Genomic DNA, 72089 nt, shown 5'->3' with positions numbered 1-72089 from the left:
TGTGGAGCTCGGGGTTGCACATGTTGCCGAGATTCCTGAGAATGTCGGTGCGCATGCAGAAGACAATGTCCCGCAAGGATCCCTCACGGCGGCGGTGTCGCAGTTCCTGCAGCTTGTTCCGGACGAGCTCCTCGTCGTAGAGGTCGCTTTCCCTCATCTTGGGCGTCATGTCACTTTCGAGCATTTTGGCGGCGTGCGACCACTCCTCGTAGGTGAGAGCGCTGTGTAGCATGTTGCGCCAGAACCTGCGCCGGTAGCCGAACTCGGCGCGCACATTGCCGAAGCGGCGGAGAGCGAAGGCGACGATGGTGACGAGTCCGAGGGTGCCCTGGGCGTTTCGGGGATGGAGCCAGGCGAGAAGGTGCCGCGCGCCGCTGCGGAGGCGTCCGAGGACAATGAGGATGAGGAAGGAGAGACGGCGGCGGAGGAGGCGGAGGGAACCGCAGAGGAGGACGCGGAGGGCGATGGTGCGGCCGAGGACGATGGAGGGGGCGATCGAGAAGGCGTCTACCGCCGCCTTGTTGTCCATCGATCGGATCCCTCTTCTGCTCTTCCCTCCAGAATTTCTTTACCTCCTGGAAATTGGGAATCGGAAGAAATTAATAGTGGGAATCAACGGCGAGGTCAGGCGGCGTTCCAGTTATAGAAATAGATAAAATTATATTTTGTGCCTTTTAAAAATAATCTTTTGCCTCTAAACTTCCATTAATAAAAAAAATACATAAAATAAATAAATTTAAACTTATTAATACTTATAAACAAAGTTTTAGGGAAATTTATGAATATATTAATTATGAACTTATAAAAAAATAATTATAAATAAAATTTTAATGAATAAATTAAACAAGTTAAATTAGTAAATAAATCAGCTTTAATATTACTAAGCTATAATTAGCTCGTTTCCTATTTTAACATGTTACTCCATAACCCATGCAATAATAAAACCCTCAAAATATATATATATATATATATATATATATAAATTTAAAAACAAGATCACGAAAGAAATATATTACAATTTAGAAAAGATATCTTCTAGAATCTCTTCGGAAATATCAATCAACCAAACGGATTTAAAAAAAAAAATCACTACATCATCAATCAAATATCTCATTACTTAAATATTTTAAATTTTATAATCAATTATCTTATAAATTAAATATTTATCAATCCATCTATTAAATATCTCACTATTAAATATTCTAAAATCTATTAAATATCTCATTATTAAATATTTTAAATTCTATCCTTAAATATATTTTTTTAATTTAAAAAAATAAAGAGAGAAATCATCAAATATAACTTTATACATGATTATTTCAAATCTCTTCTACCCTTCCAATTGAGGATATTTGTAGGGCTGTAAATGAACCAAGCGTTCGTGAACAAGCTTGGTGTTCGGCTTGGTAAGAGCTTGTTTATGTTCGTTCAATATACATTAGATTAATTAAACAAACAAGGTTGAACAACTCATTAAGCTAAACAAACAAGCTTGAACACATATGTGTTCAGCTCGTTAACGTTCATGAACAACGTTCGTGAACAATGTTCGTGAACAATGTTCACGAACAATATTATTAATAAAATTCTTTTCAATATGCTAAATAAACAATAAAATAAAATAAATAAATTTAAATTATCAATCTTAATAACCAATCAAACAATTAAAAGTTTCAAACAATCAACAAGCTTGAATTGAGAGCTTGATAACATATAAACGAACCAAGCTCAAACCAAACTCAAGCCAATCTCGAACCAAGCTCAAACCAAGCTCAAGCCAAGCTCGAACCAAGCTCAAGCCAAGTTCGAATTGAGAGCTTGATAACATCTAAACGAACCAAGCTCAAGCCAAGCTTAAAACAAGCTCAAGCTCATAAAAAATAAACCAAGCCAAGCTTGAACACTCATTTCAAAAGCTTGGTTCATTTTAAGCTCGGCTCGGCTCGGCTCGGCTCGGTTATCTTATCAAACAAGCTTGAACACCCCAAAGCTCGGCTCGGCTCGGCTCGGCTTGTTTACCGCCCTAGATATTTGAACTCAAAAATATTTGAGAAAATATCTATTCCAAATATTTCTTATTATGATACCCTTAGGGATGAGTAAACGAAAGGATTAAACTAATTAATCAAATTTAATAGTTCGGTTCAATTAATTTAAAAAATTATTTTTTTTTAAAAAAATATCTATTAATTCAGATAATTGTTCGAATCTTGTTTAACCTTTAAATAGTGTACCCACTGCCCCTGCTCAAATAAACTTCTGTTGCTAACAACGGCTAAAATAATAAAAGCTTTCCGGTCCAAAGTGTAAATTAACGTAATCAACTGCATCAACTTTCTTCACAATTTTCATTAGAAATTTCCATAGGACGGAGGTTGGTCAAAGTTTTATGTGTGTTCCTGTGTCTGCTCATGCTCGTGAGTTGGGTTTTACTAATCGTCATCGTAGAGAAGTAGGAAGTGTATATTGAACTGAGAAACAAAAGATATTGATGGATTTGGGGATAAATGCTCTTCGCGTCCATGCCAAACTCACTTTAGTCTTTAGTGTTCCAATTTGAGCCCTCAGGGTATAGCACAGACGGTGGACGTATGATATCTCTGACGTAACGGTCAGGGGTCGATTTTCAGGAATTGATGACCTGAGATTTACCCCGCCATGCACCTATGGCCTGTGTACTTTTATGAACCTCCCTCCAATTTCGAGGGCTTCAATTTAATTGGGCTTCGATTTCGGGGTTTCGGTTGTGCAGTTTGTGCAGAAGGAAACTCTAAACCTTAAGACTATTATTTTTTGTTCTAGTAATTTCACCAGTGAGTCTCACCTAGTAGAGAGTCTCTAGAATGGTTTAATAATTTTGTAGTGTCTTACCCTGATTTTCTTCAAGTCTTATAATAACTTTTTGTTGATTGCCTGACTTAGCCAGGACAGGTTTTACAGAGCTACAAACTACAATTACATCTTCTCTCTTAACTAGTTATTTTCCTACAAAGATATACTCCAAAAAGGACGGAAGACTTTTGATTAAGAGAGGCAGAAAACAATATCCTAAGGTTTAGAGTTAAGTTCTTATTCAACCATAACACACTTACTTACAACAATATAGGATAAACAAAGCACAATAGTACAATACAATACAAGCTTAATTACTGTCTAAGTATAGGGTATTACAAACTTGAGCAAGGAGAGAGAGAGAGAGAAAGAGAGGAGTCGTGCTTCTCTGAACATGCTTACTGTTGCTCAATTCCTTGATGCTCTGGAATGAGCAGAGGGAGTCGTCTTATATAGAGAAGAGAAGAAGGCTCTAGAAGGGGAGATGTGAAGGATAAACAAATTGGGCTTCACTTTAGTTGGGCTTCAATTTCGAGGTTTCGGTTGTGCAATTTGTGTAGAAGGAAATTCTAAACCTTAAGAATGTTGTTTTCTGTTATGGTAATCTCACTAGTGAGTCTCACCTTGTAGAGAGCCTCTATAATGGTTTAGTAGTTTTGTAGCGTCTTACCCTGGCTTTCTTCAAGTCTTATAATAGCTTTCTACTGAGTGTCTGACTTAGCCAGCACAAGTTTTACATAGTTACAAACTATATTCTGTCTTCTCTCTTACCTAGTTATGTTTCTACAAAGGTATACTCCAAATAAGATTGAGAACTTTTGATTAAGAGAGGCAGAAACATATACTGACAATGCTTAAAACCAAATGCACTTACATCTAAATTCAAAAGAAACTTAAAAATCAACACTATGTGTTGGTACCCCAAGGTAGTTTTGATATGATCAAACAAGTTAAGTTAGGTCCTGTTGTATTTAAACCTGTATCTAAATGTGCAGGAACTTAGGAGCACAGGAAGTCGAGCGAAAGACACAGCTAACGAGAAGGACAGCACGGAAGAGAGCCGACGGGCTCGGTGCATCTGAGAGATGAGGAGATATGGAAGAGTACACCGGCAGACGAGAAAGGAGTGTGAGGTATTTCTGAGGGACGAGAAGTCGGAAAGGAAGAAGGCCGAAAGTTGGGTTTGGGTGAGCCATATTACAGATGGTAGAAATCACCTAAGCAAGCGGAGCTAGAGCAAAAGACTCAGACTAATGCAAGCGGAACCAGAGCAGGAGACCGGGACCAAAAATCAGCTAAAGCTAATTTTTGGCCCCGGGGTGCCCGGACCTAGTTAGGGCGCCCGGACCAGTACGGGGCGCCCGGACCAGTCTGGGGCGCCCGGATCAGTCCTGGGCGCCCGGATCAGTCCTAGGCGTTCGAACTCTTGGCGCCCAAAACCCAATTCTTAGCTAATTCGACGTGGCATTTGAATGTTGCGTCAGAGATAAAGTTTTATCCCATTCCAGACACCTAGAACCCTTCCAAGCACCCTGAGCAGGGCTATATAAACAACCCTACTCCCAGAAGCTAAAAACAACAAGAAAAATAGAGTAACAACTGCTTGAGTTTGTCTAAGTTTAACTTTCTGATTCTATGCGTTCATTGTTGTAAGAGGCTTCTTTGCCCAGAAGAGATTTTTAATGCGCTTTTTCATCTGTCTTTGATTAACAACCTCCCCGGTTGTAACCAAGTAAATCCGCTGAGCCTCGACTTTCTGATTCATTATGTCTTTCTATGTTTATGCAAGTGTTTTAATTAAGTTATAAGTTCGAGAAAGGTCTTTTTGTCTTGATTTGTGCAAGGGCTATTCACCCCCCCTCTCTCTAGTTGGCTACCAAAAGTCCTAACAAGTAGTATCAGAGTCAGAACGCTTCAGGAGGACTAATCGTCGAACGAAGCACACAAGATGGTCGGACCGAGCATCTACCCACCAGTATTTAATGGGAGTTCACTTTTGAAAATGTCGGATGGAGGTATATTTTAAAACTGATTTTGATATTTCACTGACAATTAAGTATGGTTTTGATATGCCCAAAAGCAAAGAAAGAAAATAACTTGAGAAGCATCGATGAATTGAAAAGCAGCGCAACGACTTCATGGATAACGGTAAGGCTGAATTCTACCTTCTAAGCGTACTACCTGCTCAGGATGTCGACAGAATCGGCAATTACAAGAATACAAAAGAACTTTGAGAAAGTTCTTAAAGCTTTATGAAGAACCAAAAGTAGCCGAATTTAACTCTTCGATGAACTCCGAGTAATTATCAGAAGTAGAAAACGAGGAAATTGTCGAAACTGCTCTTGTCACGCCCCAGAGGAGTCCCTGCCAGATAAAAATCCGACAGCATCTCCCCTGTACCGGTGACAATATGAAGCATACATACATACATCACAATATATAAACATAAACAACATATTCATCAGCCCACACGGCTGGAACATACATAAAATAGAAACAACATAACCACGAAATGTATCAATTATATATATCTATCCATAGACTACAATTACTATACAGATAAACGACATCTGTAACAAAAGTGCAAAATGTAAATACAGCGAAACAAAAGTAAAACAAACCAGAAAATCAGCACGTCGAGATCTCTGAGCAACTCTATGAAAGTCCAAAATCAACAGTAATATCAAAAGGATCCCTGTGTCTGCAAAACTGGAGACCAAGGAATGTAGCAAATTAGCCAAATGGCTAAGTGGATACTCAAGAAAGATGTGCATGAATTTAATCTTATTGAAGAAGTCAAGGAAGTAGAATAAATCATCATCTTTTGTTACAACTTTAGGATTATTCTTAAAGTTCTACCTTTATACATATATATGTATAATCATCTTCTCATTATCTATAATCAGGTAAAATTTTTAGATAGAGTTTGGGATCTTCACCTTATCATCACTTGTCATCATTAATAAAATCAATTTTTCAATCTTATTATTTAATCACTCAACTATAAGTTATCATGGTAAGATCAACATGTATATCAATAGTCTGAATCTGATAAATCAACTAAAAAGTGAATCACTGGAGCCAATATCATCAGAGTGAAATATCATATGGATAGGCTAAAAGCCTCCTAAGAGTATAAAACTGTCGCATACGTCATCTGACGTACGGGCTATCAGCCCTCACCGGTGGAAGACATAATAAACACTGACCGAGGGCTACATCACGCCAACACGCCTCGGGTGTACGGTCAGGTACTCTGGACCGCGGCCGCCGCGCTACCACAATAACATGTGGGCGGTCCAGTACTCTAATATAGAGCTCTGGTATAAAGCTAGGCTCATGGTCTTCACTTTTTAATTCTTCATTTATTATCTTTATTAATTCACCGTTATGATTATATTCATCCATTTATCATGATTATTCTCTTTTCATATTAATTGGTCAATCAAGGTAATATTTTCGTATCAAATCTATTAGTTTATCATTATAGGGTCCACAGATAAAAAGTTACAAGTATCAACAGATAGAGTATTAAAAGCATGAAGTATGAAAGGTCAAGCAAGTCAAAAGAGACAAGGTATCAACAGAAGATAAATTTTGAATATTTCTTTAATTTTAAAAACAACCCTCCCCATATCAATCCCAATATGAACCCACATATGAACAAGAAATAATATCAATTATTTACCCTCCAATAATTTTAATATTTTAACCCATTTCGCTATTTCTAATATCAGTTTAATCCCCATTTTGAAAACAATAATACAACATATACATATTCCAATTTATATATTTTTTTCATGCACAAGGAAATAGACAAGAGTAGATATATCCACCTTATGTACAGCAAAATCCGCGAGTATCGGCAGGTCACCGTGCTCTACTCGAGCTCGGATCTACAAACACAATATCAAACATAACTACACATTATCTCTGATTCAAAATCAGTGAATTATTTTGATCTCGATACCTCGTACCACTTCGCATTCCTAAACACAACATCGGTTCTAATCTAGATAACCCTTCTAACTACACATCAATTTAACCCAAAACAACCTAAAATATACCTTCTAAGAGTTTTGTGTGGCTGCTGGAAATGAGGACAGCAACTAGGGTTGCTTTCCCTTTGTCGTTGGCCACCTCAGCTAGCTCCGGCGAGCTCCGGCGAACTCCGACGGTACTGCCAAGAATAGGGCAGCAGCTAGGGTTGCTGTTGGAGAAGACAAAAGGCAGCAAGGTGCTGCTGTTGGAGGGGAAAAGGAGAGAGCAACTAGGGCTTTGTTTTCCCTCCTTTCCTAGTGGTCCGGCGAGCTCCGGCACACTCCGAGGAGCTCCGACGATGTTGCCGAGAAGCAGGACAGCAACAAGGAAGAAGAGACTTGTTGCTTGTGGTCGTTGGAGAAGAGAAAAACAAAAGAGAAGGGGGTTGCAAGCTTGGAGAAGAAGAATGAGGAAGAAATCCGCAATTCGTCGTCGCTAGAGAAGGGAAAGGAGAAGAAGAGAAGGGTTTTGAGGCATCGGTGGGGAAAAGAAAAGGGAAAAGGAAAAAGGGGGTGTGGGGGAGGGCATGTGCACGTGGGTGAGTGGCATGGTTTTTTTTTTTTTTTTTTTTTCCACACTTAACATTCTCCCCCACTAAAAGAAATTTGGTCCCCAAATTTAAGTAATTGAGACGCATTGATACCTGAGGTAAATAAATGAGGATATCCGATACGCATATCCTCCTCACGCTCCCAAGTTGCTTCTTGATCAGAGTGGTGTTGCCACCCAACCTTTACGAGACGAAGGCATTTGTTCCTCAACCGATGTTCCTTGCGATCTAGAATACGAACAGGGAATTCTTCGTATGTCGCATTAGACTGTAGGGGAACTATAAGATCCTTCAAGACATGTGTTGGATCCGGAACATATTTCCGCAGCATAGAAACATGAAAAACATTATGTACTCCTGCTAAAGCTGGGGGTAACGCAAGTCGATATGCAACAGCACCAATCCGCTCAAGAATCTGGAAAGGTCCGATAAATCTGGGTGCTAACTTCCCTTTTAACCCAAATCTCTTAACTCCTTTTATGGGTGAAACACGAAGAAATACGTGATTACCTACTGTGAATTCTAACATTCTTCGTCTTTTATCTGCGTAACTCTTTTGGCGACTCTGAGTAGTCAACAGTCTTTGTCTAATAGTTCGTACTAGTTCAGCATCCTGCTGAACACTCTGAGGGCCCAAGAGTTGACGTTCACCGACCTCGTCCCATAAGATAGGAGATCTACATGCTCTGCCGTAGAGTGCCTCAAACGGTGCCATTTGAATAGCAGAGTGGTAACTGTTATTATAAGCAAACTCTACCAAATGTAGGTGGTCCTCCCAACTACCCCCAAAATCTAGCACACAAGCACGCAACAGATCCTCTAGAGTCTGGATAGTGCGCTCTGACTGTCCATCAGTCTGAGGATGAAAAGCGGTGTTAAAGCGCAGCTCGGTTCCCAACGCCTTTTGGAAACTTTGCCAGAATCTCGAAGTAAAACGTGGATCTCTATCAGAAATAATACTGAGGGGAATATCATGGAGTTTAATAATCTCTCTGCAATATAACTCTGCTAGACGATCTAGAGATTCTGTCTTACGAATCGGTAAGAAATGTGAGGATTTAGTTAACCGATCGACAATCACCCAGATTGAATCATGTCTCCTCTGGGTCCTTGGTAACCCCGTGACAAAATCCATAGTGACATGCTCCCACTTCCATTCCGGCACTACAATCTTCTGAAGTAACCCGGCCGGTCTCTGGTGTTCTGCCTTAACTTGCTGGCAAACTAGACACCGAGCTACAAAGTCTGCAATATCTCTTTTCATACCTTTCCACCAATATGATCGCTTCAAGTCTCGATACATCCGTGTACCACCAGGATGAACTGCAAATCTCGATCGGTGGGCTTCTCGAAGAAGATCCTCCTTAACAGGATGTACCTCTGGGACACATAATCTGTTTCGGAACCGAAGAGATCCATCCATATCACGTGTGAATTCTGGCTTTGGGCCTAATTCCAACTCACTAGCTATAGATCTGAGATACTGGTCTTCCATTTGACTTTCCTTAATCCGCTCCACCAATGGGGACTGTGCGATCAAGGAGACCAGTATACCACGCTGTGTTTGCCCTACTTCAGTTAAATCTAACTCTGAAAATTGTCTAACTAGATCTGTAACTGCCACCCTGTGAGTTGCCAATACTCCTCTAGACTTCCTGCTCAATGCATCTGCGACTACATTAGCTTTTCCAGGATGGTAGTTGATAGTGCAGTCATAGTCTTTCAGAAACTCCATCCACCTTCTCTGTCGAAGGTTTAACTCTTTCTGAGTGAAAAGATATTTCAGACTCTTGTGATCGGTGAATATCTCAAAGGTAATACCGTAGAGATAATGTCTCCAAATTTTAAGGGCAAAAATGATGGCTGCTAATTCTAAATCATGCACGGGATAATTCTTCTCATGATCTTTTAGCTGACGAGAAGCATAAGCTACTACTCTATCATACTGCATCAAAACTGCCCCTAATCCTTGAATAGATGCATCCGTGTAAAGAATGAATCCATCATCTCCAGAGGGAATAACTAATACTGGAGCACTCACCAATCTGCTTGAGCTCTTGGAAGCTTGCTTCACAAGCCTCAGACCAAGTAAACTTGACTCCTTTTCTAGTTAATCGAGTCAAAGGTGCAACAATACTAGAAAATCCTTCCACAAATCTCCGATAGTACCCAGCTAATCCGAGAAAACTACGAATTTCCTGCACTGACTTTGGTTGTTCCCATCGGTCAACTGCTTCAATCTTCTGGGGGTCTACTGAAATCCCTTTGCTAGAGATTACATGCCCTAGAAATCCCACAGAAGTAAGCCAAAAAGCACATTTACTAAACTTTGCATATAAGCGTTCCTTCCGTAAAGTTTCTAGAACTATTCTGAGATGTTGTTCGTGTTCCTCTTCTGATCGCGAATATACCAGAATGTCATCAATAAAGACAATAACAAACCGGTCTAAATATTCTAAGAATACCCGGTTCATTAGATCCATAAATGCTGCAGGAGCATTGGTAAGCCCAAACGGCATTACCAAAAACTCATAATGTCCATATCGAGTACGGAAGGCAGTCTTCTGAATATCTGTATCTCTAACTCGTAACTGGTGATAGCCTGATCTTAAATCAATTTTTGAGTACACACAGGTACCTTTAAGCTGATCAAACAAATCATCTATTCTAGGTAGAGGATACTTGTTCTTGATAGTTACAGAGTTTAACTGCCTATAATCAATACAGAGCCTCAAGGATCCATCTTTTTTCTTCACAAAGAGCACTGGAGCACCCCAAGGAGAAACACTAGGACGGATAAAACCCTTGTCTAGCAACTCCTGAAGTTGGATCTTTAGTTCCTCCAATTCTCTTGGTGCCATCCGATATGGAGCTTTCGAAATTGAAGCTGTGCCAGGAAGCAACTCAATGGCAAACTCTACCTGTCGCTGAGGTGGCAAACCAGGAAGTTCTTCAGGAAATACGTCGGGATATTCACGTATTATGTGGACATCAGAAAGCTGGACAGAACTATCAACATTGGAACTCACTAAAGACAAGAGATACCCCTTGCATCCCCGAGCCAACAACTGCTGAGCCTGGAGAGCTGAGATAATAGATACCCCTCGATCATTGATCCCAATAAATTCCCATGATGATTGATCTAAGGGTTGAAAAGTCACCACTTTGGCTCGACAATCGACAGTGGCATGATGCTCTGACAGCCAATCCATACCCAAAATAATATCGAATTCAGTCATCTCTAGCACCTGGAGATCCACTGTAAGGATATGACTATCGAAATTTAAAGGACAACTCTTGATCTCCTGATCTGACATCAATACTCCACCTGATGGTGTCAATATTGCTAATACAGAAGGTCGAAGAGTTGGGATCCTCCCAATTTTGCATACAAATTCAGGAGAAATAAAGGAATGCGAGCTACCCGTATCTATCAATATATCCGCAGGAATACTATAAACGGAAATAATACCTTGGATAACAGATCCTCCAGCTCGCTGTGCCTCCTCACGGGTCAAAGCATAAACGTGTCCCGGCTCAAGACCCGATGGCTGACCCCTCTGAATAGAAGAAGAGAGCTGACTCTGCTCCTGTGCAGGCTGGTATGACTGGGTCGAAGGCTGATAAGATAATGGTGGCTGATACTGCTGGGGTGGAGGTAGCAAGTACTGCTGGGGTGGAGCTACCAAATACTGCTGAGATGGAGCTGGCAAGTACTGCTGAGATGGAGCTGGCAGATACTGCTGAAGTGGAGGTACTGAGTGATACTCACTCTCCACCTGGGACTGCAAATGATAGAGTTGTGGCTGGTGAGCAGACTGTGTAGGTGGAGGATTTCGTGGCTGAGACTGCTGGGATCTCTGCGGGCCTTTCTGCTGCCGAGACTATGGAGGTCGTGAGGTAGGTCGAGCCTGCTGAGACTGTGATCCTCCTGCTTGATGTTGTGCCTTCAAAGTGCAATCTTTCTGCATATGTCCTGGCAGTTTACAATAAAAACATATACTCTTATCCAGTGGACATTCTGATGCCAGGTGATTTGGTGCACCACATTGAAAACACTTCACCGATATCTGGCCCCGCTGTGATGGAACTGGGCGACTAGATCCCTGTGATACTTTGGCCACCTTTCGTGACCGTGAAGATTCTCTAGTCGTATCCTGACCACGAGATCGACGACCTCGACTCTGCTGTCTAGAGTGTAAGCTCTGCGAGGTCTGTCGGCTGGCTTCTCTTTCTTGAGAGACTTGCTGCTGAGTCATCTCAATAAATATGGCTCGATCAAGTGCCTCTCGATAAGTAGTAACAGGAAATCCAGACATCCTGATCCGAATATATGCTGTCAGTCCCTGTGTAAAGTGAAACATACGATCCGAGTCCCGAGCAACCATATGTGGGCAAAACTCAGCAAGTCTCAAAATTCTGCACTATAGTCTAGCACGCTCGATCACCACTAGCAACACAAAATGCTGCAGGAAAATACTGTCTCTTGAACGCCTCTCGAAAAGACTGCCAAGAGATAATCTGATCCCCAAAGACTGTCTTTTGCATCTTCCACCATGTGGATGCTTGCCCTCGAAAATGATAAGCGGCTAGCTCTACCTTCTCTGTGTCTGAACAGGACATGTATCCAAAAGTGGCCTCAATATCCTCCAACCATGTACGCGCCACCCAAGGATCGGTGCCTCCATGGAACAGCGTAAAACGATCCTTTGCTGAACTAGCAAGCAAAGGAATACGGGCCTTTTCCATAATAAACGATGCTGTAGGAATGGCTGGTACGGCTACCTGAGCTGCAACAAGATGAGGTTGTCCCTCAGTCTGACCACCGACTCCAATACTGGGACCAACCTGAGCTCCCGGTATCAACTCAGATGGGGAGATAGGAGCCTCATCCAAACCAAGATCAGTAGTAGTGGCACGCTGACATGCACGACCACGACCGCGACCACTACCACTGTCGCAACCATGACTGCGACTACGGGCACGGCTGCTGCCCCAACCGCGACCACGGGCTCGTGGCATTGCCTATAAAATCAGATGAAAATTTTCAATAATCATTTATAATCAAGATAATTAAAACAAAGAATGACCCGTAAATCCTATAGCTCAGAGATACAACTCGACTTGTATAAAAATTCCTTTGCTCGAGAAGTACATAAACTGAAAACAAAAATCTCGAAATAAAGCCAAAACCCACGAACAGAAAACGAAAAACCGGGCTCTGATACCAATAAAATTGTCACGCCCCAGAGGAGTCCCTGCCAGACAAAAATCCGACAGCATCTCCCCTGTACCGGTGACAATATGAAGCATACATACATATATCACAATATATAAACATAAACAACATATTCATCAGCCCACACGGCTGGAACATACATAAAATAGAAACAACATAACCACGAAATGTATCAATTATATATATCTATCCATAGACTACAATTACTATACAGATAAACGACATCTGTAACAAAAGTGCAAAATGTAAATACAGCGAAACAAAAGTAAAACAAACCAGAAAATCAGCACGTCGAGATCTCTGAGCAACTCTATGAAAGTCCAAAATCAACAGTAATATCAAAAGGATCCCTGTGTCTGCAAAACTGGAGACCAAGGAATGTAGCAAATTAGCCAAATGGCTAAGTGGATACTCAAGAAAGATGTGCATGAATTTAATCTTATTGAAGAAGTCAAGGAAGTAGAATAAATCATCATCTTTTGTTACAACTTTAGGATTATTCTTAAAGTTCTACCTTTATACATATATATGTATAATCATCTTCTCATTATCTATAATCAGGTAAAATTTTTAGATAGAGTTTGGGATCTTCACCTTATCATCACTTGTCATCATTAATAAAATCAATTTTTCAATCTTATTATTTAATCACTCAACTATAAGTTATCATGGTAAGATCAACATGTATATCAATAGTCTGAATCTGATAAATCAACTAAAAAGTGAATCACTGGAGCCAATATCATCAGAGTGAAATATCATATGGATAGTATAAGACTGTCACATACGTCATCTGACGTACGGGCTATCAGCCCTCACCGGTGGAAGACATAATAAACACTGACCGAGGGCTACATCACGCCAACACGCCTCGGGTGTACGGTCAGGTACTCTGGACCGCGGCCGCCGCGCTACCACAATAACATGTGGGCGGTCCAGTACTCTAATATAGAGCTCTGGTATAAAGCTAGGCTCATAGTCTTCACTTTTTAATTCTTCATTTATTATCTTTATTAATTCACCGTTATGATTATATTCATCCATTTATCATGATTATTCTCTTTTCATATTAATTGGTCAATCAAGGTAATATTTTCGTATCAAATCTATTAGTTTATCATTATAGGGTCCACAGATAAAAAGTTACAAGTATCAACAGATAGAGTATTAAAAGCATGAAGTATGAAAGGTCAAGCAAGTCAAAAGAGACAAGGTATCAACAGAAGATAAATTTTGAATATTTCTTTAATTTTAAAAACAACCCTCCCCATATCAATCCCAATATGAACCCACATATGAACAAGAAATAATATCAATTATTTACCCTCCAATAATTTTAATATTTTAACCCATTTCGCTATTTCTAATATCAGTTTAATCCCCATTTTGAAAACAATAATACAACATATACATATTCCAATTTATATATTTTTTTCATGCACAAGGAAATAGACAAGAGTAGATATATCCACCTTATGTACAGCAAAATCCGCGAGTATCGGCAGGTCACCGTGCTCCACTCGAGCTCAGATCTACAAACACAATATCAAACATAACTACACATTATCTCTGATTCAAAATCAGTGAATTATTTTGATCTCGATACCTCGTACCACTTCGCATTCCTAAACACAACATCGGTTCTAATCTAGATAACCCTTCTAACTACACATCAATTTAACCCAAAACAACCTAAAATATACCTTCTAAGAGTTTTGTGTGGCTGCTGGAAATGAGGACAGCAACTAGGGTTGCTTTCCCTTTGTCGTTGGCCACCTCAGCTAGCTCCGGCGAGCTCCGGCGAGCTCCGGCGAACTCCGACGGTACTGCCAAGACTAGGGCAGCAGCTAGGGTTGCTGTTGGAGAAGACAAAAGGCAGCAAGGTGCTGCTGTTGGAGGGGAAAAGGAGAGAGCAACTAGGGCTTTGTTTTCCCTCCTTTCCTAGTGGTCCGGCGAGCTCCGGCACACTCCGAGGAGCTCCGACGATGTTGCCGAGAAGCAGGACAGCAACAAGGAAGAAGAGACTTGTTGCTTGTGGTCGTTGGAGAAGAGAAAAACAAAAGAGAAGGGGGTTGCAAGCTTGGAGAAGAAGAATGAGGAAGAAATCCGCAGTTCGTCGTCGCTAGAGAAGGGAAAGGAGAAGAAGAGAAGGGTTTTGAGGCATCGGTGGGGAAAAGAAAAGGGAAAAGGAAAAAGGGGGTGTGGGGGAGGGCATGTGCACGTGGGTGAGTGGCATGGTTTTTTTTTTTTTTTTTTTTTTTTCCACACTTAACAGCTCTCATAGCCAAGTACCTACCTGAAGATAAAGAAAGTTCTTCAGAAATGAGTATTGAGAGCATCAATGAAGGGGGAGCAACGTCAGAGAAAAGCAGCTCTTCAAGGGGAGCATCAGAAGTCGATAAGATAAGTCAGGTACGATCTCTACCTCTTGACAAATTATTTAATTTTATAAAAATGTTGTCAAAAGATTATGGAAAATTAGAAACAAAAACTAGAAAATTATTAAAGAATAATGAGTTAAAAGAAACTCTATCAATAGCTTGTCGATCAGAGGAATTCGACAAACTAAAAACAGAAAATGATATGTTAAAGGAACATATAAAAACTTTAAAAATTTCTGCATGTTCAAAACTCTCTACTTCGAACTTTAGAAATTGTTATAGACTAAAATGAAAATTTAAATATCACAATAAGAAAATTAGAAAATTGATAAAGACTTAAAAATTTCTTGTTAATCCGGAAAAAAAGGAATCTATTTTGGATTCCATGATCATGCTTGTATTAATATTGTTTTTTAATTGATTTTAAAAAAAAAACTACAAAATTCCTTTTGTGTTTAATTATTATTCGAAATTAATTTAATCCTAATTTTTTGAGAAAGAGGAATTCAATATTCATCTATAGAAAAATCTCAATATTTAAATTTTATTATTCAAAATTTTCAATTATTTCGCAAGAGTTATCCCTACTAACTAAGAAAAACTTTCTTAAAATTTTTTGAGCTATTTATCTAAATACAATTTTTTTTAGAATTTTTAAATCATAAATCTTGAAAAATATATTTTCTTTTGTCAAAATGTATGCTCTATACATTTTAAGAAAATATTTCAAGATTTCCAAAATTGCTTTAAGGCTTTCAATTTCGATTTTTTCTCTTAGACTTGTGTTTAAAATTCACCAAATTTTTTTAGGTCATTTTAACCCTATAAATTCATAATTTTGTTTGTTAAATGACTTAAAATTCTTGACAAGTTACCCTTAGACTTTTGAAGTACCCCATTTTTAATGTGATTAAAGGGGGAGAAGGGAAGATTAAGTCTAGGGGGAGATAGTTTAAAACTTTTTTTCAATTTTTGCACTTTATTGCAAAATTTATTGTTTTACTTTATGTTGATTTACCCTAACTTAACTTAAGTTTCTCACATCAAAAATGGGAAGATTGTTGGTACCCCAAGATAATTTTGATTTGATCAAATAAGTTAAGTTAGGTCCTATTGTGTTTAACTCTGTGTCTAAGTGTGTAAAAACTTAGGAGCACAGGAAGTCAAGCGAAAGACGCAGCTAGCAAGAAGGACGGCATGGGAGAGAGCCAATGAGCTCGGTGTGTCTGAGGGACGAGGTGCTACAGAAGAGTACACCGACGGACGAGAAGGGAGCGTGCGGTGTTTCCGAGGGACGAGAAGTCGAAGTGGAAGATTGCTCGAGGAGCAAAAGACGCAACTGTCCGAGGGATAAAAAGCTGTGGAAGAGTACGTTGGTGGACGAGAAGGAAGCACACGGTGATTCCGAGGGACAAGAAGTCAGACCGGAAGTTTGTTCGAGGAGAAGACCGGAAGTTGATGTTGGTGCAACCTTAGGTCAAGGTTGACCTGGTTGACCCGACTCGAGGTGACTTGACTCGAGTTGTATTTTGATGTTTGACTTGGGAAGATTGTCGGTGCAACCTTAGGTCAAGGTTGACCTAGTTGAGTTGCATGTTGATGTTTGACACTCGTGAGAGAGTTCTATTCTTGATGTGAGACAAGAATAGATGGTTGGGAGATTATTGGTGCAACCCTAGGTCAAGGTTGACCTGGTTGACCTGAAAAGTCCAAGTATGGAGACTTGGCACTGGAAAAGTCCAAGCAGGGAGCTTGGCACGCGAAAAGTCCAAGTATGGAGACTTGGCACTGGAGAAGTCCAAGCAGGGAGCTTGGCACGGGAAAAGTCCAAGCAGGGAGCTTGGCACGAGGGAAAGTCCTAACTGGGATGTTAGGCGGTTGGAAAGTCCTGGTGAGTGAAGCCAGGCAGTGGGAAAGTCCTAACTGGGATGTTAGGCAGTTGGAAAGTCCTGGTGAGTGAAGCCAGGCAGTGGGAAAGTCCTAACTGGGATGTTAGGCAGTTGGAAAGTCCTGGTGAGTGAAGCCAGGCAGTGGGAAAGTCCTAACTAGGATGTTAGGCAGTTGAAAAGTCCTGGTAAGTGAAGCCAGGCAGTGAGAAAGTCCTAACTGGGATGTTAGGCAGTGTGGAAATCCTGGTGAGTGAAGTCAGGTGGAAAGTCCTGGTGAGTGAAGCCGGGCAAGGGAAAATCCAGATAGATCAAGGGTGATCGGACATCTGGTGTTGAGAAGTCCAAGTGAGTGAAGCTTGGCATATGGAGTCGGAGAGGGCTCGGTAGCTCGTTCTCCGAACTAGGTTAGAGAGGGCACTCTAAACCTAGGAGTTGGATCGGTCTGCAGACCGATCCAGTGAAACTCAGTGTTTCCTGATCGGTCTGGTGACAGATCAGATTCCACTCAGTAGCATACTGTGGAGTTTCTGATCGGTCCCTGAACCGATCAGGAGACGATCAGAAGTGAAGAAAGAAGCACCTGATCGGTCCAGGGACCGATCAGGTGTATGCCTGATCGGTCTCCACGACCGATCAGGAGACGAGTGCGCTCACGGCTGGGAGAGCTGGGATCGGTCTTGATCGGTCCACAGATCGATCAGTGACGATCCATCTCTTCCCTGATCGGTCTGCAGACCGATCAGGGTTCTAGCCGTTGCGATGCAACGGCTAGTTTCTTCGCTGTCTTCTTCGCAGGTATAAAGGGGTCGAGGGCTGCTGCTGTACTCTTACTCTTCTTCTTCTTTTCTTCTTCTGCTTGCTGCTGCAAGTTCTACTGCTGCGAGCTTTGCTGAGCTCATACGTCTTGAAGCTTCGCGTGAGCTTCCGGCTGGATCATCTACTGTTGTAGGCGCTTGGAGCTGTTGCTTCTTCCAGTCGACGAGAAGGCAAGCTTGTCTGTTTTACATTCATATTGTCTTGTGCTTCTTTGTATTTTGTATACTTCTATCTTGCTGTTGCAAGAGTTATTGTGGCGAGGTTTCTCCACCCACAAGGAGTATATATTAGCCGGTTCTCCGGGGATTCATCCACCGACGGATTGACAGGGCTCGTCCACCTTACGGACACGCCGAGGAGTAGGAGTATCATCTCCGAACCTCGTTATATGGTTTGTCTTTCTTCTCCTATTTTCTTTCTACGTTGTATTTCCGCTGCACTAACCTAATCGTAGGAAGAAACGCGAAAGATTGGGGTTGGCTATTCACACCCCCCTCTCTAGCCGTACAAAGGATCCCAACAGTTGAGTTCGGCTGAGCCCTATTCCGGATGGCCGAAATCACCCAAGCGAGCGGATCTAGAACGGAAGACCCGGACCAATGTTAGCGGGACTAGAGCAGGAGATCGAGACCAAAAATCAGCAAAAGCTGATTTTTAGCCCCGGGGCGCCCGAACTTGGTCGGGGCTCTCGGACCAGTCCGGGGCACCCGGACTCTGAGCGCTCGGAACCCAATTCTTAGCCAATTCAACGTAGCGTTTGAACGTTGTGTCAGGGATAAAGATTTATCCCATTCCAGGTGTCTGGAACCCTTCCAGGCACCTTGAGCAGGGCTATATAAACAACCCTGCTCTCAGAAACTAAAAACAACAAGAAAAACAGAGTAACAACACTTGTGCTTGAGTTTCTTTGAGTTTAGCTTTCTGATTCTATGCGTTATTGCTATAAGAGGCTTCTCCGCCCATAGGAGATTTTTAGTATGCTTTTTCATCTGTCTTGGATTAATAATCTCCCCGATTGTAACCAAGTAAATCTGCTGAGCCTCGACTTTCTGATTCATTGTCTCTTTCTATGTTTATGCAAGTGTTTTAATTAAGTTATAAATTCGAGTAAGGTCTTTTTGTCTTAATTTGTGTAGGGGCTATTCACCGCCCCCCTCTAGCCGGCCTCCAAGGGTCCTAACACTATAGTTTTTGTAGTCAAATTTATACCCCTCAGCAATATGGAAGTCAACAAAACTAGATCAAACATAGTAGACGACGACAGATATTACCTGCGCTAAAATCCAAGTTTACCCCCTAAAAAGACTTATTATCTTAGAAAAAGCAAAGAACGAAAATCATATCTCAATAAAGAAAAACATGTTAAGAGATTTAAACCAAAGAAAATTTATACTAACACTATTACTTGTTTTGCTTGCCATGAACCTAGACACCTTTCCTCTTCTTATCCTAAAAGAAAAAACTTATTTAGTCATGAAGCTGAAGTTGTAGGCAATACAAACTTTGATCTAATTGGCGTACAATAAGATCTTTCTGATACGTTTTCAATTTATTCAATTCTTTCTATACTTGATCCAAAAGAATTACCTCCAGAAGTTAGAAATGATTATTTTTTGATCAATTCCTTCCTTGACCCACATAATGAAGACTCTGAAGATGACCTCACAGATCCCATGTTTGACGAAACATAAAGAGATCACGTGTAATTTTTGTCTTTTAAATTTCTTTATTTTTTTACTGTGCATGACTGTGTGCGCCGCCCTATCAATCTTTCAATAGATATTATTTTTCTAGGCAAAACTATGATTAATATCAATAATAGTTTCAAAGTCCAAATCAATAATATCATTGAAACTCTTACCACAAAGGGAATTTATTTTATGTAACCTAAAGATTTCTCCTCTAATCTACTTGCTGGACTAGATTGGAATCTTAATCTAGACTTAAGCATGAAACCACAAATTTTACAACCAACCGAATCTATTATACATAAAGACGAACATGATAAATCTTTAGTAAGATTTCATAATTACAAACCTTCAATGTCACAGGAAGAAGATCAAGAGGAAACCCAACCTAGCATGAACTTAATGAATAAAGAATGTAGCAATTAGTCTACCAACTAAGGGCTAGAACCTAAGTATTTATTTTGTGATGGCTTAAATGAGTATGTGTACCTACCATTTGAAATAGCTACCTGTTTTACAAATGAAGATCTTAAAGAATTAGAAACATTTGATCTTTTACACCATAAGTTAGAAACAGACTGAATGTTATACTTTGATGAAGACCATAACATTATTGCTAAAAAGAAAGACTATTTCTCCAATATCAATTTAATGAATCCTGTTGAATCTAGTGCCACTAGTACATCTAGGCCACAACCTTTATAGGTAAGATACCCAAAAAGTTCTATGCGAACTATGGACTATGGAGAAAGACATCCTCCAAGAACACAAATCCATCCCTACACAAATAATAATCCCTTATTAAGAACCATAGGGAAAAGAAGACCACCATAGATAACATATTTTGGGAAAAACTTTGTTTTACTTAATATTGAGGAATGTGATGATCTCCAAATGTATGATACATATTTAGAACAATGGATAATCTCTGTTAAATGAGATTATCGAGCTAAACACGAACTAGATATAGAATCAGGGGGCATCATAATAAGAGTAGGAGAAAATTACTTAGCAGATGTTGCCAGAGTAGCATTGGAATCCTATAAAATTACCCATCCAGAAGAAGTAGCCAGAATTACTCACTACAAAAAAAACACCCATATAGGGGCGGTTTTTTTGAATTTTAAGAGCAGCTTTCAACCACTCTTACACTTTTACCAACGGTTTGAAAACCGCCCCTCTTGTCGCCGTCCCTATATCCTATCAAAGCGATTTTCGTAACTGTTGGTAAAAATTAAAAAACCGCTCCTATTATACTTTATAGGTATGGTTTGAAACCGATCTTACACGTTATACATATAACAACGATTTCAAACCACTTCTATAGCTATATATTCAGGAGCGATTCAAACTGCTCTAAAACTCTTTGAACCGCTCTAAAACTCTTTAAGTGTTAGCCGACCTCGGGCTCTTTGGAAAAGAAATAGTTATTACTAGGATTCGAACCAAGGTCTCCTAAATTATAACCTAATATCCTAACCAACTAGACTACAGCTATTAATGTTTTTATGTGTTAGTTAATTATTTAATAACTAGTCAATAATTTCTTTTGTTATATTGTTATTCTTAGTAATTAGGAGAAGATTAAGAGACATATTTATTCATTTATTTATTAATTTATAATCGCTTACTGATAGATAATTTTATATGCTAGTTAATTATTAAATAATTAATTAATAATTTTCTTTTACTATATGTTTATTCTTAATAAGTCCAACAATATCAGGTTTAGTAAACGATTTTGATTACCTATGGGAATATGAGACTAAGATAATCTATGGAAAGGACTTTGATTTTAGTTGATGCTGAAAAGTGGAAAGGAAAAAATTTAGATTAGCTTTACTTGCTATTAGAGGCTAATAGAAGAAAAAATTTAAGAGAAAAAAATAATAAGGTTAATATGTTTTAAAAATAATGGTTATATATAAATAATAATAATATTTAATAATATTCTGATCATAAATAATCTAATATTATTTTTAAATAAATAATTTTTAATAAATGTTAGTATAAAATATTTATAGAAAATATCAAAGTTATATTCTAGTAGTGCGAATTGGAGGATGGATAAAATCGAATAAAGAAATAGTAAGGTTTTTCAGAGTGAGATTTAGGATTTTGGAGTTGAATAGAGGAAGAAGAAAATTTTTTGGCGTGAGATCTAGGTTTGGAGTTGAATAGAAAAAAGAGGAAAAATTTTTGACATGAGATTTAGAATTTCGGAGATAGATAGAGGAAGATGAAGGTGTGGAGGTGGCATGTGATGCCGAGAATGAAAGTTATGTGTTTAGGGAAAAAATATTAAGGAAAATAAATTTAAGGAAAATACATATAAGAAAAGGAAGAAAATTGGTATATATAAAATTAAGAATTTTCTTTTAACAAAAATAAAAATAAGAAAAGAATGAAATTAATATAAATAAAATTAAGATTTTATAAGTTATTTAAAGAATAATTTGTTTGACTAATAAATATTTATATTAAATAAATAAATTTAAATTTGAGATGTACAAAATAAAATCACATTAAGTAAATTGTACACTTTAATTGTTTTTTTTTAAAAAAATATTGATCAATTTTAACTTCGATAAGAGTGGTTTACAGAATGACTACTAAAAATGTACTGTTTGATAACTATTATTAGAAATTAGAGCAATAGAAACAGTTAGTAGCAGTGTTTAACATAGAACCGCTGCTAAATGTATCCAATATCAGTAGTTTCAAGATTGCTTTTAATAGTTGAATCATTAAGAGTAATTTCAGCAGCGGTTTATTCAAATCGGTGTTAGAACTATTCAACAAGAGCGGTTGTAAAACCGTTCTAAAAAGGTAAGACATTAGAAATGATTTAGTTCAAACTGTTTCTATTGTTTGATTTTCAAGAGCGGTGTTAAAATCGCTCCTAATAAACTGCTCCTATACGGGTATTCTTTTTGTAGTGACTTTCCAAGGAAATAATATACTTAATTTCTGCTATACTATTCATAGATTTTTTATAGCTTGAGATGCAAACACAAGTTTAGATATTAGACAAAAGGAAGCTATGAGAAACTTAGAGCAATTACAGTTGTTCAATTGGAATTGAATTAAACCCTTTTGTAATGATTTTGTAGCCCTAATAGTCGTTTCAGGAAATTACTGTAGCCCTGAATTAGGAGAACTATTATTTAATAAACTCCCAAGAGACTTACGAAAAGAAATACATAAGGCCTGGACATATATGAAAGTAACACTACAATATAATAATATTGGAGTAAGAATACAACACATCATTTCTATTTTAAAAGAGAAATATACTTACATATACATACAAAAATAACTTAAAACCCAACAATATAGATTTTTTTAGTCAAATTTACATGCCTCGGCAGTATGGCTTAAAGCCCTCAAGAACACAGTCTTATAAGAACATTCGAACTTCAAAACAATCTGTTACTAAACCTAAAATAGTCGAACCAAGAAAAACATATTATGTTAGAAAAAGTAGAGAAAAGAAACCTTATCTAAATAAGGAAAGACGTGTAAGAAAATTTAAACCAAAGAAAACTTATGCCAATACGATTACTTATTTTTCTTGTAATGAGCCAGGTCATTTATCCTCTGCCTGCCCAAGCAAGAAAAATGTATACACACGTGAGGTCAAACTAGTTACCTGCACTAATCTTGATTTAGTAGAAATTTAGTCAGGCATTTTTGATACTTCTTCTATTTATTCCATTATCTTTGTAGATGATGTAGAAGAAGTTCCTCCCTCCTCTGATTATAGCTTAGTAAATTCTTTTCTACAACCTTCACATTATTATCCTGACATTGATTTCCCTGATTATATGCCATTAAACTCTGATCTAGTATTTTGGGAAGACTTTCCTGAAGAAATGAATCTAACGTTCACCCAACTTAACACAGGAAGCCAAGAATCTAATTGTACACGTGGTTGGCTATTAAAAATAGGAAGTGATAACATCCCTTACTATCTTTGTAGTTATTACCCCTCCATTGAAAAATGAGGCATCTGCACTTTATGCAAAAAATAGGCTTGTAATCTTTACCTCCAAAAATATTTTACCATTACAATACCTACAACTCAGCACCCTAAGAGCAATACTAAAAATATTCTCCTCGAAACAAGAGTATCTACCTTGGAAACTCGATTAAACCAAATGGAAGCCCATCTAGATGTTATTATAGCCAAACTAGAAAAATTATTACCACAATCACTTGATAAAGGTAAAGGCCTACATGTTTCCATGAGTTCGGCAGAAACATACATGATTTTTATTAAAGCTTCTAGTATTTGTAACACAGGGAAAACCCTTGATATTAGAGTTAAATGTCTTGTTAATATACATGGCCATGAGTTTACACTACATGCCTTTTTAGATAATGGGGGCACTAACTCCACTATAGATGAGGCTACCCTAGTCTCAATACTACCAAAAGCTTTTATTAAAAAATCCTCTCAGCCCTTAATTAGTACCCAATTTGACGGACAACAATTAGCGTATACACAATTTGTGACAAACATAAACTTAAGATTTTACAATAATTATGGTACTTATAATTCTCCTCTCACACTCTCCAATTATGGGTCAAACCATAAAACTATCAATTAGGAACAACAACTGAAAATCATTAACCCAGATCTAACAATTAAAACCCAAGATTTAAAATATACCAATTAGGAAACTGAAGAATACAAAATGCATATCCAATAATTATTACATCTAGGGGTCATTCAAATATCTACCTCTAGGCATAGAAACTCATCTTTTATAGTCAACAAAGGGGCAGAACAAAGATATGGACAGTTAAAAATGGTTTTTAATTACAAAAGGTTAAATGATAACTATCAAGAAGATGGATACAAAATCCAGATAAAGACAAACTTTTAAATAAGATACAACATTCTAAATGATACTCAAAATTTGACATGAAATCATGTTTTTGGCAAGTATAAATGCATCCTGACCCTATTGAATGGACAGTCTTTTCCTACCTAGAAGGTCATTTTGAATAGTTGGTTATGCCCTTTGGCCTTAAAATAGCCCCCCAAGTTTTCCAACCAAAAATTGATGATATCTTTCAACCTGTTTCCATGTTTATATGTGTATATATTGATGATATTCTAATATTCTAGAAAATTAAATCAGAACATTACATATAGAATTCTCATTTACATATCATTTTTAATTTATTTGAACAGCATGGCCTTATTATTTCCTGTAAAAAAAATAAAACTAGCAGAAACACATATAGAATTCCTAGGAGTAGAAATAGGCCAAGGACAAATTACATTACAATCTCATATCTCAACAAAACTTCTTGCTTTTCCCGATAAAATGGAAGATATTAAGACTTTACACTCCTTTTTAGGCCTTCTAAACTATGCAAGACCTTATCTGAAAGACATAGGAAAAATTAGTGGACCCCTATATCATAAAACCTCCTTGACCGGACAAAGGCATTTTAATCAACAAGATATAGCCCTAGTCCAACAAATTAAATATTTGGTCAAAACTATTCTAAAATTAACCTTACCTCTTGACACGGACTAACTTAGTTATTGAAACAAACGGATGTAAAATCGGATGGGGTGGCATTCTCTACCGCAAAACATCTAAATATGAACCCAAGATCGCTAAAAGCTTATGTCGGTATGCCTCTAGAAAATATCAAGGAAAAGGACATCTAACCTCACTTGATTATAAAATCTTAGCGATTATATATTGCTATATTGCTTAGAAGCCTTCAGATTATTTATTTGTAACAAACAAGAAATCACTATCAGGACAGATTGTGAAGTCATTGTCAAATATAGTGAGCAAACCAAAAACATCAGAAAAGGCCTTGGTATTAAGAGATGGCTAAAATTGACAGATACTATAATTAACAAAGGCCTAAGAATATAATGGGAACATATAAAAGGAGTTAATAACTCCCTAACAGATACTTTATCTAGACTATTGCATTAATTACTCACTCTTATGGCTCTTTATAGGATTATGGGCAGACCACAGAAGGTTCATACTTTCTCTACAAAAATTATATGCTTTGGTAACCAAGACTTACAACAATTTACTCAACCAGAGGATCAGTTTCGCTTTTCTGCCAGAGACAAACTGGATCACATTCAAAACTACCTCCTGGATAACATTTGACATATCCCCACTTTACCTGGAAGCTCAGGACACAAAATTATAGTCATTAATGCACTTTCCAGCTACTTCCTTACTATTATATAAAAACCAGTAGGAAAGAAGTTCTCTTGTTATGTGATTTTCCCAGGCCCCTAGGTAGGAGTTTACTCTACCTGGGAAGAAACCAATTTTGTTATACAAGACTTGGAACATCCCTACTTTAAGGGTTTTTACTGCTTGGAAGAAGCATTTACAATTGCCAGAGCTCACCTTGGTCCACATTTCTTCATTTGTACCATACTTAAAACAATCCCATTATAGGCTACTGGCCCTGACACTCACACTCTACCAACTTATGCTCAAATAGTTTGAAGTAATGAAGCCAATTTTGATAACCTTCCAAACAGTACTAAGCCAATTCACAGGCCCAACTACTTGACTCTAGCCCAACTCAAATAACAAAACAAGGTTATTGCCTTACAACAGGCTTCTGAAAATCGTTTAGCAGATTTTCTAAACACTATTCCAGAAGACATTACTACATACATAAGAATTTTGGCAGAAAAATTGACTTTACAAACTTTTATGGACTTATGTGAAGCCCTTAAAGCTTTTCACAAAACTCCCCCTGAAGGCATGACAATAGTATATGAGGTTGAATTCAGTTCAAAATTCAAATGCCAAAAGAAAGGTCCACCTTGTATTGACTCTGACAACATCCTTGCCAACTTATTTACTCCTTTTAGAGGGTCAATGCTGTTGGAGTGTATACTGAAAGCCTAAGCTTTTGTAAACATTTGTTTTGAATAAAGAATCACATTTGGTCAAATTATCTACATTTATTTGTAGTTGTTCAATTAATTTATATTGTAGATAACATAATATGTGGTGACACATATAGAAGATGATGTTATCAATACCTTATAAATTATAAACAGTAGCTCATAACCAAAATGGAAAGGAACAAACCATTGGAAAGGTCATAGTGTAATTAGAAATTAGTTTATCTTGACTATATAATTACACTAGTACACTTAGAGTGTATTGAGTAGGACCATTTGAGGTCGTTTCTTTTATACTGACTTTATAAAGGAACAAATACCTCAGTTATTATGGAAGTGTGTGCTCTTAATCCTAATATAATAACAAGCACATATATTTGATGTTTATTTCTTTAATTTATCAATGGGTGAGATTTAGTTCGATGAATCAATAAACCCGATAAGTTGGGAAATGATATCACTTATAGTGTGTGTTGTTGATTATAGAAGGAAACTGTGTCCTAGAGATACTAGGTTGATAATGTCCCCAAGAGGAGCTCATAAGGATTGTCATGTTAAACCCTGCAGGTGGACTTAGTCCAACATGACGATAAGGTTGAGTGATACTACTCTTGAACTAAGATATTAATTAAATGAGTTGTCAGTAACTCACTTAATTAGTGGACATTCGATATCTTAAACACAGGGAGACTAACACACTCATAATAAGAAGGAGCCCAAAAATGTAATTTGGGATTGGTGCGGTAGTTCAATAATAGTTCTCTAATGGAATGAATTATTATTGATAAAATTAAGTTGTGTGTTCGGGGCGAACACGGGATGCTTAATTTTATCGGGAGACCAAAACCAATTCCTCCTTTCGGTCCCTATTGTAGCCTCTTATTTATAGAGTACTATACTCACCTATACCCACCTTCTATACCCACCTAAAGGGGGCCGACCAAGCTAGCTTGGGAACCAAGCTAGGGCCGGCCTAAGCATGGTTTAGGGTGGCCGGCCCTAGCTTGAACCCAAGCTAGAGGGGGCCGGCCACATTAAATTAAAAAAGAATTTTAATTTTAATTTTTATTATGTGGAAGATATAATTTATTACAGAGAATTAAAATTAAAATATCTCTCTTTAAAAGATCTACAAAAGATTAAAAGAAAGAGATTAGATCTCTTTCCTTATTTGTAGATTGGAAAGATATTTTATTTTTCTCTTTGAAAAATTATTCACATGTAGAAAATTAAAATTATAGAAATTTCTTTTTATCAACCATGAAGGGATTTTAAAAGGAAATTTTATTTTTTAAAAATTTCCAAAGACAAATAAGGAAGTTTTAATTGTTGATTAAAATTATCCTATTTGCTCTACATGAGGTGGCCGGCCACATACAATTAATTAGGAAAATTTATTTAATTTTTCTTAATTAATTGTTGTCAAGGAAAGTTAAGGAAATTTTATTATAAATAAATTTCCTTATTTGCCAAAGCCAAGGAATATAAAAGAAGGGGTAGGGGTGCCTTCATGGGTGACAACTTCTATTGTTCTCTTCCTCTTTTCCTTGGTGTTGTGGCTGGCCATACTCTCTTTTCTCTCTTCCTCTTTGTGGTGGCCGAATTCTTCATCTCCTTTGAAGCTCTTGTGGTGGCCGGATACTACTTGGAGAAGAAGAAGAAGAAGAAGGAGAGAAAGCCTGCATCCCTTGGAGCTTGGTTGGTGGTTTTCTTCTTCCTTGGTGAAGCTTTCTTGTTTTGGCCGAACCTAGCTAGGAGGAGAAGAAGGTGTTTGGTGGTTTCTCATCTCGGAAGATCGTTGCCCACACAACGTCCGAGGTTAGAAGAGGAATACGGTAGAAGATCAAGAGGTTTTTCTAAAAGGTATAACTAGTAATTTTTCTTTCCGCATCATACTAGTTATTTTTGGAAATAATACCAAATACAAGAGGCTTACGATTCTAGAATTTCGAATATGTTTTTCGATGTTGTGTTCTTTTGTTTTTTCTTTTCCTTGTGATTTGATTGTTCCTTTCGGTTAACCTAAAGTTATTTTAGGAAATTAAATATTAGCTTTCCATAAAAGGTTTTGTCTAGTCGGTGGTGGTTGCTCCCATATCCAAGAAGGTCATGTGCCTCGCCACGTCAGTACTGGGAACCAATTATGGAAATTAATATTTAATGGAATTAATAACTTAAGGTGACTTGGGTCGAACGTGTTAAGTTCCGCAGGAGATCCAAGTCAAAACCTAAAAGAACAAATAGATTAAGTTTTGGATCAAACGTGTTAAGTTCTGCAGGCGATCCAAAATTTAATTTAAAAGAACACATGGTAGCTAGGAAAAGGTTCAGACCTTTGTACAAAATTTTTGTATAGTGGAACCTCTAGGTTTTCCGAGTAGCAACCAACAAATGCGGATTATGAAACATACACTACTACTGCCTACAAAGGATGACTTATAACTCCTTTTACATTACTGGACTATGGTCTCTTACATAAATTATGGGTCCATGACCCCGATTCCGTTAAAGATTTTCCCAAGAAATTGGGCACTATCATTTCCACAGCATTGGAAGAAGAGGAAACCTTTGTTGTTTGCACTTTTGGCAGTACTCCACCAGAATGGCTAGAACTCAAGATAGAACTAGCTAGGTATTTAGTCAAAATTGACATCAATGAGGTTGGTGGGTACCAAGCAGAACTAAAAGATTATCCTTCTGACCCAGACTTTGATTGGGAAGCTTTTCCTTCTTTTCCTGATCAACTTAAACATTGGCGTGCCTCTATTCAAGGGACACATTGGGGTTGGGACAAAATTGAAGACACTGATACTTACCTTCTTATCGGAAAATCTTTCACCGAGAAAATTTATTGGCCAAAGGAAATGAACACCAGGTTCTTTCCTTTTAATTTCACTATCCAACATACTATGCTCTTTTAATATTATCAAAAGAAGACAGAACTAATGAGTAGTAAATGACTTGCTAATTCAGCACTTTCAGCTAGAGCTTATAGGCCTGCCCTTGCCCGTCATAGAGCGCCAACTCAAGTATCTAGCTCACAAGCACCATCTCTAGACTCCATAGGAAAACAGAATCTTGATAACATGGAAGACCCCTAATCAATCAATCTATTCTACAGAAGCTCCACTCATTTTACTTTACAAAAGCGCCACTCACTTTACTCTGCAATAGCTCCACCAAAACACCTCTACAGTAGCTCCACTAGCAACCACCTGTCCATTACCTCTCTTTAGCCCTCCTTTTCAGCCATCTGTCTTCCACTCCTAAAAGTCACCACCAGGGCCTCCTCCTTTTCTACCACTTGTCTTCCATCTCCAATCAGACCCCTTCTCTTACAAGTAAGCATTCCTTATCCCTAAAGAAATCCCCCTGCCTATAAGAAGCCTCACTCTTCTGCTTCTAAGGGCATGGAGCAATCACTTCTTCTGCTTCACCTTCCTCTTATGCGTAATCTTTCTCAACTTTCCTTAGCCTTAGTTTCTGTAAGTTTTATTTCAGCACCTGTACTGTCACGCCTCAGAGGAGTCCTTGCCAGACGAAAATCTAGTAGTATCTCCCCTATATCGGTGACAATATGAAACTTAAGTACATAGCCCTCAAGGCCTCTCAATCCTCGACCAATACAATCGGTACATAAGAAATAATTTAAATAAACATTCCATGCAATTATAATGGTACAACCTCAGGCTGACTATACAACAAATTTCAACCACGTAGTTTAATATAAAACCTACTCCACTACAACGAGGAAAACACAACACATAACGGAAAACCATCGCAGCGGAAAACATGGACAGCACACCAAAAACTCGATATAAGATCCACGAGTGCCAGAAACAAACATCACTAGTATGTACATCAAATAACAAGAAATAAAAGACCAGAAAATAGAAAACCATATCAACATAGAGTGGGGACTAGTGACTGGAACCTCCTAACGACTTCAACCTGAAATAGGAAATAATCAACGGAGTGAGTTCAAGAACTCAGCGGGTATCGAGCAGACATGCATAGTAAGATATAGCTATCAGCAATAATCATGCAGTACAGTCTTTTGTCTAATAACAAGAAGTGCAAAACTGAACAACAGTACTCACCAGGACCTCCTATCCGGATACAAGGGTCGTCAGACCAAATACCTGTCTCCTATATACATGTCAATCATATGCAACCACTAAAATGTAACATCCAAAATGCAGCAATCACAAGTAATAAATGTAATCCATGCATATGATGCAAATGACATGGTCACCCCTGACTCCAGTCAGCCACCTCACACGCGATGGTGTGGTCGAGTGGGTAGGGCTATGACAACTGTGCACTCTGCCATCACTACTCTTAAGTGACCGAGTGGATAGAATGTTGTTGGAGTACACCTATCCTCCTACCCCAAACATAGGGGAGTCTAAGCTCTCATCTCCCTATGTCATAATCAAGAGGAGGGATCCCTGCCTGCTGTTAGGATCCTTTGTACGGCTAGAGAGGGGGGTGTGAATAGCCGACCCCAATCTTTCGCGTTTCTTCCTACGATTAGGTTAGTGCAGCGGAAATACAACGTAGAAAGAAAACAGGAGAAGAAAGACAAACCATATAACGAGGTTCGGAGATGAACTCCTACTCCTCGGCGTGTCCGTAAGGTGGACGAAGCCTATCAATCCGTCGGTGGATGAGACCCCGGAAAACCGGCTAATAACAACTCCTTCTGGGTGGAGAAACCTCGCCACAATAACTTGCAACAACAAGATAGAAATACAGCAAGAAATACAAACAATATGAATGTAAAACACCTTGCTTGCCTTCGACTGGTTTCCGTTGACGAAGCAGCAACTTCACGGAAGAATAGCAGCAGCTGACCAGCCGGGGAAGCTCACACGAAGCTTCACGAATCAGAGAGCTCAGCAAAGCTCAAATCACAGTCTCGTGAGAAAGAGAGTTCTCCTCCTTCGTCTTCTGTAGAGGTCTTATACCTGCACCTGCGAAGAAGACAAAGAAGACACAGAATCTAGTCGTTGTGTCGCAACGGCTAGTGCGTGGACCGATCAGGCTAAAGCCTGATCGGTCCAGATCCTATCTGATCGGTCTGCAGACCGATCAGGACCTGTGCTGATCGGTCCCCAGACCGATCAGCACTCTTCACAGAGAACTCGCCCAAGTTCTCTGTTCGTCTCCTGATCGGTCTGTGGACCGATCAGGGTGCATGTGGATCGGTCCACAGACCAATCCTCTCCTTTTCTCTTTGCCTTCTGTTCGCTTTCTGATCGGTCTGCAGACCGATCAGATAACATACAGTAGCATACTGTTTGGTTACTGATCGGTCACCAGACCGATCAGATAACCAAGTGTATCACTGATCGATCCAGAGCTTGGTTTTTGCCCAAACCAAGTCCCAAGCCTTCCAAACCAACATCCGGTCAACCTTGACCTGTTGGTACATCATACTTAGCATCCGGTCACTCCATTGACCTGCTAAGACTTCCCACCAAGTGTCCGGTCAATCCCTTTGACCCACTTGGTCTTTTCTCTTCGTGTCAAGTATCCGGTCACTCCCTTGACCTACTTGACCTTCTCAACACCAGATGTCCGATCACCCTTGATCCATCTGGATTTTCCCTTGCCCGGCTTCACTCACCAGGACTTTCACCTAGCTTCACTCACTAGGGTTTTCACCTGGCTTCACTCACCAGGATTTCCACCACTGCCTGGCTTCACTCACCAGGACTTCTACACTGCCTAACATCCCAGTTAGGACTTCCCACTTGCCAAGCTTCCTGCTTGGACTTTTCCGTGCCAAGTCTCCATACTTGGACTTTTCCAGAATCAGGTCAACCAAGTCAACCTTGACTTACGGTTGCACCAATAATCTCCCAAACATCTATTCTTGTCCCATATCAAGAATAGAACTCTCTCACGAGTGTCAAACATCAACATGCAACTCAACTAGGTCAACCTTGACCTAAGGTTGCACCGACAATCTTCCCAAGTCAAACATCAAAATACAACTCGAGTCAAGTCACCTCGAGTCGGGTCAACCAGGTCAACCTTGACCTAAGGTTGCACCAACAATCTCCCCCTTTTTGATGTTTGACAAAACCCATAATCAAGTTAGGTTAACCCGATAACCTAACTTTGGTTTTCCAACCATCTTCCAATGTCCAATGTTCTTTCCTTGAACATTCTCTGGACATTCTCCCCTTAGGTTAACCCGATAACCTAACTTGGGTTTTCCAATAATTCTCCCCTTTTTGACACACATCAAAAAGAATTCCAATGTTCTTCCTCGAACATTCCTTGACATTCTTCCCCTAGTTTAGGTTAACCCGATAACCTAACTTGGGTTCTCCAATAATTCTCCAATGAACACTCTCCCCCTTTTTGACACACATCAAAAAGAGAGAATCAAGGTCAAGAGTTTCTTCCTAATGAAAGTCTCATACCTTTCATTGAAACTCTTAATTTCCCCTTGATACTAAACTCAACAATCAACTTAGTGATAATCTCATATCACTAATTCTCAAAAGTCTTAAGGAGTAAAAACTCCCCCTAAAAGTCAACTCCTCTTGACAATTAGGTAAAACTCCCCCTAAAGGTCCACTTCCCCTTGACCATTGCACCAACAATGTCTTTGAGAGTTCCAAACCTTTAGAAATCCAAAAACACCACTTCCATAACTGAAATTTCAGACAACAGTTGAAAAATCAGAAATTGGCACGCACTGATCGGTCCCTGGACCGATCAGGCCCACCAGATAGCACCACGCTCTCTGGTTCTTACTGGATCGGTCTGCAGACCGATCCATGCTTCACTGGATCGGTCCACAGACCGATCAGGACTTACCTGGATCGGTCCCCAGACCGATCCAGACTCTGATAGGCATATTTCTGAAATTTCCTTCCCGAAATTCAGAAACTCCTAGAAAATTCCAGAAAATTCAAAAATTGTGAAATTTTGAGGATACATTCCTCATAACATATACTATCATGGAAAAATAGTTTTCTATGAAAATAACTTCCATTTTCAAATCTTGATACAAAGTTCAAAAACTTTGAAATAGTTCAAGTTTAACTCAACTTTGTATCACAATGTTCAATGATGAATGCTATCACTAGGAAAGCTTCATCAAGGTTTTTCAAATCAATTTTAAAATGCTTTTAAAACCATTTGAATTTAGGACCATAATCTTAGGGCTAGATGTACATGACTTGTACACAAGCTTTCCCTATGATCCTTAATTTCTTGAATTAGGGTCATCTAGGTACAAGGACTATGCACCTTGATCCTAACTCATGATCCTAATATCTCACACACATCTAAGGTGTATCAAACCACATTCAAGTCAATTTGATGTGAGATATGGATTAAGGTCAACTTAGGCTAAGTTCTCATGCATTTTCTAAACACCAATTTGATCTCAATATCAAATTATATGTTTGTCCTTAAATCAATTTCATTGATTATAATGCAAGAGATGATGACATGGCATATAATGATATCATGAGTAAAAACATGTGCCAATGTCATGACGTCATGGCATAAAGTTTGAAAACTTAAATAAAGCATGACATATAAACTAGCCTAAGCATTATCATGACATTTCAAATGATAATAAAATAAATATGATGTCATGGCATGGCATATGGCAACCAATCATGGCAAGTTAGCACAAATAAAATACCTAAATTCCCTATCTAAGTATCCTTAGCCTTAGCTAACTTAAAATCTAACCCTAGATTGCCCATATATCCCTAAGAGAAAACCAAAATCCCAATTATGGTATTTCTCTAGGTTTTCTTAAACTGTGCCAAATAAGATTAAAATCGATATTTTTCAAATATGGCACAATTTACTCTTCAAGGAGTAAATAATAATTCTTTTTCATTTTCAAAGGTTCACAAAACCTTGAAAATGCTCCTTGAGTGTCAATTTCCTCAAAGTTGGGTTAACTACCCTTTTTATTGGAGTTGACACTCTCTAACCCATCTATGGGATAGAGAAGATGCTCCTAGGAACCCAATATCTATGTGAGCTCATTGGGTTCACTAAATATTCACTAGGGATGACTTCCCTAGCAACCCTCCTAATGACCCTCTTAGGCTTTAAAGCCTTGGTCATTTGGGACTCATCAAGATCAACTCTAGGGGTGACTCCCCTTGTGACCTTGGTGGTGGTCTTCCTAGCCCTAGTTTTTGTTCCATAATCGAATGGAACATTATGATAGGTGGGCTTGACCATTTGGGACTTAGGTTTGTGACCCAAACCTTTCTTGTCCTTGGGCTTTGAGATTTGACCTTTACACCCTAGAGATGACTTCTCCAAGTTCTTAAGAGCCTTTTTCAAAGTATCAAGTCTTGACCTCAAGACTTGATTCTCCTTCTCTAATACCTCAATTTTTGATTTATCACTCTTCCTTGAGGTATTCCTAGGCATATGTCTAGTTGATTTAGGGTTTCTACCTAGGTTCTCCCTAACCTTAGATGAACTAATCCTAGGGTTGGTATTTCTAGTGTTATCCTTATCTAGGTTAACATGTTTGGCTCCTAAGCATGTGTATCGATTTCTATAATTAACATGCTTATCATTCTTGACAATAGCAATGAGGCTACTAGCATGCATCCTACTAGAATTGCAAGAATGTGCCTTAGAGATTACCTTAGGGTTTGCCCTAGCTCCCCCTATCGATGTGCCCGGTCTCTTGCCCTTGTGAGGTTGCCTCCCCCTCGGACAATGGCTCCTATAGTGTCCCCTTTGCTTGCATTGGAAGCACACGATGTGCTCCTTGCCCTTGCGTTTCGGGACTCTGGCTTCCTTGACCTTTGGCGCCGGTGGAGTCTTTCTTACCCTCTTTGGACACTTACTCTTGTAATGTCCATGTTCCCTACACTCAAAGCACATAATGTGTAATTTAATTGAACTTAAATTGCTTGAGTTACCTAGGGTTGAAGGTGGATGCGAGCTCTCTTCTTCATCCCTTTCGGAGGTAGAAGCTTCTTCTTCTTGCTCCGAACTTGAAGAAGAACTCTCCTCCTCTTCGTCCTTAGATGTTGAGTAACCCTCAACTTCTAAATCTTCTCCTCTATGATGTGAGCTACTTGGCTCACTTAGCTCCTCTTCATGGCTTGAAGTGGAGTTCCCCTCATGGAACTTAGCCAAGTTGTTCCACAACTCCTTGGCATTGTTGTATCCACCTATCCTACACAATATATCGTTAGGTAATGAGAATTCAAATATTTTCATTACCTCGTCGTTGATTGTGGATTGGTGGATTTGCTCCTTCGTCCACTTCTTCTTCTCAAGAGGTTTTCCTTCTTTATCCATCGGAGGAGTGAAACCTAATTGTACACAACTCCAATTTTCAATGTTAGTCATAAGGAAATACTTCATCCTTACCTTCCAATACGCGAAGTCGTCGCGATCGTAGAAGGGTGGAATGGTGATGTCTTCTCCGAGTTGATCCATCTCTAGCTTGTGCTCCCTCGGGTGTTAATCCGGCGAAGAGCGACCTCGCTCTGATACCACTTGTTAGGATCCTTTGTACGGCTAGAGAGGGGGGTGTGAATAGCCGACCCCAATCTTTCGCGTTTCTTCCTACGATTAGGTTAGTGCAGCGGAAATACAACGTAGAAAGAAAACAGGAGAAGAAAGACAAACCATATAACGAGGTTCGGAGATGAACTCCTACTCCTCGGCGTGTCCGTAAGGTGGACGAAGCCTTATCAATCCGTCGGTGGATGAGACCCCGGAAAACCGGATAATAACAACTCCTTCTGGGTGGAGAAACCTCGCCACAATAACTTGCAACAACAAGATAGAAATACAGCAAGAAATACAAACAATATGAATGTAAAACACCTTGCTTGCCTTCGACTGGTTTCCGTTGACGAAGCAGAACTTCACTCGCTATATTGGGGGGTTAGGCTTGGGACTCATCACCTTTCCTTGAGAAAGAGTTCTCCTCTTTAGGGTTTCCCTAGAACCTCATCCAAGAAGCCATCATCAATGACCTGTCCACCTCTGGAGTAAGGTAACACCTCTAATGACACTGAAATCTATGGATAAACATATCTCTTCTCTTTATTTCATGAATGAGTTGTAGATCGTTATTTCTTTGTCTCTTGGGTGTGTTTCCCTTCTCCATGGAGTAGATTCTCCCGACCGATCCAGCCACTTTGCTTCTTTGCCTTGTGTCTGGTCAGACCGATCCCCCTACGGTTCTGTAGCATCTTGTTTATTCTTGATCGGTCACCAGACCGATCAGATAACCAAGTGTATCACTGGATCGATCCACTGATCGATCCAGAGCTTGATTTTTGCCCAAACCAAGTCCCAAGCCTTCCAAACCAATATCCGGTCAACCTTGACCTGTTGGTACATCATACTTAGCATCCGGTCACTCCATTGACCTGCTAAGACTTCCCACCAAGTGTCCGGTCAATCCCTTTGACCCACTTGGTCTTTTCTCTTCGTGTCAAGTATCCGGTCACTCCCTTGACCTACTTGACCTTCTCAACACCAGATGTCCGATCACCCTTGATCCATCTGGATTTTCCCTTGCCCGGCTTCACTCATCAGGATTTTCACCTAGCTTCACTCACTAGGGTTTTCACCTGGCTTCACTCACCAGGATTTCCACCACTGCCTGGCTTCACTCACCAGGACTTCTACACTGCCTAACATCCCAGTTAGGACTTCCCACTTGCCAAGCTCCCTGCTTGGACTTTTCCGTGCCAAGTCTCCATACTTGGACTTTTCCAGAATCAGGTCAACCAAGTCAACCTTGACTTACGGTTGCACCAATAATCTCCCAAACATCTATTCTTGTTCCATATCAAGAATAGAACTCTCTCACGAGTGTCAAACATCAACATGCAACTCAACTAGGTCAACCTTGACCTAAGGTTGCACCGACAATCTTCCCAAGTCAAACATCAAAATACAACTCGAGTCAAGTCACCTCGAGTCGGGTCAACCAGGTCAACCTTGACCTAAGGTTGCACCAACACCTGCTACCACGCTGCAGTCACACTACCCATGAGCAGACCAGCAGAGCCCTAACAGAACAAGATGCACACACCCTACCTAATGTACCACTAACCCATGAGTGGTTGTGTGTGCAGATTATATAACTAGCGATGTGCTCAACTATAAAAGGAGCTGACAATCGCTCAGCATGCAATCATTGAAAATGGTGCATGACACTAAAGCATGAAACTCCTGAAAATATCAACCTCCATATAATATGTACCAAAAGAAAAAATCGAGTCCATAACGAGGATCCAGGTATACATGCCAGGTAATAAAACTAGGTACTCATGTCAGATAATAAATCTAAGTATACATGCCAAGTAAATCTAGTAGCTAGGCCTATACCCGGTAATGCATTGTATGCCACTACTACTATGAACATAAATACACATGGCAAGAATCAAGAGGCATAAACATAAATGCATAATAAATAACAATATGGGCATACTACGGGTAGTGACATACCAAGCAAATATAAACATAACCATTACTACTAGCTATAACCTAGTACACATATTAGAATGACAATATCAAAGAGATAAGTCAAAGGTACCCACCTTATCTCGATTATATCGGAACAAATCCCACGTTGAGACGTTCGTCTCGAATCAAAATCCTATGTCACATGATTACAATTTAGTTAATTACATATGTAGCAACTAGCTAAATCCCAACCCAACCTAATTGGGGAAAACCCTAATCGAGACAATTAACCTTGATCATAACATGACCTAATTAAATTAGGGTTTACAACCATGGTTTACCCCAAAAACTCACCCAAATCCAAGTGGCCACTGGTGGAATACGGCCGAAGGGGTTCACCGTCGAAGTTGGATCGCCGAAACTGTGAATCGCCAATAATCAGTACCAATTGAAGCTATAATGACTAGGTAAGCTTCAAATCTCTACGTCTCAATCAAAAAATGGAAATTGGATCGCTACAAATCTGATACGAACCATACCTTACTCCAATTCTGTGTCGACAGTCCGTCCTACTCTAAGGATCGCCGGCCGATCTCTACTGGGGGGGATGTACCGAAATTCGATGAAGAGAAGAATGTGATGTACCTCCCCAATGGTAACCACCCCTGCTCTGCTCGGATCTGCAAGCGAGAGGGGAGAGTATACCCTAATTCCTTTCGCTATCTCCACCCTTCCGGCGACGGCAACACCCGACAATAGAGCAACTCTCGCCGCGATCGAGCAGGAGCAATGGCTGAGCACTCTGTGGACATAGCCCCAACAATCGGCTGGAGAAGAGAGTAGTCGGCGACGATGTCAAAATTAGGGCACAACCAACAGCAAGACTCGGATGCTCGGCTTCAATACATGGCTCGAAGGGAGAAGATCGACAACAGCAACCCAACGTAGCCTCTTCTAGGATGGCAAGGTCACCGGTGGTGGCGCGACGTCCGTCGGGTGGCGTGGTGTCAGGTAGTGGAGTCGAAGAGGAGAGTCAGCGGAGATCGGAGAAGAGAAAGGGGTTAGCGTCACGAGAGGGAGAGGGAGGGGGACAGTGGCTGGATCTACATCGGTGACGAAGAGGAGGGGAAGAGGTTGTGGTGGAGAAGAAGGAGATGAGGAGGTGTCAGCGTGAGAAGGGAATCAGGTAGGAGAAGAGGAGATTAGGTTTTTATAATATGAACTTAGGTTTAGACAAATCAAAACCTAAGTTTATTTCTCAATCAACTCCTATTTTTGGATATTCTAAACAGGTTTTTTCCTAAGCCTATAAATTGATCCCCTTAAACTCGTCATACGAACTGCGAAAAATTTTCAAAAAAATTCTAAAAATTTCATTAAGATTATTCGCCCATTAAACCCTATTATTTTATTATTATTTTGTTACAGTATTTTATATGTACTTCAGTATGTAAGATAAGTATTCTGTAAATTATGTTTTCCTGTCTTGTCATCATGTAATATAAGTGTTTGTAAATTAAGTTTTTTGATATGTAAGCTTCTAAGTTTTCTAGTTGTATTTTTCCTGTAAAAATTCCCCGTTAAATAAGATCCCTGCTTGTTTTTATGGAATGCTAAAATTGTTTTATGATAAACTTCTACCTATCTATTCTTGGTTCTTTTCCTCAATCCTTCTCTTAGTAATCAACAGGTGAACAGTAATTGTATCAGAAATAACCAAAAATAAAATTATATAAGATCTGTACTGACTAAGTAAGAAGAGTATCTTTAATCCAAATCTTATGCATAAGCCGGGGCAATGGTTAAAGGACGAGATCCTGAACAGGTGAGGCTCCCTAGTATATATATATATTATTAAAAAAATTATATCCCTTGATAATTTTTATAAACTCAATATATTGAAGGAATAAAAAAGATAAAATAAAATCAATGAATAATTAAGAGTGTTAAATTAGATTAATAAATTTATAAGTTAAAACTAAAATAATCTCACTTCATAGAATTCAAATTAAAAAATTATATTAATAGAAAAGTAAAATAATCCGCATACAAAATTTCAAAATACATAAATTTAAAAAAAAATATTTTTTTTTAAATTAAGATATTCACTCTTCTAACTAATAAAAATAATTAATTTTAATAGAAAGATAGACAGCTCCACATTTAAAATTTTAAAATAAATGAATCAATTTATATTGAACCATACGGTTAATATCATTAGAATATTATAAATATTATTAAATAAAAAATCTAAAATAAAATTAAAATATTTTAAAAATAAACATGAATAAATCAGTCATTAATTAAGATGGACCGGCTATGAATGGGATTTGTTGAACCTGATCAATACATAATCGACTCGTTAATTCAATTTCTGATTAGATCTGATATGAACTCAATCAATGGATAGGTCTAAAATAAAGTGCAACAGGAGTAGAGATGACAATGCGACAGGATATGATAGGGACAGATTTATCATCTCTATTCTTGTCCTCATCCTTAATTCTGTCTAATCTGGAAATTTCAGATCACATGGGAATTTAAATATCCATTGATTTGGCAAAACAAAAGTTTAATTTTTAATCTCTTTGATAATAATATTAATACAATAATATAAGACATATAAATATTAATTAAACTATAACCGGGATAAAGCATACTCATAATCAATTGCTGCGGAATCATGGTAAAAAAAAATGGACCAAAAAATTCCTCCTTTCGTATACAGCCATCCCGTTCAAATGTGGAGATTTAAAAAAATCTTAGAATATGAATAAAAAAAAACTCTCCAAATCTACCCCGTATTAGATTTTTCCCACGAGATTCGAATCCTACGACCTCCTTCGAGCTTAAAACGAAGCGGCGGCGCGGGATGCGATTGAAGCAATTGTCTTCCCAACCGCTACGTCGAATGATAGCATTAATTGCAATGAGTGAGAGGACAAGTCTGATCGCCATTAATGGCCTTCCTGCAACTGCGCAGAACGCGCGCACACATTCGTAGATTTGTCGCCGTCGCGTTCGAATGCTGTCGGACTAGGGCGACTCACCGTAAGTTTTGGAATTATTATTTATTTATTGATCCCTCTTAGTTTAATTTGTTGCCTTTTCAAAAACGCACCTCCACTACAACAACAAAAATATATATATATATTGTCAGTTAAATTAGAATTTAGCTTGAAGTCATTTTTTGTGCCACTGATCCAAACTATAAAAGTTAAAAATATCAATTTTTAAACTTGGAAAAGCAATAACTGCAAGAGTAAAATAAAAATCATACCGGCAGTGCTCAGTCACATGGATGTTGTTGCATCATAACAAGAAGCATGCTTCGGATACTGAATCCATCCTGAAAAAGATGTACTCAGAGATTTGAAAGGATATGTTAATATACCATATCTCTAGTGAATTATTGATGAGAACCTTAGATCCTGCAAATATATCCGCCACAAGATCCAAATGACTTTGTGGATGTGTCCGCCGTGATATCTACATCATCTGGATCCACTGCTACAAGCTCGCAGATTTCTCTGCCTGTTTTTCCAACTGCGACAATGCTGTGGGCCTCATCGTCCAAGTAACTGTAAACCTGCGTTGACAGAATTAACAGTTCAAAAGGATAATCTTTGCATTAGTTGTCTCTTGCCGTAACTAAAACTCATAGTCATTTGCAACCTGATGAACTATATAACCTCAGGAAGCTTGCAAACTTCACCTTCTATACTGTAAATGCCCCCGACGATAACAATAGTGTTCGAGGCTGTCTCTCAGCTATCTGCTCTCTCAGCGCCTCTTCCAAATGCGAGGGATCTTGGCATTCGACTTGGACGTGAGCTTATTGACTTACAATTTTGCTTGGAAAAAAACTTGCTGCCACTAGATGCTCGAGCACCATTGACAATTGAGTTATGATTCAAAGAGTCGCTGCACGATGATCCCTTAGATTTATTGCTATTGCAAAGTGTGAACTGTCTAAGTAGTTCTGTAAACAAATTAAATAATGCAAATAGTGTACAAAAGAAAGAGGTAGTCGTAGCAAATTGTATTAAAAAAACTTAAGTTTATAAAAGAAAAAGAAATATAAATAGATCTACCCTTATATAATAATAGTTTATCATATACTAATATCTCCCTTCAAACTTATAATGCGCTAAGGGAAAGCATTGAGAGTTTGTTAACTAGAATGAAATGCTCCTTGATGAGTAAGTCTGTAATTTGCATGGAAGATGAGATAAATGACATAGTGATGATGTCATTCTGATAGAGATGACAAGTGAAATGATAATCAAGATCTTGATATGATTGGTGTGCTCATGAAAGATAAACTTGTGAGTAATTTGAATAGCACTGGAGTTATCACAATATATAGGGGTAGGGTTCGAGAGAAAAACACTCATATTAGTAAATAGCCAACGTAACTAAACAATTTCAGTAGTAGTAGAGCTCATAGCACGATATTCTACTTAAGTAGAAGAACAAAAAAAACATCTTATTTTTTTACTCTTCCAAGAGATAAGGAAATCTCCCAATTAGAAAACACAAAATCCTATGGTAGACTTACGATTTGTAGAATCATGCATTTGAATAGGCGCACAATTCAAAGGTAGAAGTGGAAGGATAGAGAAGACTATGAAACTAGTACTTCGAAGATATTGAAGAATGCGAAGCACAACTCCCCAATGTACTGAAGTGGGAGAAGTAACAAACTAACTAACAATATGTACAACATAAGCAACATTAAGTCTAGTGATGGTGAGATATACTAGATTGTCAACTAGAGTGAGATATAAAGATGGATTTGGCAAGGGAACACCATCAGTAGACGAGTACAGAGCATTAACCTCAAGTGGAATATCAACAGTGCGAGTGTCAGATAGATGAGCTTGCTCTAGAATGCCACCAATATATTTGGACTGTGAGAGAAGATAATCACGAGAAGAATAAGCTACTTCAAGTCCTAAAAAATAACACAGAGGACTAAATATTTTATATCAAACTCACGAACCAAATACAATTTCAACTCTTTTATTTCACTTAAATCATCCCCTGTAATAATCATGTGCTCAACATAAAGAGAGAATAATATGCAACCTGACGAAGTACAACGAACAAAAAGAGCAGAGTCATGCTGGCTAGGAAGAAAACCAAGGATCCAATTACAATGGAGAACTTGTCAAACCAAGCTTAAGGAGCTTGTTTAAGGTCATAAAGACCTTTAATCTGCAAACTTCACCAGGGTTGTCAGTGACACCTGGTGGAGACACCATGTAGATTTCTTCTTGAAGATTTTCATTTAAAAAAATATTTTCAACATCCATCTGGAAAATAGACCACTGACGAACTGATATAACTGCAATGAGAGTACGTATAGTAACAAGCTTGGAAAATGGATCAGCAAAGGTTTCCTTATAATCCATACCATATTGTTGGAAAAATCCTTTAGCAACCAAACGAGTTTTATATCGCTAAACTAACTCATCAAATTTAGTTTTGATCTTATACATCCATCAAGAACCCATTGCACGCTTCTCCAAAGAAAGAGGAACAAGATATCAAGTACATGTTTGATACAAAGCATAAAGTTCTTCCGCCATAGCTTGTTGCTAAAGAGGATCAAGAGCAACCTCTGTATAAGAGGAGGGCTTATACAATTGGTGAATAGAAGCTAAAAAAGTAACCAAAATAAGTAAAATATACAAAATCAGGTAATTGAGTAGACTTACGAGATCGTTAAAGGTAACAAGAAGGAGGACCCACTATCACAAGAGCATCATGGGAAGCAGTAGGAGCAGAGAGATCATCTGGAAGCTGATGACCAGAATCTGTATGTGTCAATCCTGCAAGTAGCATCATTAGAAAAAGAGGTGCTAGGGTGGTCCAATTGTAGGGAAACATGAGATGACATATCATCAGAGTCAATGCAAAAGGGATCAATACGAGTGAGATCAGATTTCGAAGATTAGGAGTGTCAGAAGGAATGGAATAGAATGGGATATGTTCAAGAAAAATAATATGATGTGAGACATAGAGACATAGAGTTTTTAACTAACTGGATCATAATATCTATATATCCCTTTTGACCCTCGCTACAAACAAGAAAAACACAAAGAGCGGGTCGAGAACTAAGCTTACTACGTTCAACATGAGGACGGAGGACAAAACATGTAAATCCAAAAACTCTTAAGAAGGAATAATCAGGAACAAAACCATATAGTTTTTCAAAAGGAGACAACCCGGATGTACTAGAAGATGGAATTCTATTGATAGAATACTGCAATAAGAATAGCTTCATCCTAGAACTCGCTAGGAACATATGTAGATAACAGGAGTAAGTGTGTAGTTTCAACAATATACCTATATTTTCTTTCAACAACACCGTTTTATTCAAGAGTATTGGTACAAGAACTTTGATGAAGTATATCATCTGAAACAAGTAGTTCAAAAATAAGATTGGATGTATATTCACCACCCAAATCACATAAGAAGTATTTAATAATAGTATTATGTTGAGTTTTTACCATGGCACAAAACATGTGATAGATATCAAGAAAATCATAATGATGTTTCATAAAATAAACTCAAATGTAATGAGTGTAATCATCAATAAAGGAAACGTAGTAATGTGATCCACCAGGTGTACGAATATGAGATGAACCCCACATCAGAATAAACTAACTCAAATGGTGTAAGAGAAACATAGATACTTCTATAGAAAGGTAAAGCAGAGAATTTTGCTAATTTGCAACCACAACAATCTGAAATATCATGAATTTGTAATTTCCTAAATTTCCTTTAGAAGTTAAGTGTTTTAATTGAGAAGAAGAAACATGTCCAAGACGAGAATGTCACAAATAAAAATCAGAAGAAATAGAGCTTAATCGAAAGGCTAACAGATCAACACTATCTAGAACTTTCAGTTCTTCTAATACATATAGTCCCCCCTGCCTACTACCTATCCAAATCAACTTATGGGATCATGGATCCTACACATAACAAAAAGATGAAGTAAAAAAAACTGAGAAACTAGAATCAGTAATGTCTAACCTTTAGTTACTAACTAACTACCAGAAAATAGTAGCGTTCACTTAGTTAGTCAAGTTAAATATTGTTGTCCAATTAGATTTTTACTCAAAAAAAAAAGAGCACTTAACTTGATCAATGTACTGTTGTATTTTTCGCCTAGACTTATATTGATGTACTGATATAAGCATCTAAAGTCTAGGTAAAAGGCCTATGCATCTCACATTATTCTAAGTTTTTGAATACACAATAAAGGTAGACCTAGTGTGCTTGTGAGATGCTCATTGTCTAGATCTATAGGATCATGCTTTCTAGGGATTCGTCCTAAACTAAGGCCAAAATAAATTTTGAAACACTAGAGAAATGAAATTTTTTTTAAAGAAATATAAATAAGAGTAGCCTAGAATTTGCAAGTTATTTGATAATAAGAGTTTTAGTCTATCATGCACATTTCCAATTTTCTTCTTAAGTTAGTAAATTCATATTCTAGTAGTGGTTTAGTGAAGATGTCAGGCAGATTTAATTTGGACTCAACATGATTGAGTTTAATATTTTCTTTGACGATGTGATCTCTAATGAAATGGTATTTGATTTCAATATGTTAGGTTCTTGAATGATGTACTAGATTCTTAGTTAAGTTAATTGAACTTACATTATCAATAAAAAATTTTACATTTTTTTGCTATAAGTTAAAGTCTTTTAATTTAATGTGTGCATCATCCATAACAATTGTATCATGCACTCGCCTGTTGCTATGTACTCTGCTTCAGTAGTAAATGAAGCAACACAGTGTTATTTTCTACTAAACTAGCTGACAAGTGATAGTGTAAGTAGTTGACATCCACCACTTGTATTTTTTCAATCTAGTTTATAGTCAGCATAGTCTGAGTTAGAGTAATCTATAAGTTCAAAATTAGGTGTTCTAGGGTACCAAATTCTTACATTTGGTGTGCCTTTCAAATATCTAAAAAATTCTTTTTACATTAGTTAAGTGGGATTCCTTAGCACAAGTTTGACATCTGGCATACATACTAACTGCAAATAAAATATCAAGTCGACTCGTAGTTAGGTATAAAAGGTTGCCTATAGCACTCCTATAATATTTTAGATCTACTAGTTTTCTATTTAGATCAATATCTAAAGTTGTGTTAGTTGTCATTGGTGTTTTTATTTTATTTAGTATTCTCTATTCCAAATTTTTTAAGTAATTCTTTGGTGTATTTTTATTGATAAACATAATTTTCTTCATTTTTGTCTAATTTGTAAACCTAAGAAATAAGTTAGTTTTCCCACTAAGCTCGTTTCAAATTCTTGTTCCATCAAAGTTATAAATTCTCATAAAAATTCTGAGTTGGTTGAACAAAAAATTATATCGTTTACATATACTTTTTATTTTATATTGTTTATCCTAACTTAACCTGGGTTACTCATATCAAAAAGAGAAAAATTGTTGGTACCCCAAGGTTGTTTTGATGTGATCAAACAAGTTAAGTTAGGTCCTGTTATGTTTAACCTTGTGTTTAAGTGTGCAGGAGCTTAGGAGAAGAAGTCGAGCAAAAGACACAGCTAGCGAGAAGAACGGCACAGGAGAGAGCCGACGGGCTCAGTGCGTCTGAGGGACGAGGTGCTGTGGAAGAGTACGCGAGCGGACGCGAAGGAGGTGCGACGTTTCCGAGGGACGAGAAGTCGGAGCGGAAGGTTGTTCGAGAAAGCCGGAAGTTGGGTTTGGGTGAGCCCTATTCCGAATGGCCGAAATCACCCAAGCGAGCAAAACCGGAGCGGAAGTCCCTAACCGAGGCGAGCAGAACCGAAACAGAGGGCCTAGACCGAAAAAGTCAACCATGTTGACTTTGTGAGTCCGGGCGCCCGGAACCCTTCCAAGCACCCGGAACCTAAAATTTATCATGATCGACGTGGACTTTGACCGACCCGTTGGGGATAGAATTCTATCCCACTCTAAGCGCCTGAAACTCTTCCAGGCGCCCCGACCAATGCTATAAATACAGTCTTGGTTCAAAAGTTAGAAAAAAAATAAGCATTTTTATAAACAACACTTGTGTGCTTCTCTTTGTTAGTTTAGCTTCATCTTTTTGTGCGTTACTTGCTGTAAAGAGGCTTCTCCGCCTGAAGGAGAAAGTAGTGCGGTTCATTTCCTTGGATTAACAACCTGCCCGGTTGTAACCAAGTAAAAACTCTCCAAGCCTCTATCTGTTTGATTTCTTTGTTATTTTATGCAAGTGTTCTTTTAAGTCCGAGAAGGGTTCATTTGTTTTGATTTTGTGCAGTGTTATTCAACCCCCCCTTCTAGCCGGTCAAAGGTCCAACAGCTGCTACATCTAGAACTTTCAGCTCTTCTAATACATATATATAGTCCCCTTGCTTATGACATATCCCAATCAAGTTCTAGGATCGCGGATCCTGCACATAACAAGAATATGAAGTAAAAAAAACTGAGAACTAGAATCACATAATTGAATGACTGAGACATGATTTAAAGTAAGATTAGGCATATAATATACATTAGATAGAGATAAATTAGATATACAAATAGAGTCAACACTAACTAATGACTGTTGGATCATTACGCACGTGAGAGGGGGGTGAATCACGTGGTTTTAAAAAACTTATCTTTTTTGTTTTATAAAATAAGTGTTGGTGCAGCGGGGACTGGCAAGAGGGGTGAATTGCCTGAAACTGAAAGTTACCCTCCTCAAAGCTTTTCAACTCTAAAATAAAGTAACACTTAATAACAAAACAAAATAACAGAAAAGAAATGAAACTCAACTATTTGACTTGGTTACAACCGAGACGGTTGTTAATCCAAGGCGGTGGAAAGGCGCACTAAAAGAGTCTCCTTCTCTGAAGGCGAAGAAGCCTTTTACACTTTGACAGCACGGTAGTTGCTAAGAGAATGAGAGTACAAGAGTTGCTTTTTCGTTCGTTTGCGTTGTTCTCGTTGTGTTCTAAAGCTGCCCGAGACCATCCTTTATATAGGGGTTCTAGAGCTTATCGGATGACTTGATCTTCGGGATCAGGTTTTGACTCGAAAGGGATCGGTCGACCGATCCCCAGGTTCTGTCGACCGATCCCCAGGTTCGGTCGACCGAACCTGTTGTACCTGCCCAGTCTTCCGTCCAGGTGCAGTCTCTGTGGATCGAGCTTGGATTCAGTCGACCGATCCTTATGTTCGGTCGACCGATCGGCCAACGGTCTCCAGCTGAGTTAGCCCGATCAAATTGCTCGACTGAGTCTCTGGATAAACTTCAGTTTGGTCGACCGATCAGGAGGTTCGGTCGACCGATCACTTCAACGCTGGCTGATGTGATGCTGACGTGTCACCAACGGCTGTGTTCTGATGCAAAGGGGTTCGGTCGACCGATCAGGGTGTTCGGTCGACCGAACCATTGAAAAGTCAACTTCCAATTGACTTGTTCTGGTTCGGCTTCCTTAGGTGATTTCAGCCATCCGGAATAGGGCTCACCCGAACCCAGTTCCCGGCCTTCTCCTCGAGCAGTCTTCCGTCCCGGCGTTACGTACCTCGAACGCCACGCACGTTCTTCTCGCCCACCGGAGTACTCTTCCGCAGCACTCTCGTCCTTCGGACGCACCGAGCCCGTCGGCTCCCTTCCCGTGTCGTCCTTCTCGCTAGCTGCGTCTTCCGCTCGACTTCCTGCGCTCCTAAGTTCCTGCACACTTAGACATAGGGATCATCTAAACAGGACCTAACCTAAATTTGGTTGATCACATCAAAACTACTATGGGGTCCAACAATCTCCCCCTTTTTGATGTGCATCAACCCAAGTTCAGGTTAGGGTAAAACAAGGAGATAGTAATTTAAAGAAATTACTAAACTAACAATGCAGGCATAAATTTGCAATATTAAAATAAATTGCAAGATGAAAAGCAAGATAAAAAAAATTTATACTAAGATAAACTACCCCTTAACTGAACTTATCTTTATTCTCCCCCTTTGATCACAGCAAAAACGGGGACACAAATATTCTCTCCCTTTCTAAGTTAAAAGGAATTTAACTTAAGGAAAAAAAATTTTACTGAGTATAGAAAACATTTTTCAAAATGCAAGCATTTTCGAAAGAAAAAAACTTTCTAAGTTTTAAAAATTTTTAAAGTTCCAAAAAAAACCTTTTCGAAGCATTATTCAATTTTTTGCTTTTATCAAAAAATTAATTAAACATTATATTTAGCTTCCAGGCAGTGGCAAGGCACTAGGCCTTCTTGGTTATTGGAGCAACAACCACTTTCTAATCAAAGCCGCATAAGAAAATTCCTTGTTTAATTTTCTCTCTGAAAGCCTTTAACCTTTTTAATTTTAATCTAGCATGGATTTTAGAATCCAATAAAGATTCCTTCCTATAGGATTAATTAAAAACTTAGGGGGTACATAGTTTCTTGATATTTTTCTAAGTTGACTCTGATGCTTCCTTATGTACCAATTTAATTTTTCATATAACTTTATTTTTGAATGTGGAAAAATATTTTTAAAACATGAATCAGTTTTCAATTTTTCAATTTATAATTTTAAAATTTCATTTTCTAATTTCAAATATTCATTTTCCTTTTCTACTTTATCTAATTCTTTAAAAGAGCTTTAATGAAACGAAAGGATTGTTTAGGGTTTAGGGCACGTACCTTACTTACCTTGTCTTGTGATGCTCCCCCTTCATCATAGCTTTCTTCTTCTTCTGTTATTCCTCTCCCTTCATCTATGCTCATTTCTGAGCTAGACGTTTCTTCTAGCTGATGGTTGGCCATCAGTGCTAGTCCCGAGAATTCTTCGACTTCGGATTCGAAGGATGATGAATCATCCCACGTGGCCTTAAGGTTGTGTTTGGGTCGAGCTAGCTTCTTACTCTTTTCTTTACTTTTGCTCTTCAGTTTTGGGCAGTCATCTTTGATATGTCCTTCTTTGTTGCAATTGTAGCAACGAACCACCCTTTTCTTTTGCTGGAGCTTTTTCGACTGCGATCTAAATTTATTAGATTTAAAAAAATTATTAAAGCGTCTTACCAGTAGTGCCGCTTCGGATTCGTCGACCGAGGCTTCGGAGTCAGAATCGTTTATTCTTGCCTTTAAGGCAATGTTCTGACTAGTCTTCTCTACTCCATTGGGCTCTGCAACTCGAGATTTGTGAAGTTCAAAAGTAGAAAACAAATGCTCTAGAGTACTTACCTCGAAGTCCTTAGAGATGTAGTATGCATCTAGTAAGGAGGCCCACTCGGGAGTTCTCGGGAAGGCGTTTAGCGCGTACCGGATCGAGTCCCGGTTCGTTACTTCTTCTCCAAGATTGGTTAGTTACATTCACAGCTCTTTGATCCTTGCTTGGAGTTACGCTACCTTCTTGCCTTGGTTCATCCGAAGGTTTGTAAGTTGAGTCCGGAGGATGTCGCGCCTCGCTGGCTTAGCTTCCAAGGTACCTTCGTGAAGCTCCAGGAATTTTTCCCAGAGGTCTTTCGCGGAGTCGTAGCTTCCGATCCGATTTACCTCATGGGGCGGAAGAACGCTGAGCAAGTGGAACTCAGCCTTTTCATTGGCGACGAAATTAGCCTGCTCCTTCTTCGTCCATTGGTTTTCTTCTTTGTCTTTTGGAGCTGCAAAACCATATTTCATTGTAATAAGAATGTCAAAATCTGTTTTAAAGAATACCTCCATTTTTCTCTTCCATGTAGCGAAATCTCCGTCGAACTTCGGGGGATAAATGTTCGCGCCGGCCATTATTCTGATCTTTGTGCTTTAGACGGCGGTTAGTCCTTCTGAGGCTTTTGGGCTTTGATACCACTTGTTGGTGCAGCGGGGACCGGCAAGAGGGGGTGAATTGCCTGAAACTGAAAGTTACCCTCCTCAAAGCTTTTCAACTCTAAAATAAAGCAACACTTAATAACAAAACAAAATAACAGAAAAGAAATAAAACTCAGCTATGTGACTTGGTTACAACCGAGACGGTTGTTAATCCAAAGCGATGGAAAGGCGCACTAAAAGAGTCTCCTTCTATGAAGGCGGAGAAGCCTTTTATACTTTGACAGCATAGTAGTTGCTAAGAGAATGAGAGTACAAGAGTTGTTTTTTCGTTCGTTTACGTTGTTCTCGTTGTGTTCTAAAGCTGCCCGAGACCCTCCTTTATATAGGGTTCTAGAGCTTATCGGATGACCTGATCTTCGGGATCAGGTTTTGACTCGAGAGGGATCGGTTGACCGATCCCTAGGTTCGGTCGACCGAACCTGTTGTACCTGCCCAGTCTTCCGTCCAGGTGCAGTCTCTGTGAATCGAGCTTGGATTCGGTCGACCGATCCTTATGTTCGGTCGACCGATCGGCCAACGATCTCTAGCTGAGTTGGCTTGGCCCGATCAAATTACTCGACTGAGTCTCTGGATAAACTTCGGTTCGGTCGACTGATCAGGAGGTTCGGTCGACCGATCACTTCACCGCTGGCTGATGTGATGCTGACGTGTCACCAATGGCCGTGTTTTGATACAAAGGGGTTCGGTCGACCGATCAGGGTGTTCGGTCGACCGGACCATTGACAAGTCAACTTCCAGTTGACTTGTTCTGGTTCGGCTTCCTTGGATGATTTCGGCCATCCGGAATAGGGCTCACCCGAACCCAGTTCCCGGCCTTCTCCTCGAGCAGTCTTCCGTCCCGGCTTTACGTCCCTCGAACGCCGCGCACGTTCTTCTCGCCCACCGGAGTACTCTTCCGCAGCTCTCTCGTCCTTTGGACGCACCGAGCCCGTCGGCTCCCTTCCCGTGTCGTCCTTCTTGCTAGCTGCGTCTTCCGCTTGATTTCCTGCGCTCCTAAGCTCCTGCACACTTAGACACAGGGATCAGCTAAACAAGACCTAACCTAAATTTGGTTGATCACATCAAAACTACCACGGGGTCCAACAATAAGTACGCAGTGAAAAACTAAATACAAAAACAAAACAAGCAAGAACTCGATCGGTTACTTGGTTCGGAGCCTTTGGCGACTCTTACTCCAAAATCGAAAATCCCATGGACTATATTGATGGGCAATTCACTATATTAATCCTCAACCGGAACCGCCGGAAGAGGGAACGAATACAATAGAAAAGATAGGATAAGTGTAACATGCTACACTTTCCTTTTAAGTAATAATTAAGTACACAAAAAAAACTCCATTACCCAACACTTGTAGATAATCGGATCAAACTCAGTGTTGGATGACTCCTCAGTAGTAGTTGGATGCAGCAGTGTCGTAGCAGAGCAGCAGCACTAAGTTGGAGTGATCGAAGCTCGAATGGATATGCAAAAGTTTATAGAAGAGTTGTGTACATTGCATTGTTCGAAGCTTTCTTTTATAAAGTGTTGAAGGCGCCTTCCATAGCACTAGAGGCGCCTTCCATAGGCAAAGTTTTATCCCGAGAAAATAGTGCTTTATCATCGTCGAGGTCTTATGCATTATCCGACCGAAGGCGCCTTCCAGGCTCTCAAAAGCACCTTCCATCGCCTAGCTCAAGGTGCCTTCCTTTGCATGGAATGCGCCTTAGGTATTGTTTACCCGAGGCATTTTATGCTCTTTTCATCCTGCAAAATGTGTTAGTCCAACAAAACAAAGTATATCCCGCAAGACGAAATTAGCACAATAAAAATAAACAGTTTAGTAATTAAATCCTATCTCAAAGCCTCAATTTAGATTTTCAAAATAGACCTAAATTGAACCTAAGCCTAAAATCCCAAATTGGGACTCATCCTCACTGGAACACTCTCCTCCAGTAACTTACCTGTTAGTTAGAGCCCTAGAGTCAATCATTTGATGATTGTTGTATGGACTCGTTGTATCATATTCTTGTATATAAATAAAGGCATTTGTTTTGGTTATTATACTTATTTGTATTAGTGCCAAATAACTAAGTATAATAGCGTCCTTGAGTAGAAGGTTCTTACCTATATCAATCGATTGGTTGAATCGATAGTAAGATGATATAGGGAACACTACTCTTAATCATTCCTAGTCGAGTATTAACATTCAGGGACAATGTTAATGCGTCGAGACTAGCATGTAGGTCAACTCGATGACTTGATCTCACAAGTCATGGATATGGAGATATCAAGTTGACACATGGGTATGCATTGGAGAATGTATACTGAATGACCCGCCATGAGAAAGTATCATGGATCGTTATATGAGTGTCATATACTTTCTCATGTGGCTATTAGTATGACTACTAGTTCTTGGACCTGAAGTCACCATGGATCCCTACATAAGGAGTTACGTACTTTGGCTTCGTCAAACGTCACTCGTAACTGGGTGGACTATAAAGGCGATTACTGGGTATGTAACGAATTATGCGGAGGGATGTGAGTGATGTAGATGAGATCTATCCCTCCTATATGACGGGAGAGACATCGATATTCTTGATAGAGTGAGACCACGAAGTGCATGGCCATGCCCAAATGAGTCAATATGAGATATTGAGCTCATTTGATTGACTGAGTCTACTTGGAGTTCAAGATTTAGATTGGTCAGAGGATGACACGGTCTATATCTCACATTGATCAATCTAGATGTCTAGGATAGAAGGACAACGTCATATATTGTGAGGAGTCACAATTAGTAGTCACAAGGTGATGTTGGATCTCAACATTCTTATAACTTAGGTAGTAATGATGTGTTGCTAGATACCGCTCATTACTTGTGCTTCTAAATTGGTTTAGGAGCATTGTCAACATTATAAGAACCTATAGGGTCACACACAAAAAATAATTAGATGGAGATTAGATTCATATGATGAACCAAGAGGATTAGATTCATGTGATGAATCAAATTGGATTAAGAGTAATCCTAATTGAACTAATTGAGTTGGACTCAATTTGATTCATGTGTTCAATGAGTCTAATTTAGATTATGACTCATTGAATCAATTTAATTAAATGAATTAGATCCATTATATTAAATTGTCTTGAATCAAATGGTTGGATTTGATCAACCATGAGAGTTATAATGTCAAGTTTGACTTGACTTGAGAGGAAGAGGAAGAGTCAAGTTTGACTTGACTATTTGCCACCTCATTTGTGAGTTGACATTAAGTGACCTAATGATGATATGCCACATCATCATGTTTAGCACATGTATGTACCACCTCATGGAGGTTACAAATCTCCTCTTTAATGGCCACATTAAATGAGAATGGAGGTTACAGCTCCATTAAGTGGTCGACCACTTATGGTGTGGATGAAAATTTGATTTTCATTCAAGGCATTCATTCCTCCTTCTTCCTCTCTTCTTGCTCTCCCTGTCCTCCTCCTTGGCCGAACCATCTAAGGTGCTAGCACACCTTTGTTTGGTCTTCTCCACCTAGTTTGTTCGTGTGGATACTTCCAGAGGATCGTACACTTGACGATCTCAAGATCCGGCGAACCGTTGGACGAGCGGGATTGCGAAGGGCATCGCATCGAGGGTAAATCCTTTTTTCCTTTGTAGATTTAGTGTAAATCTAAATTAGAAACTCGTACACGTAATATTTTTTTTATTTTACTTCGCACGGATCCGGTGGCATGAGAATCGGGGTTTCCGCAACGCGAAAAAGTGATTTTTACGGCCCGAAATTCCCAACATTACCTTGCAAAATCGGTTGACTTTATCTCAGTCCATCAGGTCTTCTCGCTAGTTGTCAGGTCCGCAAATCCAACTGGACTTCGGCCAGCTATCAGGTCCCGTGGACTTAACCGGACTTTCACCAAATATCGGGTCACTCCTTAACCTATCTGTACTTCTACACTAGCTATCAGGTCCTCCAGACCTAACTAGATTTTAGCCTGGTTTTAGACCAATCAAGTCCTGCACACTTGGTAGAAATGTTAGATAATAATACATCTAACTTTAATCCACTTGTCATTCATCAAAACTCAGGTTCAATCATTAATATCAACTGCACTAACAATGACATGGGAGAATCATCAATGGTCATGACCGACACTGAAGGAGATGAATTTATAGATATAAAAGAATTGACATTAGGTGACATATGATGCGAAGCTCTAGATTCAAGGATTCAGATAGGGAAATGTATACCTAAGGTACCACTAGAAGGCAAACCTATGTGAGAAGAGGCATACATAGTATGTGCCTAAGATGCAAGGAACTTTTGAAACTGAATGTAAGAGCATCGATTATGGCATTGGATGATTGAGTCACTCTAGAGTCTATAAGTGGAACTGCTGCAGCCATGTTAGGTGCTCCAAGTTTAAGGAATCATTGTTGTGATTGACTACCGGATTTCCATAGAGATGCACTACAACAAAAACCCTCAGAGACATCGGTTTTCCACCAATGTCTATTACATTTTCGACCGATGTCTATGAAGGCGATGTAAAAGGTTTGTCATTTTAGACATCGGGTTAAAACCTGTGTAGTATCACTTAACGACATCGGGTGTAAAACCGATGTAATATTATATGTTAATAACACCAGTTTTGGCAGCGGTATACGACCGATGTAATATTAGTTAATGACACCGGTTTTGCAGCGGTGGAAAATCGATATAATATCAGTATTGTTTAACGACACAAATTCAATTTCCGAAATAGTGAAAACCCAATATTATCACCAAGAAAATCATAAAATTAAGTTAATATTATTAATTCACTAAGAAAATCACAAATAAAAATGCATCAATGTATCTAAACACACCAAGTCAATATCCATATAACCAACACATAAATATTCTTCTTACAACATAAAAAGATAATAGATATTGTGCACATCAAGTCAGTATCCACAAATTACACATAACTATTCTTCTTACAACATCAAAAGGTAATAGATAGTGCACAAATATTCTTCTTACTGATGCCAACGTTATCCTTCTTCCTCTGTGCAGTTTTTTGATCTCATTGATTCCAGAAATCACTTATAGCACTTTTGAGTCTTGTAAGATTGCTGATACTTTGAGGAACTAGTCCAATCAAATTATTGCGGTCTAGCCGTCTAAGAAAAGCACAAGAAAGATATAAACAAACAGTTTGATGAAAAGGAAATTAATAGCAAGCACTCACAAAACTTTGAGTTTCTGAAGAAGTCCAATTGATTCTGGAATAACCCCAGAAAGGTTATTGCTGTCAAGCAGTCTGAATGCAAACAAGTAGTTAGTATGCAGAGAGCCTATTACAAGGAAGCTTCAGGTGGCAATAGAGCTGATATATCTTACATATGTTTAGCATTCATGCTAGAGCTGAAAAGGCTCAGTGGAATTGGACCTGAGAGATGATTCTTGTTCAAGTGTCTGATAAGAACATATTTCATCATCGTTAATTCTTCACCGTGTAAGTTTTGTATTTGATCATGCATGGAAAACTGAGGTGATTGTTTGCCAGGTCTAGCCATATGAGGTCGGCGAGCCTACCCAGGGATGCAGGTATTCTACCAGTAAAATGGTTTGCATTTAATGATCTGTGACACAGGTTTGAATCATTAGACTCTTGTTCCTCAGCTAGCAAAAAAATAGTAAGACAGTGGAAATTACATCCTAACAAGGTCTGGAGCTGGGATAGATTGCCTAGTTCAACAGGAATAGTACCATTGAACTTGCAACCAATCAGTATCCTGAGAAGCAGTAAAAAATGTTGATCAAGCCATAGTTTGATTTTTTTTCTGTTACGAGAGTTATAGTAAATATGGGTAAAAATAGATAACAAAAGTAACATCATGAGCTGATGATAAAGCAACTTACCATCCTCGCTAGCAATGGCATTGCCTAGATCACCAGCATGTCGGTTTTCATCTTCAGGAGCACCATGTTCCTTTCCAACAGGATTAAAATGAGGCCCTACAATATACAAGAGCATGAGTACATAATCAGTAATTTAATCCTTTCAATCAGAAACTTGCAACTCAGTAGATCGCCATGAAGGAAAAGGTAAATAATTTTACCAGTTGACATGCATCCATTGGTGGTGTCTCCAAGAGCATGCACATGGAAGCCATGAAGCCCAAGCTTGAGGCCAGTGATGGATCCGGTGACGGTGGTTGGAACTATCACAGAGATTTACATCCCAAAATCAGATCGGATCACAAATTCACAAAAAAATCAAAATGGTTGAAGTTGAAACCCTAGATCTGAAAGGAATTTAGCATTCCACAAGTAGTATTTCAAGAGATTTCTCACCATCTCCTTCCTGGACGAAGTAAATTGTGCCCTTAACACCCTCACTGTTACCCAAGACAGCAACAGCCTTCACCATTTCCTTAGGTATTCTACACAACAGACATCAAACACACGGTTAAAGACATCATTAAATGTCTCAAAATAAGTAGCATCGCCACTAGATGAGAAATAATCGATCTCGTCTTCCAGATACAAAAAGAAAAGCAACTCAACAATCGCCAAACTAAACGCTAAACAAATACCATCAAACTCGAGACGAATTCAGCTCTCGCTCCATCATAGACAGAGAACCCATCAAATCTCAGTAGAAAACTCCACTTTTTCTTCACCAAATCAAATCAAAGTAGCCGCATAAGTTAAAATTGAGAAAAAAAAGCGATAGAACCTAAGGATCGAAAACAAAACAACAATACGATGGAAGACAAATTTCAGATCGGAAAGTATACCTTTGATAAATGGATTAAATTATAGGGGAAAAAGAAATGAGATTTACCAGATGATCGAGCACCAAAACAACAACGGGGCAGAAATAAGAGATTCATATTAAAGAAAACAAAAGCAAATATAAAGATAGAATTATGGAAGAAGAAAGGTGGTGAGGTTGGAAGGAAGAATAAAAAAGAAACACTGAAAAAGAGAAAGAGGTAGAAGAAGAGGTCAAAGGTGCGACCTTATTGAACCAGATCCCATGGGCGGATTGGATTACGTGGTGGAGGTCGGAAAACGGCCAGGCGGAGGCGAGCTCCTTGGCGAAACGCTTGCTACCGCAGCACCGTAGCACATCCTCCTCCGTCCACGAAAAAGATGCCATCTTTCGTAGATCTAGGAAGGGGAAGAGGGAGATGAGGCGAGGAGGAAAGTGGTGGCGGCGTCGCGACGATATACGGTGGACGGCGCGATATAGGTTTAGGTTTGGGGGGAAGAGTGAAGTGTTGTAAATTTCGGCTAAGTATTGGTGGAAAAATTAGATTATTTTATTTTATCATAGACACCGGGTTTTAAAAATCGTTGTTAAAATCGGTGTCTATTAACAAAAAAAAGACGCTCATAGACATCGGCTTAAAAAACCGATGTCTATGAGCGAAAATCAACGCTTATAGACACCGATTTTTAGAAAAACCGGTATAAAATACTCAAAGACATCGGTTTTTACTTAAAACCGTTGTTGTTCCACCGATGTCTATGAGAGTTTTTCTTGTAGTGATGGCATAATTAATATTCATGTTTTTCGATCGTCAAGTGAACTTAACTATCTCAAAATCCGATTTTCACCGTTCAAAATGCAGCCTGGGTGTGAGGAACCTCTCAAAGTTTCAAGGTGATCTAATAGTTGAAACTCGAGAAAATATAATTCTTATACATCCGCGACAAAGAATTCTGAAAATAAAATTATTCCACAGTTCATCAAGAGAGAAGATGAGGAGATTTATTGACTTTGATACTATGTAAACAAAGCAAATAATGCAAATAGAATGCAAGAAACCACACAAAGAAAAAGAGAGAAAGAGGTAGTCATAAAAAGAAACTAACAAATTATATTACAAAAAATTTATATTTACAGATGAAAAGGAAATATAAATAGACACTAAAGTAATAATAAAAGACTAATCTACATTTATATAATAATAATTTATCATATACTAACAATATCAAATGATTTAATTGATTCAAATATTACTAGCGATTAGCCTTGCATAAAGATTAATAGACAAAATAAGAGATGTGCAACCGATTCTCATATCTTGGCCACCTGTACTAGCGGCTAGTAGCCACTGTGATTTAGGTCTTTCGTGTTAGTCTAGGGACGGATTGGTGAGGATATTGGAATGAGCGAATCATTTTTTTTGTTGCCACATGATGATGAAAAATGATGGTAGTATCAAAAGGAACTAGTCATGTCATGGACAGAATATGATGCTCTTGCTCAGCCAATTGGCTGGGAATCTTATTGAGATTGAAATAGTGCTAGTACTAAAATCCCCTTTTTTTTATCACTGAAAATGAATTGGGAAATATGAAAGGCCTAATCACAAGGAGAACATCAAGTTTTATCATGTAACTCATCAGGAAAAAAAAAAAAAGAAGAGTAATTCGATGCGCAAAGATTGCTGTTGACAATAACAATGAAAAGAAATAGTAACCCTCAAAGCGCTTCACATTTTTCACTCCGATAGCGAATTTAAGAGATGTTAAGGAATGCAAGCTCAGCCATATCTAGTTGGTTATATATATATTAGAGTTTAAGCACATCATCAGGTGATTATATCAATATCTAATTGTAAATGGAAGCAAATGACTTTTCACATTGATGAAGTGGTGGAGAAAATAATAAGACATCTTTTCACCAAATTACTAACCCTAATTTGAAGCTTCAAAAAAAAATTACTCTGTGACATACAGTGGTATAGTCATGATTTTCAACTAATGAAGTGAATTCAATAAATTTAAAAAATTAATACAATACAAAATCAAATTATTTAACTCTAAAAATTAGAAGATACTTAAAAATAGATATATAAATTGAAATTTTTTAAAATTCCAAACATTAGTATAGGTCAATTTTAAAAATTCATAAACCTAAATTTCAAATTTAAGGAGCTGAAAATAAACTTAAATTTAAAAATTTTAATCTTAGCCCTTGGTTCTAGTTGAATTAGCAATTCGTCGATCCCCAGAACTTATCTATGACTCAAAATTAAAAAATTATTTGTGATCTCGCTTCCTCATAATATTTATCATTTCTACATATGAGACCGTCATTCCGATCTAACATCCTAATTAGCAACCTAATAACATAAAATTTATACTTTACAACTCTCCTTCAATTAATGAAACATGAAAGAATAAAGGAACAATTTACTCTTGTTTCTGCTATGGTTGGACAAAGAAACAATGGTTGGACAAAGGGGAAAAAGAGCTACTTGTAAAATACTGTTTGCTGGAAAAAATAAAAGGAAGACGGTTGCTTTTGAGGAAAACATAGAAGAGAAGATATGAAAGAAGAAGCAAAAGAGAAGAACCAGGGCCGGACCTTTCACGAGGCGAGAGAGGCGACCGCCTCAGGCCCGACCCAGGAAGGGGCCCAAAATTTTTTTTTATTATTATATAAAAACACAATGGTAAAAGGCTACGCTAAAGTCTAAACCCTTTTTTGCTTTCTCTCGGCTCCGACTCCTCTGAGGCACGCCGCACGCACCCGCTGCAGAGAGCCAGAGAGGCAGAGCCCTTCGACTCTTCGAGGCGTCTGCGTGGGGCAATATGAGGTTCACTTCCCATCGAGGATATTCCGCTCGGTGTCTCCGGCGGCGGGCAGCCAAAGATCTTATCCGTCGGACCGTCTGATGCTTTACAAGGGCAATAGGGCATCTCCAGAAGGTTCTCCGTCGGCGCCGACACTACAACAAAATCGCTCATAGACATCGGTTTTCCACCGGTGTCTATTTGATTTTCGACCGATGTCTATGAAGCCGATGTTAAAAGTCTGACATTTTAGACATCGGGTTAAAACCGGTGTAGTATCACTTAACGACACCGGTTTTCGAATCGGTTATTAACCGGTGTAGTATCACTTAACGATACCGTTTCATACACGGTGTAAAACCGATGTAATATAGTATGTTAATAACACCAGTTTTGGCAGCGGTAAATGACCGATGTAATATTACTTTATAACACCGGTTTTACATCGGTGGAAAACCGATGTAATATGTATTTTTTCTAACAGCACAGATTTGATTTTAAAACCGACAATAACAAAAAAAAATACACAAATATTCACAAATTGTACAAATATTCTTCATTCAATAATATCCATAAAATACACAAATATTCACAAATTATATAAATAATCTTCTTACAACAATATCCATAAAATACCCAAACATTCTTTTTACATCAAAAGCTAACTAATAGATATCAAAATCAAAGTATAACATTCTGTTAACACATTAAGGTACAACTATCTCAAATGTAATCTAGCATGCATTCAACCCACTCGAACCGCACTTCATCAATTTCAACTCTGGAGTACTTGAGATTTGTAAACTGTAAAAACACATAAATAATATATTAGTAAATCAAGACCAAAATCATAGTTGAAAAAGTAGTAAGAGCACCGGGTAACAAGATGACTAATTTGAATGCTTAAAAAGACCTATTCATCATTTATCTCAACCACATCAATGCTTACTTCAATGCTTGCAATAAGGATCTTCAGTGATTCACAAGGTAAGAAAGTTATTTGCGATAATGTGAAGAAAGAATCATATTCAGTTGTCAAAAGATAACTAGGTCCATGCTCTTAGAGAGAACCATACAAAACAAAATGAAAGGTTTTGAACATAAAAAAAAAATGTTAGTCATGCCAAGACTGAGATCACTCATCTATCTATCATTTCAACCTAATAAATTAGTTACTTTGGTTTTACAAAGTCTCTCAATTGTGTAGGAAGATCACAGAAGAATATTCCTGATAAAAGTTAACTTTCTTTAGTAGAAACAACCAATAGCGCTATAACAAATCCAGGAACAGCAACCAACCATTAGTCACTAATATATGAAGAGATTGCAAATGGAAGTGAACTTAAAGAAACAAAAAGAGCAAATAAAAATCAACTAGACAGCAATGGATCCAACATAAAAAATTGTGCAAAAACTAATAAATAATAATAAGGGTTACAAATCACTCCTACACAATCAGCACTACACTTGCTTCCAACTAAGAGAGCCTATAATTAAACAATCAAAAGTGTACCAATAATTCTCCTTTCTGATAAATAGCTGTAATAATAAATCAAAAGCATAGCATGTTGTGCTCATATAGCTAACAATAAAAGTGAAACAAAAAAATATAGCTCTTGGGAATTAACTGACACGTATGGTAAACATGACCACCAAATCAAAGATGAAGTGTGTGAAAAATACCTTTGGTTTCTCTTCCTCCTTTGGTTTCAGTAGCTCTTCCTTTGAAATAGCTTTCCCTGCAGAAAATAATTCAGTCACTCAGCAGTCAGAAACATGCAAATATAAAACTACAAAACCGGTCGAATCTGGGCTTCCAAATGTACATGAAAAAATTTCAAATTCAATGTTGTGTCAGAGAACTCAAACCTTTTGCATCACGATATACTGGTTCTGCACTTTTACCACTCAAACTAGGATCCAAGGATGCAAATCTGGGACAAAAAAACAAAGAATAGTGAACATATATATACCAGTCGTGAAGGCATACTCAGCCGATGTCGTATCCGTTTCCCAGTCCTTCCATCTGTGTATCTGCCCAAGAGAAGATTATCAATGCAAAGTGGATACTGCAACAGCTAAACTAAATCATCCTCAGGCAATGCTATGGAATTATTCAGAATGATACATAATGTAATCCACTACTCTGTCACTACAGATTCACCTTTGCTCTTCCAAGGACCATTTTAAGAGCACTATTTACCACATGAAACTCAGCCAAAAAGAAGATCAGAATGTGCAACTGGTGCAAGCCTGTGGCAGTAATCAGTTGCTCCTTTTCCTACAAGTGATCGCAACTGAACATTTTAGTGAAATCTTCTTAGATTTTGTTTACAATAGATTATTTTCAACCAAACAATCAGAGAATTGGAAGTTGCTGTGCACTACTCACTGGGGGCATTCAACCACTGAATCACCAACAGCTAAAATCCTGCGCTTCAGGTGTGACTCCGTCAGCACCAGCGCGAGCAACCGCCTTTTATTTCTGCCAGTTGACTCTGCATCAGGGCGACATGGCAGCATAGAATCTGCAACTGCCTTTGGCACGCAGATTTTCACGATCTGGTCCTGACTAAATGTCAACAGCAAGGAGATGAAGTCGAGAATCATCAACTCTGCGAAAACCACAATGGATCACAGAGTTACAGTAATTCATCTATTCCGGATACCATGCACGTCGAAAGAGTGCTCCAATTTAGGTATGAACTTTCTGGTTTTACCGGCTTTCACCTTCTCAAGAACTTCAAAAAGAGTTCTCTTTTGCCTCTTGATAAACCACTGACAACGAAGTCAAAGTAGATGTAACTGTCAGTCATATGAGAAAATGATGCTAATGCAGGACAAGATGGAGTAGCATAATTCCTTTGAAATGAAAAAGATAAGTCATTCAAGGATCTGAAGTATGAAATTATCAGGACAATTTCTCACTTGCAGCCCCAGACATTCCAGAAACTGAAAAATGATTAATCTTTAAGATATAAACTGAGAATTTATAAAACCATGCTTCCTCGTGAAACATGACTGATAACTCGTAAAGAAACCGCTTTCGCTTCATTTAATTTCTTGATGTTACTGATAACTCCCAAAGAAAAGCTAAAAGGTCCTGAACTATGGAATTTGTGAATTTTCAGGCCAGTTGCAATAGCGTCAACTAATTTACGAAAACAATTTTTTGAAATTTTGTTTAAACAGACAACATCTAGCAAGGCCAAGACAAAAGAAAAGGTAAATATCACGCATTACTAGTACTAACCTCATTGTCAAAATAACAGATCTTAGCTACCAGTGAAATTCCTGATTATGTTTTTCCTGTGTATAGAAATACACATGATAAAAGTGTTAACTTCGAACACAATTTAGCAGCAAAAAACTGAATATTTACAGATAGCACAAGCTTAAATTCTAAACCATTTGTTCAGGAATGCATATAGGGAGGTACAAATACAATGATGATTTCATCAGGGGGAAAAAAATTGAAGCACACTTCTCCAAAAAGAAATGGCAATACAATATATAGATAGCAGACAATAAATAATCAAACAAAGTTCACAAACTTCTAGAGGTAAATTGGAACATACTAGTAACACAGAAATGAAGCATATTATAATTCAATTATAATCAATTTAAATATGTTTGATGGTGTTAGTCAATAGTTCCCCCGAATTATTTGATCTAGGACAACACCAACTTGTGCCACTATGGTAAATGCCAACATCCTCCGCATCTACACATCTGACGGGAGTAGAATGGAAGGGGCTCCCAAAATCTGAGCATTCACTAGCTTTAACTCAGAGCAAACAATATGAAGGCACATAATAGTGAAGACCTTGTCAGAACTATTCTAAATGACCTTGACAATTGAAGTGATTTATAAAATACTACAGTCAACTCAAAAATCTAAAGTCAACCAATGTGAGTAACTATCCCAATGTCTTATCTTAATTGGAAGAGATCGCCGATTACATCATGAACCACAAACCAAACTCAAACTATTGCAGCACGCAAAGCGTAGTTCTTTCCTTTCAATTTCTTCATAGTAATAGTAATGGACACAACGGGACTTGAAATATCAGTAATAGGAGACATTAAGGAGGTAGTCAAAGAGTTTGACTTTTTACCATGTACAAAGTACAAAATACAATGTACAAAATGTGACACCAAAGTTACAATGGAGATTAGATCAAGTGGTCAATGACAAATACAAAACCTGATGGTGAATCTATTGTTGAAAGGATGAACCAAAATTGCACCAGTATCTTGCTGAACTTTCTCAGTAATACTCTCTCTTGATTGGATCGTTGATTCACTCCAGAAGATTTGACCACCATACCGCCTGACATTCTCAACCTTGCATTTTGGAGCATTTTTCGGTATGACAACATATGCTGGGATTCCACGGAGCTTTGCAGCCAAAGCCACTGCTGCAGCATGGTTACCACTGCAATAAAAAACTATATTACCGACCTAAGAAAAAACAAGAATAACAAAAAACAAAGGCATACTAAAAATAAATCACATTATTGTTTGAAATTATATGGAGATAACCTGCTGTGTGTCAAAACGCCTTTGGCAGCTTGATCATCAGAAAGGGAGAATATAGCATTTGAAGCTCCCCTAATCTTAAAGGCTCCTCTGAAATAAAATTGATAAAGTTGCTAACTACTAAATATTCTGATTCTTCATAAATTGTTCGAGATAATTGCCTTATTCAAGATAGGATCTCTACCCTTTTTGAAAGCATTCACACTTGAAATACAACCATTTGGAAGCTATAGAATCTAAAGACTTCGAGGTAAGCACTGGAGTTTCATGAATATATGGAGCAATACGGACTCTCGCCTCCCTTATGGAAGCAATATCAGCAGCATAGTTATCGTTTTTCACTTGTTTCCCATTGTCCATTAGACCTATCCACAGCAACAAATGCTTCAGTATGTTTTGCACGTATCTATATAGTTAATGGTAAAAATTACACTTTTTCCAACTATACCGATGAATTTAAACAAGTGGTGAGAAATCCTAATCCACACACAAAAAAACTAGTCAACGATGACAGAAATCTACCGTAGAAAAGCATGTAACCAAAAAAAAAATCTCATTCAGGCATTTCCACAAGTAACCTGCCTACCAAATTGATCCGGAGCTAATATAACAAAAACCGAGAGACGAAATGGAGAACATAGAAAAGAGAGAGGAGCAGTCGACCTCTAAGAGATAAACAGCGATCGTGGTTCTCCGGCGTGAAGTCCAGCGTTGGAGGAGGTTTCGCGGCGAGGAAGGTGCGGTGGCTCGCGGCGAGGAAGGTGGCTGGTCGTGAAGAGGAGCTCGCTCGTGGAGAGGGCGGTGGCTCGCGGAGAGGAAGGTGGCTAGGGCTCGCGGAGAGGAGCTCGCTCGCGGGCGGTGCTTTTTTTGATGCGACGCGGCTTTTTTTTTTCTTCTTCCGCGGACTGGACCAACAAAAAAAACAAGCGAGACTGCGAGCAACGTGGCCGAGGTTTCACAACGCGGACGGAGAAGCAAGGGCGTCGATCTAGGAAGGAGAAGAGGCAGATGAGGTTGAGAGAGATGGTCGGAGGTTTAGGTTTAGGTTTAGACGAGAGAGATGGTCGCGTGAGGAAGGGGCGCGATATAGATTTAGGTTTGGAGGGAGCAAATTTTGGCTGTGGGAATATTAAAATATTTTATTTTGGTTCATTAACACCGGATTTTAAAAACCGCAGTTAAAATCGGTGTCTATTAACGAAAAAAAGGCGCTCATAGACATCGCCTAAAAAACCGATGTCTATGAGCTAAAATCTGCGCTCATAGACACCGGTTTTTGAAAAAACCGGTGTAAAATACTCAAAGACATCGGTTTTTGCTTAAAACCGTTGTTGTTCCACTGATGTCTATGAGGGTTTTTGTTGTAGTGCGAGCAAGTCCTAAGTTAGTATCATCCAAACTTCCATCACTGATCCCTCTTCCTCTTGCTCTCTTCCTCTCGCTTCTTTGTCTTTTTTTGAGATCGGTATTTTGCCGACTGTCGAGATCGACTTTTCACAAATTTTTTGGTCAAGAACTCAAGATTTCTCGAGCTTTTGATTCTTTTAACCTAGCTGTAGCTGACTAAATTTTATCAAGAAAACCAGTGTTTTTCCCCAATTTCTCAAATACAATCCTGACATCTTGTCTAATAAAGATTCTTTTCACCAAGTTTTTTTTTAGAGAAAAAACCCCTGTAATTTCCCTCTTCCCTTTCTTACTTTTCTAATGATCTTCTAATAATCTAAAAACTTAAGGTAAAGACTTGGTTTTTATATCTCTAACGTTTGCTAATCCCTTCTGCAGGGCATCCCTAGACTCTAGAGAAGCGAGAAGGCATTTTAAGTCTATGCACATAGGCATAGCGTTGCATCGCACCAACACTGCTAACATTACATGATTTTTCTCCAGTGTTCAGTGTTCTTTCCAAGTTCTTCTCCAATTCTCCGACATTCTTGAATCTTGATCCGTCAACACTCAGCAGTAGGATTTAGACATTGGACAATTTGGTTAAATTTTATTTTTGTGCATCATTGTCTAATATCAAGTTTAAATGTTTAATTTTAATCATTCTTTAGACTTTCTCTTCTTTACTTTTGTATTGGATAATTGGATGATATTTCTTTTATTAGTTCACAGACAAAGGTTAGTTAGGTCAATGGATGGTATTTCTTTTCTTCAGTGTTCTTTTATCAGTTTTTTATCTCTGCTTTACTTTTTGTGCTATCATTTTCACATATTTTTTTTTCTTTTATCAGTTCTAGTTTCAGTCTTTTTGTGCTATCATTTTCACATATTTTTTTTTTCTTTTATCAGTTCTAGTTTCAGTCTTGTTAATTCATAATTGAACCAGCAATTAGTTTACTTTGATGATTTTCTAGAAAAGGTTAAACTACTTTTCATTTTTGATGATTTTCCATGCTACGTCTTTTACTTTGTTGTTTGTATAAATCACCTATTAGAAAATTAGTTAGGTGATCGAATCTTTTAAATCTGCAGTTAGCTTATATAAATATATTATGTAAATTGTAAGATAATGTATTTTCTTATTCATTGAAAATTTGAAATTAGTCCAATAGTATTCTTATATACATTGTCAGTTAATTGTAGCTGCCTCTTCTTATTAAATGTCGTTTGGTTTAATCAATTTTTTATCAGAAAACTATCCAAAACAATCTAACATAATATATTGTTACTCTTGAATGTAGACATGAATTATTGAGTTAATATTTAATTTTAATACATTGCAGGTATAATAAAAGAATATTAAAAATGCCTCCTAAATATATGTCTGGAGCTCAAAAGAGAAAAATGAAACAAAGAGAGGAGGCATTAATTCAAAGTCAAGCCGGTGATATTAACAAATATTTTATAAGAAGTAGCAGAATAGAAAGAGAGAAATTAGCAGATAATTTGGTGATTGAAGAACAAAGTCACAATAAAAATGAGGAATTGGTTGAGGCTGCCAATTTGATGGAGTTGAATGAAAACTTAGAAGAAGACTCTCAACATGAAAAATTAGATTCAACTCTGAATTTGCAGGATCCTAAAAATTGGAATAACATCAGTAAAAAATTGAGAGACTACTTAATTGAAATGGGTCCAAAAAGAGTGAATGATTTTTTGTTTCCTAAGGATAGTAACAATAGACATTTTGATTCATCGCATTATACACGGGTAATGACAAATGGACAAACAATAGATAGAAGATGGCTTGTATATTCTATTTCATTGGATAAAATATTTTGCTTCTATTGCAAGTTGTTCAAGACTGAACAAATGATGAGTAGAATGGGGAATCTGGGTAATGATGGATACAAAGACTGGCGTAATATGCATAGAAGTCTTAAACAATATGAAACTAGTAGAGATCATATGAATTGCATGATTGCTTGGGTTGAATCAGAAAAGAGGCTGAAAAAAATCAAACAACTGATTACAGTATGCAACTTCAAATCAATAAAGAAAGACAACATTGGAGGCAAGTGTTAACAAGAATAATCTCTATTGTGAAAACACTTGCTAAAAATACTTTGGCCTTTCGAGGGGATGATGAGAAACTTTATGTCGAGAATAATGGGCTATTTTTGCAAATGATAGAAATGGTTGCTGAGTTTGATCCAGTGATGGAAGAGCATGTTCGGCGTTGTGAAGCAAGGGAATCTCAATATACATATTTTAGTCCTAAAATTCAGAATGAATTGATAGAAACTTTGGCAAATGAAGTGAAAATGTCAATCATTGCAAAAGTTAAACATGCAAAATATTTTTCAGTAATACTTGATTGTACTCCAGATGCGAGTCATCAAGAACAAATGTCTCTAGTGCTACGATGCTTGGATGATTCAACAGACACGCCAAAAGTAGAAGAATATTGGGTTGAGTTTTTGAAGGTGGATGACACATCAGGTCTTGGGTTATTAAGTGAACTTATGAATGCGTTAACAAGAGTTGAGCTTGACATTGATGACATAAGAGACAGGGGTATGACAACGAATCTAACATGAGTGGAAGACACAAAGGTGTACAAAAAAGATTGCTTGAAATAAATCCTAGAGCTTTTTATACACCGTGTGGTTGTCATAGTCTTAATTTGGCCTTAGTTGATATGGTGTAATGTTGTCCTAAAGCCAAGTCTTTCTTTGGAGTGGTGCAACGCATCTACACATTATTTTCTTCCTCTACAAAGAGATGGAAAATTTTTAAAGATAAGGTGTCTGGTTTGACTGTTAAGCCATTGTCACATACCCATTGAGAAAGTCATGTCGAAAGTGTGAAAGCCATAAAAGAGCAAATTGTACATATAAGAGATGCTTTACTTGACTTGGCAGAAGTTGCTGAAGATTCTAAAACAAAGAGTGATGCTGAGACCTTAGCCATCTTGAGAGTTTTGAGTTCTTGCTTGGAATAGTAATCTGGTATAACTTGTTACGAGCAATAAATACCGTGAGTAAGTTTATTCAATCTGAAGATATGGATATTGATATTGCAATCAATCTGTTACAAGGACTTGATCAATTTCTTGATGAGTTTAGAGATGAAGGGTTTGCTAGTTCCATGAATGAAGCTAAACAAATGGCAAGTGAAATGAGGATTGAACCTACATTTCGAGAAAAATGCATCATTCGAAGAAAAAAACAATTTGATGAAAGTGACAATGATAATGTAACACGATCAAGTGAAGAGTCTTTTAGAGTTGAATATTTTCTATTTATAATTGATCAAGCTCGATCTTCTCTTCAAATTCGATTTGAACAATTTAAACAATATCAAGAGATTTTTGGATTTTTATTGAATTTGGAGAAGTTAAAGAGTGAGCCTTTAACTAGCTTGATGAAGTCTTGTATGGAGCTTCAACAATTTTTGAGTCACGATGGACGTTCAGACATTAATGGTGATAAGTTGTATTCAGAGTTGATGGTCCTGAGGTGCTATTTAAAAAATGAAAAAAGAGCAATTGATATGCTACAATGTCTGGCAAAACTAAATGGTTTATTCCCAAATAAAAGAAGTTTCTCAAAGTTGAAGTTAATCAAGAATTATCTTCGATCAACAATGTCACAGGATAGACTAAATGAGCTAGCAATGTTATCGATTGAGAAAGAAATAGTCCGACAATTAGATTATGCAGATTTGATAAATATTTTCACCTCTAAAACAGCTAGACGAGTAGTGTTTATGTAATTATTTCAAATATTTGTTAACTTTTTATTGATGTAATATATTATTTTTGGTTTATTTGTGTATTTTATGTCTTTATTATTTGCAAATTGAACATTACAATTATTTATCGATAAAAGGCCACTTTTTATTTTCGCTTCGAGCCCCGTCAAATATAGGTACGGCTCTGAGAAGAACTTTGCCTTTTTTTTTGTAAGCAACTCTTGACTAGTTTCGGTGAGGTCGGCAACGACATAAAGAAAGAAGGCAAGATAATACAAGGTTATTCTTGCGGTGCCAATAAAATTCTAGAAAACACAAGAAGAGGAAGAAGCTTGGAGGGCTACTTTTGTTGTTGGAAGATGGTAGCAAATGTTGTGTTTCTTGCTTGTTGGCAAAGAGAAAGGAAAAGAAAAGAGAGCTCCTGCGCTTGAGAAGAAGAGACGAAAAACCTACAAGTTTACTGCAGTTAGAGAAAAGAAGGAGAAGAATGAAACAGGAAAAAGAGGAAGGAAAAAAAATAAAAGAGATGGATGGGCTAAGGCATGACAATGGCATACGGTATGATGAGGGCTACTATGTGCGTAGGGAGAAAAAAGAAAGAAAGAAAGAAAAGGTTTTAACAAAAATACCTTAATCCATTTTAAACCTTAAACTTGATTCAGCCATAATTAAACCCAATTAACTCCAAATCAATCCCGATTTAAACCAATATAATCCTTATTTTTGCGTTAACCGTTAGATTTAGTTCAAACCCAATCCGATTTTAATTTAGCACTCTCACTTACGATTTAATTCATCCATTTATTATTATATATTTTAATTTTAAAATTCAACACTTAACATTTCAAGTTACGGCATTTTCTTATAAAAATGATACCAATAGATAACTTAGGTTTAGAGCTTTCCAATTATTTTGTCAATTTCAATTTCCGAACAATGAGATGGTGGTGGTTTGATACTGATTTATTTTTTCAATCTCAGGGCTGTCCCACCCCCATCCCCACGTGGCTATGCGCCTATGCCACTATTGACATGGAACTCATAGAAGTTTCAGTCGCGGTTTATCCTACAATGCCAAACTAGATTTCTAGCATTGTCTTTCAAAAACACACAACTTTGATCAGCTAGAGAAGAAATACGAAATGTACTATATGGATCCACATATCGAAGACCCAAGCTTAACGTATTGTTGTTTCACAAAGTAGCTATCCACAGTTGTTACAGTCAAGTATCTATCAGCAACTTTGATGTGTTTGGTATTAATTGTGACTCTAAAGTTTAGCATTACTACTAAGACAATAAAGTCAAAAGAGATTGTAATAGTGCAAGTGTTTTTAAGAGAAAAGTGACCAACTAATAAAGCCAGGAGAGAAGAATGGGACAACAACCAAAGATAAAGATATTAATTACCAAACACCTCAAGAGAAGAATGGGACAACAACCGTCACTCTTCCCGTTAATCAATGAAGATATTAATAAACGATCTGTTAACCGTATGGATATGTTTGTCAGTCAAAAGATAAAGAATTAACAGAATTGCAAAAAATCATCCTATAGCCAGAGTCAAGTAATTATACCAAAAATGAATATAATGAAACACTTGATCTTTCAGTAAAACAAGGGCATTAATCTAAAAACCAAAAAGTAAGAGAGTAAAAGGACAGACTGAATACGCAGACAAAGACGGCCGGTGTAGAAATCTTCAAGCCCCAAGAAGATCGGTGCGTTTCTCTTCCACACGATCAACAAGAAATCATTCTCAGAACCCTAACCCACACGAAACAGACAAAAATGATTGAAGCGGCGGAGCCAGAGAATTCGAGAGAATGGAGTGACCCTGAGGTCCATGAAGGTCGATTGGGACCAATATTTGAGGTAAAAATATAAACCCTGAGCTGACGCGGCAGGATGAGGCACGTCATGCATGTTATCATAATATTAACTTATAATTCACCGCTAAGTACAGGAGAATGCGGGAACACAGTAAGCGAGTCGAGTCGAATTGAATTGAGTTGGGATATTTAAATTTATTTGATAAGGTAATCGAGTCGAGTCGAGTCGAGTCGAGTTGAATTTAAAATGAACCAAGCTTTTAAAATGAGTATTCAAGCTTGACTTGGTTTATTTTTTATGAGTTTGAGCTTGTTTGAAGCTTGACTTAAGCTTGATTCGTTTAGATATTATCAAACTCTCAATTCAAAAAAA

General features: G+C 38.2%; 3 protein-coding genes and 1 long non-coding RNA gene across 4 annotated transcripts in view; all 4 read right to left on the bottom strand.

Annotated features, from left to right (window-relative positions):
• The window catches only part of LOC122022720 (triacylglycerol lipase SDP1-like), a 4198-nt gene extending 3584 nt beyond the window's left edge, over nucleotides 1–614 (bottom strand). The window contains exon 1 of the mRNA XM_042580794.1: nucleotides 1–614. This exon is cut by the window's left edge and continues 14 nt beyond it. Within this exon, the coding sequence (XP_042436728.1) occupies nucleotides 1–529 (529 nt within the window). The 5' untranslated portion in view covers nucleotides 530–614.
• A 55776-nt stretch (nucleotides 615–56390) lies between these two features.
• LOC121997279 (superoxide dismutase [Cu-Zn]-like) lies at nucleotides 56391–57036 on the bottom strand. The gene is made up of 4 exons (XM_042551624.1): nucleotides 56961–57036; nucleotides 56726–56827; nucleotides 56526–56621; nucleotides 56391–56398 (listed from the first exon to the last, which is right to left on the bottom strand). The coding sequence occupies exons 1-4, from the start codon at nucleotides 57034–57036 to the stop codon at nucleotides 56391–56393; spliced, it is 282 nt and encodes a 93-aa protein (XP_042407558.1).
• Nucleotides 57037–60949: 3913 nt separating this feature from the next.
• On the bottom strand, nucleotides 60950–62371 carry LOC122001908. The gene is made up of 3 exons (XR_006117520.1): nucleotides 62070–62371; nucleotides 61884–61939; nucleotides 60950–61004 (listed from the first exon to the last, which is right to left on the bottom strand). It is a non-coding gene; the product is annotated as an uncharacterized LOC122001908 (long non-coding RNA).
• A 1984-nt stretch (nucleotides 62372–64355) lies between these two features.
• On the bottom strand, nucleotides 64356–65578 carry LOC122001899 (serine racemase-like). Its single transcript, XM_042556883.1, has 4 exons — nucleotides 65406–65578; nucleotides 64927–65107; nucleotides 64746–64832; nucleotides 64356–64638 (listed from the first exon to the last, which is right to left on the bottom strand). The coding sequence occupies exons 2-4, from the start codon at nucleotides 65100–65102 to the stop codon at nucleotides 64389–64391; spliced, it is 513 nt and encodes a 170-aa protein (XP_042412817.1). The 5' UTR covers nucleotides 65103–65107; nucleotides 65406–65578; the 3' UTR covers nucleotides 64356–64388.
• Between the last annotated feature and the right edge of the window lie 6511 nt (nucleotides 65579–72089).

Source organism: Zingiber officinale, chromosome 1A (genome assembly GCF_018446385.1).
Source record: "Zingiber officinale cultivar Zhangliang chromosome 1A, Zo_v1.1, whole genome shotgun sequence".
In the NCBI taxonomy this organism is placed as follows: domain Eukaryota; kingdom Viridiplantae; phylum Streptophyta; class Magnoliopsida; order Zingiberales; family Zingiberaceae; genus Zingiber; species Zingiber officinale.
Note: the sequence above shows the minus strand (reverse complement) of the source record. Positions and strands in the feature narration are given on the sequence as shown.

Bases quoted from the DNA above. Each gene is read 5' to 3' on its own strand.
- LOC121997279 (XM_042551624.1), bottom strand. From the start codon at position 57,036: ATGGTGAAGGCTGTTGCTGTCTTGGGTAACAGTGAGGGTGTTAAGGGC. The intron at 56,828-56,960 runs GTGAGAAATCTC...TCTCTGTGATAG, and splicing joins CTTCGTCCAGGAAGGAGATG to TTCCAACCACCGTCACCGGA. The intron at 56,622-56,725 runs GTAAAATTATTT...TGTATATTGTAG, and splicing joins CAATGGATGCATGTCAACTG to GGCCTCATTTTAATCCTGTT.
- LOC122001899 (XM_042556883.1), bottom strand. From the start codon at position 65,102: ATGGACAATGGGAAACAAGTGAAAAACGATAACTATGCTGCTGATATT. The intron at 64,833-64,926 runs GTAGAGATCCTA...ATTTTATTTCAG, and splicing joins TGTGAATGCTTTCAAAAAGG to AGGAGCCTTTAAGATTAGGG. The intron at 64,639-64,745 runs GTTATCTCCATA...TTTTTATTGCAG, and splicing joins GGCGTTTTGACACACAGCAG to TGGTAACCATGCTGCAGCAG.